The sequence below is a fragment of the Ascaphus truei genome, chromosome 18 (assembly GCF_040206685.1).
Source record: "Ascaphus truei isolate aAscTru1 chromosome 18, aAscTru1.hap1, whole genome shotgun sequence".
NCBI lineage: Eukaryota > Metazoa > Chordata > Amphibia > Anura > Ascaphidae > Ascaphus > Ascaphus truei.
In genome coordinates, this window is record NC_134500.1 from 6443831 (window position 1) to 6515919 (window position 72089).

The following is a 72089-nucleotide window of genomic DNA, read 5'->3' on the forward strand; positions in this document are numbered from 1 at the left end:
GTGTAGTTAGGATTTTGTTTATATGATTTTGGTTTTATTTCTTAAAAATAAGTGTGGGAAATACTGTAACACTGAAATGTGTGAACTACTGAATGAAAGTATCTGAGTACCTCTAACCTACACATGTTAAAGCTGCAGTACCTTACTTGGATGAAAATAAAGCAGGCAGAAGCCTGAGTTAAGCAGCATAATACTTTGCATGATCCTGTTTTTGTATAAATAACCCTAGAAGACTGTCGGGAAGAACCCAGACAGACGTCAGCGCTACAAAAGAGGGGCATTTGTCACAATGGTTACAAGTACAGTTACATAAATGAGCAGGGTATACATTATATACAAGACATTGCGTGCAGTTAAAGAAAATATATAATGAGCGTATGAAACAGTTACAGACCAGGTTAAAATGTGAGACAGCCTTAGATTTGAAAGGACTTAAACTGGTGGTGGATGTGAGGGTCTCTGGTAGGTTGTTCCAGTTTTGGGGTGCACGGTAGGAGAAGGAGGAACGTCCGGATACTTTGTTGAGCCTTGGGACCATGAACAGTCTTTTGGAGTCTGATCTCAGGTGATAAGTGCTGCAAGTGGTAGGGGTGAGGAGCTTGTTCAGGTAGCTGGGTAGCTTGCCCATAAAGAATTTGAAGGCAAGACAGGAAAGGTGAACTTTGTGCCTAGACTCTAGTGTTGACCAATCTAGTTCTTTGAGCATTTCGCAGTGATGTGTGTTGTAGTTGCATTGGAGAACAAAACGACAAATTGAATTGTAGAGGGTGTCAAGTTTGCTAAGGTGGGTTTGAGGTGCCGAGCCATATACTATGTCTCCATAGTCAATAATTGGCATTAGCATCTGCTGTGCGATACGCTTTCTGACCAGGAGACTTAGGGAGGATTTGTTCCTGTAAAGTACCCCTAGTTTGGCATAGGTCTTGGTTGTCAGGGTATCAATGTGCATCCCGAATGTTAAGTGGGAGTCAAACCATAAGCCCAGGTATTTAAAACTAGTGACAGGTGTTAGGGTGGTGTTAGCGTTGGTTCTAATCAGGAGCTCAGTCACTGGGAGCTTTACAAATTTAGTCTTGGTCCCAAATAGCATTGTTACAGTCTTGTCAGTGTTTAAAAACAGTTTGGTTTGGGAAATCCAATTTTCGAGTCTCAAAAAGTCAGACTGAAGTATGTGTTGAAGGTCAGAGAGGCTATGGCTGTGTGCATATAGGATTGTGTCATCTGCATACATGTGTATTGAGGCTTCCTTACAAGCTGTGGGAAGATCATTAATGAACACTGAGAAGAGTAGGGGCCCCAGAACAGAGCCTTGCGGGACACCACAGGTGATATCCAGGGGGTTGGAGTTAGAGCCTGAGATGGACACATGTTGGGATCTTCCTGATAGGTAGGACTGAAACCAGTTTAAAGCAAGCTTCCCTATTCCAGAGCTCTGGAGTTTGTTAAGCAGGATAGCATGATCAACTGTGTCAAAAGCCTTTGCAAAATCTAGGAATACTGCACCAGTGAGTTGTCCCCGTTCCATTCCACACTGGATTTCATTGCAAACTTTTAGCAGGGTAGTTACGGTGGAGTGTTTGGGACGAAACCCAGATTGGAATTGGCTAGGGAAATTTGTCTTGGTATAGTAATCTCTTAATTGGGAGTGGACACATTTTTCCATGACGTTGGATAGAATTGGGAGAAGTGAGATTGGCCTGTAGTTTGAGACAGTGTTTTTGTCCCCACTTTTGAAGATTGGGACAACTCTGGCAGTTTTCCAAGTCTTAGGGATATGGCCTGCAGACAGGATAGAGTTGACTATGGACGCAATTGGTTTGGCAATGGCTGGGGCACCAAGTCGTAGGAACCTAGATTGTAGTAAGTCGGGTCCACATTGGCTGCTTTGTTTTAGTTTGAGGAGCGCTCACTTGGGACTCACTTTACAATGGTTTCACTATCCAACGATACTTCCAGAACGGATTCCGTTGGATAACCAAGGACTGCCTGTATTTCAACCGACACAGATGAAAGACTAAATAAATCTCCAGAATTGATGTTGTAACAGCCCAAATGACAATTTCTCTCTTGGCATTTCCTACAAATGGAACTGCATTTTATAACGGTATAATCCCAGGACGTACTTGAAAACGAGCGGTAATTCTCAATGTGTTATTTCCTGGTAAAACATATTGCAGTATATTAAAAAAAATACAATCTTTCTCTGAAACATTATGAAATAAAGGGAGCTATATTTATTTCCGAATATATACACAGTCATTCCAATGGTTTGTTAGAGATGTACCTAGCTCTTACAATTGAAAATACTGCACAAACGCATTAAGTGGAGTGTAAAATGTACCAAATGTGGATTCCTTTCCAAAGAGGAAAATAGCAGATCTGTATTTATAGCCACAAAAAAAGTCATCAGAAATTGCATATTGGGTCTTTAATGTGCATCATACTTAGTGTGAACCTTTCATTAGTCTGCTGAAAAAAAGACCACACATTCAATAATTTGAAGCAAAAGGTTAATGGTGTTATTACAACTATTATCCCCTTTAAAATCATTATCCTCTTGTATTTCTATGTGTATATTACCTTCACCTTTCCATGAACCCACTTTACCAGCTGTTTGCCTCAGCCATAAAGTTTGCTGAACATCATCCAAGGAATAGGATAAATGCCATGTTTTATCAATCAAGCCTTGGGGAATACACAGCTTCCCAGAACCCTAACACTAAAAGGAGCTCATTGCAAAGTTTCTATTTTGATTTTTAAATTGGTCATCAGCGAAATTCTTACTTAATGTCAATGTGCAAAATGATGCATTAGAAAGAGATCTTTAGCAGCAGAAGTTTGCCCATGTTTCGTGTGCCTCGCATTGCGGACCGCCCCAGCAGAGAATGAGTTAGAGCAGGGGTGGGCAACTCCAGTCCTCAAGGGTTACCAACAGGTCCGGTTTTCAGGATATCCCTGCTTCAGCAACGGTGGCTCAATCGGTGGCTCAATCTTCGCCTGCACCACCTCTGTGCTGAAGCAGGGATATCCTGAGAACCTGACCTGTTGTTTGCCCTTGAGGACTGGAGTTGGCCGCCCCTGAGTTAGAGCAATGATACCAGCTGGACATAGGGCAATTTAACAAGGGCTTTCTATCCAATCTCTAGTGGAGCAGCCAACCCTTGTTTGTGCATGATCAAAAAAATAAGGATGACATGGAAGCTCTTACACACCCTCCAATTTAGCAGGTACCGGACCTATTGTGTATTTCCTGTATATAATAAAACCATTGTACCTATTCCTGCCCGCGTGTGAGACCTTAGGAGTGCTCTACTGCCTCTCTCCCATTGGTTGAAGCTTAGAACCTTCAGCTAATTACAACTAATTAAACGGATGGCTAATTCAATAAATGTTATAGAAAAGTTATCACTACTTCTACGTGTACATTACTACAGCTAAATAAATGCAGCAATGCACGCTTGTTATTGGTAAAATGATCTTTGCGTGTGTTGTGGTTCTAGGCCGTATAACAGGCCTTCCGTGTGCTTGTAAGACCCTCTCCCACAATGACAGGGAAAGGTGAGCTATTTCTATGTGCCCAGTGTTGGAGGGTTGGCACCTGCAGTATTGTCACATTCCAAGGGGAAAGCCAACCTAATGTAGGGAGAGCAATAGTTTGGGGGTTAAGGCGTCTTAGTCTTTTTTCCAAGACGGCGACAACACAATATTTTACTGTAGAACCACATTGGAATCATTGTATCTTGACAGCCATGTATAAGGTCCGTGGTATCTACGTTATATACAATTCTATTCTGGCAGCAAATTCCGGATGAGGAATAAAAATCGTCATAAGCAAAGTAAGATGTCACTGACCTTAAAAAAAACATATTGCTGTCCAGGAAATAAAACATGACCTGTAATGACAACCCTGCTCCGAATCCACGTACTCGTCGTACATTCTTCTGTTCCTGTCCTTTCTCGCAGTCCTGGCGACTTTGCAGACATCTGTTTTCCAACATCTGGCAATGGCATTTAGCAATGGCGCCATTAGGCAAGCCACCAATTATTTAACATTCTCTTTTCTGTCAATATACATTTGGCACAAGTTTCCGAGGCCCAGCCGCCTGCTTGTCCTCTGCCATCTTTTCACAAGTGGCATCTTCATTTACAAATAAAGAAGTTCGGCAGAATATTGGCTAACTAATGGTTAAAAAGAGTGCAAGCTTTCAGGACCACTTAGGTCACTTCTTACCTTTTCTACAAAGTTGTGACGGTGCCGTACCATCACTTTTTGGAAGCTACACATCATCTGGGGATATATTTTGGAAACCACCAGTAAGGCCGTGCTTGTATCGAACACTGCCGACGGTGCGCCGCTGAGTGGTTCTGTAACAAATTGCTACAATGCAATGCAAGTTTACATACCTAGCGCGACGCGCGTGCAGACACGAATTGCAGGCAGCGACAGACAGGAGAACAGACCTTGGATTTTGTTTTCAGCTGGCGACGGATGCGTCACGTGAGCGGTTCAGCCAATGAGGGCGAACCGCTCACGGCCACGCCTCTGCCACGCCTCCCTGTCTCCTCCGGCTGCCTGCAGTGCACATGCCACTCGGACGCATCGCAATGATGACATCACGTGAACGCGCGCACGCCCAACCGGAGCTGGTATAATCGTAGCCTAAGAGTGGATTTCTGCTACATTATTTGAAAACCTGTCCTACATTCGCTATACAATGAAAACGACAAATTGTGAGGGATTGCAATGAAGAGAAAACATTCTCTGCTGCAAAGGTATTTTACAATAACTCTTCGTTATCTGAAGCCTGGTTCTCATTGCTGAGAAAAATGACGAACGCACAGGATGTCAAAAATGTATTCCTTAATATACGCTTTTTTGGTCACATTTTGCTCATAATACGGGATTACAATCCCAGTCTTTCATACATTCTAGTGATTCTATAGACTTCACGACTATAACAGCAGATTCAGAATGAAAACACTTCTAAGCAGATTCCTGGCAAATATATATCTGCACTAGAGTTAAAAGGCTTCATCACATCAAGGTTTACAAAACTCCTCTCTTCATCAGTATGTTCATGATCTCGACTTCCCTTGTTGCAGCAAACAAAAAGCTTTTAAGAACTATTTCATTGTGATACGAACACATCTCCAGTTCTTCTGTATTTGCAAATAATGATGTCTCGTCTTTAATCGATGAACTCTTTCTGCTTATTGCCCTCACTTTGGAAAGGCGGCAAATGTGTAATTCTGTCAGTAACGAGTTTTCATTCTCAGTTGTCCATGAAAGCACTTACGCTATAAGTGAATAAAATCCTTTGTACCATAAGGTCAAACAACGCATTATGTTTAGTAATTGTCAGTGGTATGAATTCCCCTCCTGACAAAAGTCCCACAACTGTTACATGGTCTCCTTGATTTGAGATCTCTTTTCATTCTTGTTATGCTGTTTCTTTCTCTATTCTCTGCATCTGGAAGGTACTGTAGGAATGAGTGGTATCTGTTGGTTTTTTTAACATCCTTTCTTGCATAGTACTGTAGCCCCCTTTCCCTATGCCTAAGGGAACCATGCGTGCTGCTGTACCTGTCTGCTCACAGGGGGCCTAAGCCTCTGCCTCTGGGAGACTGGGGTGAGCTTTTTCTCCTTGCAGTGCAGCGCCTCCACCTCTGAGGGATCCCAGCGTTGGCGGGATAACCCCTCACAGGACTAATATACAGTAAAGAATAATACACCACACAATGTATATGACTAAGGTTTACTGTATACACCTACTAACACATACACACATACAATAACGGCAATAACTGTACCCACAGTGTGCACACAATGACACAACACGTGGTGGTTCCCCCAAAGTACTGAAGTTGCCGGGCACCAATACCCCTGGCGTCCTGGCCCAGCAATTCCCACCCAAGTGTGAGGTAGCGCTACCCCCTGTGGATATAGGTGCACATTGGGTACCTGCCTGCACTCAAATTTGGTGTGCAGCATATCACTTTGGGTACTCCAGTACCCAGGTGCTGCTTGTCGCGATGGGTTGGAGCAAGTCCCATGTAGTGGGGCCTCCAACACAAATCCCCTCTCTCCTAAGGGTCCTGATCCTTCTCGTGGGGTGAACTCCAGCCAGAAGGTCTCACTTGAATGTTCGGTGGTACTGCGGCCTGATCCCAGGTCACAGAGCACCACGTGGCCGTCCGATCACCGGGGCAGAAATATCCGTAAGGGAAGAGCCCTTCCCTGCAACACTCATCTACTATTGCTCAGGGCCTAACTGGGGCATAGGGGGCAAGATATAGGCCAGGAAGCACTTCTCCCTGAACACTAGCTTCTTCTTTGCCTCCTCCGTCAGGACTGACTCGCGCGATCCCTGCATGTGGAGGATATCCTATCTCTCCCTCCTGCGCGAATCCTATTGGCTGGGGGAACCCCACGTGGGTAGTCCCTCCCTCTAGGGATTCTGGGACATGTTGTCCCGTGGCTGCATGTGCGGAGCTAACCTAAGATGGCCGCCGCACTCATTATTCTGCCACTCTGCGCATGCACAACTCACAAAATGGCCGCCCCAACCTCCCGATCGCGCGGAGCTCCGTGAAACCACTAAACAGCTCCCCCACACCAGAGGCAGGGTAGGGGGACTCGGCTACATCACATTATCTGGAACAAAACAAATCCGCAATAAATGATGTTTGGCATTTGGTGGCAGTAAAGAGCAAGGATATACTGTACGTATGACAATGTTCTTTACAACCGGAACTTGTTAACAAGTAATGTAAAGGGTAGCTTCAATAGTAGGTATTTCTGGCATCTTGGGATAGAATACAATCGTTCAATCAAACCTAGTGATAAAGAAATACACCGCGGAGAATAAAGATCTCGTTAAACTGGAAAGCTAACCTCCAACATGATAGGTGCTTGCTACCTACTTTCTAAGCTAAATAAAAGGTCTTATTCACACAATTTAAATGCCCTATTGTCTAAATGAGGTGGCTAAATCTGAGGAGGACAACAACACGTATTCATTTCAATAACAAACGTTCTATGTTTCAGGAAACATAGCGGGCGTGTTTTACATCAGGGATCAAGGCTGGAAGTGTAAATCTGCCTCTACTAATATTTCTAAACAGGTGCATTGTTACACCTGGGATTCATCGATGATTTGTTCTCCAGACCACAAAGAAATGTGTATTATAGTCCATAAGATTAGTTTGATACACAGTCCCTTATATATAGGAATCATTAGCCTTTTCAGCATTTAACACTGGAAAAGGTATAGGGATTCAAATACATCCACGTAAAAGGTAAATATGTTAACATCATTAAACTGTTGACCAGGCAATATCCTATATATGTGTGTGGTTTTTTTTAATAAATCAGTTCTGTACGATGAAAAAATACTTATAGCATTTTTTTTAAACAACACAATGACATTTTTAATGTATTATAACGTAACAAGCCTTTTTTTGTTTCTATAGCAACCATTTACAAAGTCACAGATACTGAGTCAATATTCCTCTGCAGCGATTTAGTGAACCCCAGGGCCGAATCTTCGCCGATCGATCACAGGAGAATGGACCGATCGGCAACTTAGCTAATCACTTATCATTGCGTGGATTGTATTGATGCGCATATTAAAGGGATTTTTTTTTTTTTTTTTTAAACGTCAGCTTGGACTGCAGCTTTAAGGCGGGAGTTCTCAACTCCCATCCTCAAGACCCCCCCCCCCCCCCCCCCAACAGGTCAGGTATTAAGGATATCCCTGCTTCAGCACAAGTTGCTCAATCAGTGGTTCAGTCTTTAAAGGAAGCTTTGTCTTTACGTGGAATGCACGTTCCAGCAGAAAACATGATTTAACCTAACTTTATTCAGCTTGGAAAATAGAAGTTACGGTACAGCAGCATGTTACCTTAGGCTGACATCTCGATGGGTCACTTAATGGACCATTGTGGATCTTGGCTTTAATGTTAACCCCATGCTCATCAATCTTCTGATGCCTACAGTGCTAATACTCTTACCTACGTGTTGACTGTCAACTTTACACCACCTGAAGGTCTAATGCTTTATTATAAATGTTCTGCACACCAGTAGTTCCTCCTGATGAAAGGTCCTGCGTGGACCTGAAACGTGGTACTCTCCACTTTCCTAAAATAAAATAAACCAGATGTTAAACGATTGGGAAGTAGATCTTTTCTTTACTTATTGAGGGATTTAGCCATTTCTTTCAATTCTTTTTGATATTGTGTTGGCTACACTTTCGGGTTTTCTTCCCCCATCCCCATTAATCATTCTTTTGTCCTAATTTTTTTTCTTCCATATGTTGATGGAAAGGCAATACAAAAATATCAAAGGATCAAGTCGGGAAATGCTGAAAGGTTATTTATCTTTGGTTGTCAGTCACTTGTTGGCGATTCACGTTGTATAACTCATCTTACTTCTGTCAATCACAAATGTATGCTCACACGTTATGTAAAAAGTCATGTCATAAATGGTGATATAATCAAGGGCATCCCTAAGGCACAATTCATAAGATTGAAAAGACTATGTTCAAATAGAGAAGCCTTTGAGATCCAATCCAAGGAAATGACTAGACGATTTATTGAAAGAGGATATTTGCCACAAGACGTCAGAGACGCTTTTTGTATGCGGACTCCCTCAATAGATCAGATCTGATACAGAAAATGCAGAGACGTTCTAAATGTAAAACTCGATCACGACAATATGGGAGAAATGATACTAATTGTCTTATGTTTATCACAACCTTTAATCGTCAAGCTCGACATATTTGAGCCATAATCCATAAAGATTGGAATACTTTGTCCTTGGACAAAGATATTTCTTCTGTTGCCCAACAAGGCCCTACATTTTCCTTTAAGAAAGCTAGAACATTGGCAAGTCATTTTTCGCCCAGTTTGTTTAAATCTGGTGATACTTATAAAGGTATACAAGGGATTCCCAAAGGCTTCTTTATCTGTGGTAGATGTTCCATGTGCCAATACTCTACATCTACTAAATGTATTAAAGTCAATTCACTATATCAACAGTTTTATCAATTGTCATACGAGCTCCGTGGTTTATCTTTTACAATGTGGTTGTCACTTGAAATATATTGGACGGACTATAAGACCTCTACGATCACGAATCATGGAGCATGTACGTCTCATCAAAAAGAAAGACAATACACATCCAGTTTCGTGTCATTTTTCCACTTTGGAATAGAACATGTCCCCACATCATCCGAGAGGTGGTGACAGGCTAAATGCTTTAAATAAAAGGGGGATGCATTGGATCTATATCATGAATACTTTGAGTCCAAACGGCATCAGTACGGATTGGGAACTCAAGCATTTCTCAACTGATTGATGCACTTTGAATTATGGTGCAATGCATCTCCATATGTGATATCTAGTCTTGGGTGTTATTTGATCTTTAAACTAAGGTTTCTTTAAGAGCTAAGGGTGTTCATCATTCTTCAATCTTTAAATATGTCTATATTACCATATTGGCCTTTTGTGTCATGAACTTTCTATGTCCATGAGTGTTATTTAACTATGACTAATTCTGTGTATTTATAATATCGTTTTTTGATATGAGTATTTATACTCATTTATACCTATAGGTGCATCTTGGCATCTTTGGGGTTGGATTATTTATACTATATATGATTAGGTGAGGTTTATAGTTACAATTTTCAAACTGTTGAGTTAAGTATACTTTAGTCTTTACGTTAATTTTCTATTATTAGATATATTTATATATCATTTTTTATATAATTATTCATTATATTTAATTATTATTAATAGTTTTAATGAGTTGAATTCGAATTATATAGATTTACTTTTCACTTTAATATTGCTTTCTTTACATATTAAGTTTGTGGTTTTACTTATTTATTGTGTATCATTGTACTGGTTATATATTAGCATTGTTGGTTACACTTTAGATTTTTAAGTTATACACAAGATCTTATTGGTTGTGTTATATGTCATTGTATATATTATGTATCAGCTGTGTCTGTGTTCAATCCTCTGAATACTGCCTTTTCCTATTGGTAGCCGTCTCATCTATTAGTTCTCAGGTGTGCATTTGACTGCATACCTATGATGACGTTTTTGGTGATCCAATCACAGTATAGGTAGCGCTACTTAGAGGATTGTACAGACGCTTTACCATTTACTCTTTGACAAAGTCCCGAACGGGACGAAATGCGTCAGAGTGTGCTTGGCGATGTAAAGTTTTTGTCCGTTTTTTCATTAAACAAGCCTTTTTCTATTAGTTGCGTTTGGAACTTTTTGCCGTGCACTGCACTTTTGCTTTCTTCTACATGATCTGCTTCAGCTGGAAGCTCGCCTCGACTTACAGACAGATCATTGCCGTCCTCGTTCCGGTCAGTGAATTAATTGCTGGAGTTCTCAAGCACACTGATCCTCGGTCTCAGCGTGATAGCAGGTATCGTGGGGGTAGTGGGCATAGGGAGTACTTGCAGGGAGCTGGACTGCTCTTTATTTGGGCGTTTGGCTACTCCTTGTTATACATTAGTTATCACCCTTCCCCCAGCTTGTACTTGTCCGCTTTTTCTTTGGGACCAAGTAAACTTATGATGTGCAATTTTTTGTCTGGTGGGTTATATACCTTCAGTTAAATTAAGGATTACAATATTCTATTGTGCAAGCAGCACTTGAGCACTGGATTTGGGATATTTATCCCACTTTGTCTATAAATGGTGATATAGCTACTATACAGCGCAGAGCTTGCGATCAACACACAGAGTTTATAGGATTTATCAACCCATAATGTGACATAAGTGACTCCTATACTTCTAATCCTGTGCTCACAACCACTTCCTATTATATATTATCTGGAAAACAAAATTGTCCATGGAGGTGACAGTTAAACACTAATAAGTGACTTACTTGCCATAACTTGCCAAACTGTCAGATGTTTAGTAAACACTGCTGCATGACTGCTACCTACTGCAGACAAAATGACTTCCTGATGAAGCACTATAACAGGAGCGGAACCTTTTCTGATAAAAAACACTGATCCTTATATATTTCGCCTTGAATAAAAAATCTTATGAGCATCCAATCACTGAGGTAAAAATATACCTATTGTATTTCAACATTTAAACCTATGCCAAACTAGGTGTACTTTATAGCAGGGGTGCGCAAACTTTTCCCCGTGCACACCACTGCCTGCTCTCCTCGGCACCTCGCTTCCCGCCTCCCCCCCCCGACGCGCGGGGTCATGTGATGCCACGTCGCCATGGTAACTTTACGTCACGTTATCCCGCTGCATCATTTGGCGCAGGGTTACCAGTACGACGTGTCGCTGGAAGGGAAGTGTATTATAGAGGCCTCACGCGGTCCCCCGGCATTTAATTGAAATGCCGGGGGGGGGGGGGGGGGAGTGCGAGACCTCTATAACTGCTGTGCCCCCCCCCCCCCGACCCCCCAGAAAATCTAGCGCCCCCCAGTTTGCACACCGCTGCTTTATAGGAACAAATCCTCCCTAAGCCCGCTGGTCAGAAAGCATATAGCACAGCAGATACTAATACCAATTATAGACTATAGGGACATAGTACATGGCACAGCACCCGAAACTCACCTAAGCAAACTAGACACCCTCTACAATTCAATATGCCGCTTTGTCCTTCAATGTAACTACAACACACATCACTGCGAAATGCTCGAAGAACTAGATTGGTCATCACTTGATTATAGGCACAAAGTTCACCTTTCCTGTCTTGCCTTCAAATACTTCTTGGGCAAGCTACCCATCTATCTGAACAAGCTCCTCACCCCTACCACATGCAGCACTTAGCATCTGAGATCAGACTCCAAAAAACTGTTCATGGTCCCAAGGTTCAACAAAGAATCCGGACGCTCCTCCTTCTCTCACCGTGCACCCCAAAACTGGAACAACCTACCGGAGACTGTCACAGCCGCCACCAGTCTAAGTTCTTTCAAAACTAAGGCTGACTCACATTTTAATGTGGTCTGTAACTGTTACATACGTCTGTAACTTATATTATCTTTAACTGCAATGTCTTCATATTTAATGTATAACCCTGTTCACCTAATGTACCCATGTATTTGTAACCATGTATCTATCATCATAACTCTGTGCCCAGGACATACTTGAAAAAGAGAGGTAACTATCAAAGTGTATTACAAAAACATTTTATAAATAACTTACTGATACCAGAGGTTGAACGTCCCACATAAGACTTTTTGGCATTAGTACGATGTTGAGTCATTTGAAATATCTTGTCAACAATGGATTAAAAAGGGCTGTGTTGGTTTTTCCATGTGTGTGTTGCACTTATACGGATCCAAAACAGTACGTGCTGTGTGCATCAAAGCAGCTTTCCCAGTGTCATCGTGAGTCCCTAAGCAGCAGTATATCGCTTTAATTTTGTCCCAAATAATGCATATATTTCAGCAGGTTGTATCAAATGATTCACATATCTGTGTGCTTTACTTCTAATTTTTCTACATCAACAACTCTTTCAGACGTTGTAGTGTTAAGAAGACAAATAACCACTGGGTTTCTGATCATCAGTGGTGGATTTCCCATTAGAACCGATAGGCCCGGGCCAACGGTGGCAAAATTGGGGAACTGCAAATTTCCCTTTCCCCCCCCCCCCCCATATACAAAGGCTCCTGTATATATAATATATATTTCCCCATATACAGAGGCCATGCTTTCTTCCCCCACTGATTGCGAGGGGAGAGCGTGGGGCCTCTGTAAAGTTCTTACCTCAACCGGGGTACCGCCCTCATCCTTCGGTGTCAAATGCCGCCGCCGCGACGACACGTTACGGTGGCAAAGCGCCGCCATGGCATCATTTGACGCTGAAGGAGGAAGGTGGCACGAAAGAGGAGCGTGGCACCCGGTAACTGGCTGATCCTATAATTCCTTATATTTGACTCAGGCCTCAGAAAACCCTGCAGCCAGCCAGTGCAAACATATATTTGCTTGGTGCCATAGACTTATTTATATTTTCATAGAGTCAGCTTGATGCAGGGGGACAGGCTCATTCCCTGGTGATATCTCTAAGTGGCAGGCCCTGTGAGGAAGATGCTTTGATACCCCGCCATGGCTAGGCCTCTGGCGCCTTCCCAGTTACCATGGAAACCAGCCTGGCTTTTCCACACCCGGAAGTGATTGCCTTGGGCTTGGGTTGTTGTGACTGTCTGTTTTTCCCTCCATCCCCTGTCCACGTGGCACCGCCGCCTTACGATTGGACAGCGGCTCTTTCCCCCGCCCCGTGCACGCGGGGTTCCCTTGACTCTGATTGGCCCACTGGCCCTGATCATGAGCCGCATCACGCACACCCTTGTACCTAGAGTTTCGGCGACGGCAGCCAATCACCGATCTCGGTTCCCCTTCCCCCCCCTCAACCAATCGCGTTTCGACTTGCGACGGCGGCTGCGCTGAGGTGATTTCGGTCTCTCCCGGTGTCAGATGTTCCCCCTGCGCGTCTCCCGGTGTATCCCGAGCTCGGGGAAGGGAGCCGCACACCCCGGCGGCGGCGGGAGGAGGAGGAGATGCCCGGGGCGGTGACAGCTTTGGGGATCGTCTTTGAGAACGAAGCGAAGAGCGGTTACTCCGGCGGCGAGGCGGTGACCGGGCAGGTGCTGCTGGAGCTGGGCAGGGAGCTGCCGGTGAAGGCCCTGCGGCTGCTGGCCCGCGGCGGGGCCTCTGTGTCTTGGAAGCCGAGGAAAGGGGACGAGGGGAGCAGGGAGCCCCCGGGGGGAGAAGCGGAGTGTCTGAACGTGGAGCGCAAATTGCTGGGGGGGCAGGCAGGTGAGGACCCGGGGAGGGGTTGGGGGGAGGTGGCAGCAGGCTGAGGGGGTTAAGACCTGGGGGGGGGCGGTGGGGGCTAAGAATCGGGGGGGAGCTGGAAGACAGGTGGGGGTTAGGACTCTGGGGGGGGGGTAGGACTCTAGGGGAGCTGGAAGACAGGTGGGGGTTAGGACTTGGGGGGGGGGTAGGACTCTAGGGAAGCTGGAAGACAGGTGGGGGTTAGGACTTGGGGGGGGGGGGGTAGGACTCTAGGGGAGCTGGAAGACAGGTGGGGGTTAGGACTTGGGGGGGGGGGGGTAGGACTCTAGGGGAGCTGGAAGACAGGTGGGGGTTAGGACTTGGGGGGGGGGGGGGGGCAGGCTGGCAGGAGGCTTTCTAAACATTTTCTCTGCATCGTCCAGAGTGACACCTCCTGGCAGTGAATGGGTTAATAGGCTGTGTATACACACCATATGTTGCTCTGTATAACGACACCAGAGTATTTTATGAGTGTCCAGTCGCCACCACAAATCTCTGTGACTTTAATGAGTACTTCACTAATAGATGAGATTTTTTTTTTTTTGGACTAATAGATATTCTAAGATGAGTTCTTCAGTCTTCCTCGGGTCAGGGATACGCTGTTTGTACTTAATTTAGGACATTAATGACAGTCGATTTTACACAGGTAAATAAGGCACTTTTTCAGCCTTCTTTAACTGGTAGCTGAATAAATAAAATGCTTGTGTGTCCGGCCCTGACCGTAATGTGCCACCCTAACGCGCCCGCCCGGCCCTGACCCTAACGCGCCCGCCCGGCCCTGACCCTAATGCGCCGGCCCTGACCCTAACCCTAATGCGCCTGCCCGGCCCTGACCCTAATGCGCCCGCCCGGCCCTGACCCTAATGCGCCGGCCCTAACCCTAATGCGCCTGCCCGGCCCTGACCCTAATGCGCCGGCCCTGACCCTAATGCGCCCGCCCGGCCCTGACCCTAATGCGCCCGCCCGCCCGGCCCTGACCCTAATGCGCCCGCCCGGCCCTGACCCTAATGCGCCCTCCCGGCCCTGACCCTAATGCGCCCGCCCGGCCCTGACCCTAATGCGCCCGCCCTGACCCTAATGCGCCCGCCCGGCCCTGACCCTAATGCGCCCGCCCGGCCCTGACCCTAATGCGCCCGCCCGGCCCTGACCCTAATGCGCCCGCCCGGCCCTGACCCTAATGCGCCCGCCCGACTCTAACTAGCACACTGTATTTGTAACCATGTATTTGTCACCTTCACTCTATGCCCAGGACATAGTTGAAAACGAGGTAACTATCAATGTATTACTTCCTGGTAAAACATTTTTATAAATAAAATAAAATCCTGAGTCCTAATAATCTGGGCGCAAATCATTGCCAGCAAAATTAGTGAGACGGGTAACTAACTTCTAGAGAGGCTTTGTGTTAAATATGTTGTGCAGATGAAGATTATATACTGTATATTGCTTTATGCCTCTCAGGATGTAATTTTTGTTATCTTTTTGGCACACATTTTAGAATTAACTTAATTCAGGGAGTATGTATTGGAGGAGTTACACAAAGCACAAAATGCATCATGTTTTGGGATTGGACACGCACACACTTTTCTCTGTCAAGACATCAGTTAGGTGTGAATTGTTGCACACTGCTCTGGCTGACTATAAGGGTGGACAGCTTTATTATCATGTCTCTTTTGTTTGTTTTCCATGTTATGCGGACACAGTAGAAACGCAGACTTGTACTCCAAGACACCCTTTTCAAAGCTTGACACAATAGTAGCGTGACAGGTGCAGAAAGTCTGAACCTATCTAATATTACATTGCAGACTATGCTGTGGGTCACAACAATAAAAGTTGTAAATGTATCAATCTAATGAAAGTGCGTCTGGAAGTTTGCTTTGAGGCATTGCCTAATTTTCTTCTTGCGTTTACATCAAATGTAAGAGTGTTTCTTACATTTCATGCACATTGTTGGCCATCACCTAGTGGATAATTTTAACGCAAATACAAGGTACAAAAGGGAACAGAGTTTGCTACATCTCATTACAATCCGTGCTTCATGCAATGTCTCCCTAATGCCCCAAATTGCAAGGTGACCCAAAGGCGCAGAACTTCGGGCAAAGATTATACATTGATACAAAGAGACGTAATATGAAAATGACACAGTTTGCATGCAGCGCTGCATACCCTGTCAACATTATATAGGAAAAAATATATTATTTGTGTACACGAGAAGGTTAAGTATGTGCTTTGGAAACAGATGTCTCTCTTTGAAAGCAATATAAACTTATACTCATATCTTAAGAAGTTCAGAAATGTTACATTTGTTTTGGTACAATTACATCGTACTTGGTCATTTTGTGTCGTCAGGTTAAGATATGGCCCTTTTTGTTTTCATAGAAAAGCAGCATTCGGTTTCTTTAATTACATAAAACAGAGCTTATTTTCAAAACTTGCCCATTGTAGTTCTTGTTCTTGTACACCTAATAACAAATTGGGATTCTCTGTTACATACTGGTCTTGTTATTAGTTTGGCCGTGTGTGCCTGTGTGTCTATCTCTATTAGAGAGAGAATGAATGTGTGAACAGGCATACCCCGCATTAATGTACGCAATGGGTCCAGAGCATGTATGTAAAGCGAAAATGTGAAGCACTACCTTTTTCCCACTTATCGATGCTTCGGTACAGGTAGGGAGCTGGTATTGCTGCTCAGGACGTGCTGACAGGCGAATGCGTGAGCTGCCGTTTGCCTATTGGGTGAGGGGATTCAGCGCGTCACTAATACGGCGGTCTGTAGGGCAGAATAAGTGTCCGTACTCGCGAAGTGAGCGTATGGACACGGGTATGGAGCTATTGAAAATATGACCTTACTCGAGAGTGTACTTTAAAGTGAGTGTCCTTAAACTGGGGTATGCCTGTATATACAAAAATGCTGGAGAGACCGCATACCCCACCAGAAGCAGGGTTGGCAGTCAATGCTCTGGGCCTTGGAGAGCAGATCTATAAGACTGTGCTAGGCTTTAGCACGTCTTTACTCCCATTCATAAGGCATGCTAAGCTTGGCACCCTTTTGTGGATCTGTAAGTGCGCGGTCTGTCTGTCCCAAGACGTAAACGTGGCCTCCGATTTCAAATATAATTTTTTTTGCTAGGGATATGGATATGTTCTCTGGAGCATGCCTGAAATGTGTCACAGCCATCTTAAAAAGCCAGCTATTTTATTTTTTTTAACTACGTACTGTATTGTTGTGTGTTTTTTTATTTCTTTCTTTCTTCCCTCCCTTCCCACAGTATGGGTGGGGTGCCTTTAACATTCAGATAAGTAATATTTTGCTTGTTTTAGGTGAAGATGACCTAACGTTGCAAGCTGGAAAACACGAAATACAATTTTGTTTTCAACTTCCGGTTGGGTAAGTTTTCATCTAAAATAAACTAAAATGTATTTCTTTGATTTTCGAGTTAACTGGTACCAAATTACACTTTACCCCTCTTTTTTCCTCACTTCTACCCAAGAATTGGAATTCAACTCCTAAATTAAATTAACTCTGAGGCATAACAATATTTTAAATATCTACTAATGTACTGAAATCCTCAACTATTATACAATTTATACAAACTGTACGGCTGAGTCCATGGTGACTCCAGCCGTGCGGAGGCGCGCTGAGGGAAAGCGGGTGCTTTCCCTGGCCTTAGTTCGTGCGCCGTCGGGGGGCGGCCCAGTGACGTCACGGAGCTGGTTCGCCCTCATTGCGGAACCGCTCATGTGACCGGCCCTGTGCTCCTGTGAGCGCCAAAACTAAAAAAAACATTTAAGAGCTACGCCTCGGCACGTCTGTGGAAGCGTGCGCGAGCCCCTGCTAAAGCCGCTCACATTGCGGCTGCAGGAGCTCACTGACAAGCGTCAGCTCGCCTCAGCACGGGCGCTGACCATGGACTCAGCTTAAGTTGTACATGTTTTTGTATGCAAGGTGTTATTTGCTTATATTAGTTAGATACAATGTTGATTAAACAGACCTTTTATTTGATTTAAAACATTTGTGGTTGCAATATTCATGCCATACACATTTTCACGTACCCAACTTAACTTTTTTATTTTCATTTTAAGCTTTATTAGTGAAAAAAAAATATATCACTTTTTTAATTGCAGGCCTTTGGTTACAAGTTTTACTGGAAAATATGGTGAGGTTTATTACCATGTGACTGCAGTCTTGGAAAGACCTTTGTTGCCTTCTCAAAGCGTTCACAGAGAACTTCGTATTATCCGTCATATTGATGTCAACTCTCCAGCTCTACTTGTAAGAATACATTGAGCACATGAAACTTTTTTTTTAATGAAACCTGAAGGTTTTATTGATGACTTACTGTAATTTCATTTATATATACTTTAAGATAGCAAGTACTTCTGTCAGTGCACATTTTCTCTTTGTACTTGAATTTGTGCAGGTGTGACAATTTGTTTTATTAGCTGTACATCATGTAGTCACATTTATTGAGGAGACTGTGTTTGTGAAACTCGCTGTCCTAAACGTGAATAATGGCAGCTGCCGAAGACATAATTATGTGAGACTTATTATAAATCATTGCAGGCCTGCTATGTAACTCTGATCATTGTATGTCACGTATCCCTCCATTTTACAGGCCATTTTCGAACACTAAGTAAGTGTATGCAGCTGCTCCTGAAATCCTTTCAGCTATCGTGCCCTAATGGCAGATTTGATCACATTAAAGCATTGAACTCTAATAATCACTTGAAATACATAGTGTGGCAGGGAGGATCAGAGCATAAGTAACAACAAAACGGCGAGATGTGGAGCTAATGAGCTTTATTCTTTTACCCATTTTATCAAAATAATATACAATTATGCCTTGCACTTTCATGACAGCCATGTGAGGGCCTAATGGTCCAGCATTTAAATATGGATAATATCATACACTATATTCTGGCAATTCAAGCTAATCTTAACAACATCAATTTGGCTGAGATTTTGTTTTTGGGAGAGAGACCACATATCAACTCTAACTTCATAACATCTAGGAATTAAAAGAAATCTCAAACTACTTTGGTTTAATGCCTCGACTGCACACACATTGTAGATTTTATTTACCTGTTTAGTATGAGAAATGTGTAAGATTAAAGTTCTGTGAATTTTATTTTAAAATGGATAATAAGATCAGTAAAAGTGTACATAGTTTACCTGTAAATCAAATGATACAAATGGAGTGCTTCAAACTGCGCAAGAATGTTACAGCATGATCGCAACATTGTGCAAGCACGGGCGCTGGGCGCGGTGCCCGGGTTCCACGGTATGATATGAAAGCACTTGCATAATACAAAGTATGTATCGTATAACAACTCTATATATAATAAAACAAAAATCACTACTACTAACATTGGTAAACCAAAGTGGTCACAATACCAATACAGTTGTTGAGTGACTTTTTTTTAAAAATATATCAATAACTAAGATTATAACCAATATTGAATAAAACTCTAATTTCTTGCATTGTGAATTGCATTTATCAATACTCATTAAAGAAAAAGAAACAAAAGGTCTTTCTAAATGATGTTAGTGTTTGTTTTGGTCAATAACGAGTGTTTGAGTACAGCAGGTTCTAATCCTCCTTACTGAGTGTGAAAGCTCACACCAATCTGTTCTGTTACTAAAAGACCTATCCTACTTAAAGCACAAGGTACATAATATTTTAACTGCGTTTGTATTTAATCTTCCATTTAACATGACTGAAAATAGTTTTGTGTCGAGGCTTAGTTACATTTACAGAAATAATCATGTTTTGCTTATGAGAACAATTATATTATGTTAAAAGTAAGAGGTAAAACCATGTACAGTATATGTGACGTGTCCATATTCAAAGATGGATAAAGACTTAAGAATTCTAAATAATTGACAATTGATGGTGTTTTAACACCACCTTGTAATGCTTTGCTCAATTATACCATTATCGGCACTGAGTCAATTTACTGTTCTGTTTCTATTAACTTTATGGCTCAATTGTCTTGAAATATACTGTTTATATTTTGGCGTAATTTAAATTTGATACTAAAACTAGCTACAATTGTATTTCTAGGCCCCAGTACAAAGATCCAAAGAAGAAATGGTCGGGTGTTGGTTTATTACCTCGGGTCCAGTCTGTTTAAGTGCCAAGATTGAAAGAAAGGGATACTGCAATGGTATGTTTAATTCCCTCAAGTGGTCCTATCATAGAAGCTCCTTTCTAATACACAAGATATTATCTCAATGACGGCCATGTCCCTTCATGTTTATCTGTTTGCTTGTGGGTTCTGTCTATACATTTGAATAGTTTAAATTTGATGTTGAATCTTTCCACCTATTTTTTGTTCCCTAAAGGATTATTTACACCTTAGTTTTTAGTAAAAACTTGCCACGGTTACAAAAATAAGAAAATGTAACTGCATTTGTGGGCTAAAACCTTTTCACATATTGTACCATTTCATAATAAGTTGTCTGATCAACAAAAAAAATAAGTTGATAAACATGCTGTGTGCCTTTTCTTGTAGGAGAAGCGATTCCAATCTATGCAGAAATTGAAAATTGTTCCTCCCGCTTGGTTGTTCCCAAAGCCGCCATCTACCAAACTCAGACCTTCTTCTGCGATGGGAAGACGAGGACATTTAGACAGATGCTGGCCAATGTGCGAGGAAATCACATTGCCTCTGGGTGCACTGAAATGTGGAATGGGAAGACGGTGAAGATACCTCCAGTGACTCCCTCTATACTTGATTGCAACACAATTAGAGTGGAGTATTCTCTGGCTGTGAGTACATATTAACTATAACATTATAATACACTTCTGCAGTAATGATTTCTAGTAACCTCCATGGTCCCAGAAATTCTTTGAAAGGAGGAACTTTTTTTTGGTTGGACGAACCTGTAAAATCCTAAGTTATTTGTTTTATATTAAATTTGATTTCTACTGGAGTTTAGGGTATCAACATCTTGTGCAAAATACTTGCAGATATAGCCAACATTATTGCAACCCGTGGTGTGCTTCTGCAGGTGACAGCGCACAGTTGATTCACAATGGCCGCTTTTCCCGCCAGGTGCCTTGTGTATGCCCCGCTACAGTGCGCCAATTGCTGACATCACAATCTTCAAAGATAACACACTATGAAACTCACAATGGAAGCAGCAGCAGTAGTCCACACTGGTTTTATCATTATTTATATTCTACCTGAATCCTCAGACATAATCCACAGTGCCCCAACCTCCTTGGACCTTTTGGTTCCCAAGATCTAGTTTTGTCCACCAGCCAAGACACAGGCCGCGGTATCGGGCTTGTTCCTGCGCCCTGTAGAAAGTACCAACATTATTGAGAGATGACGTTGTAGCTTTCTTTTGGTGACCCTGTGGCCATGTGTGTAGTTTTATTTCAGCCAGAGGTTTAGGGAACCACGGATCAACATTATGAAACACCCTGTTTCAGGTGCATAACAAGTAAAGGATGTGGAAGACTTGTGAATAAAGCTGAGCAATGGCCTCGTATACACTGCCAACTTCTGTGGAATGTGGGCTTTGCGTATAGAATCTGGTGTGTATAGACCAAGAACACCACACACTTACATTTTAAAGAGCAGTTTTTCGTGCTTGGTAACTTTACAAATAGTTGTCATGTAGAAAGAACTGACCCCATCGTGGGGTCTGGCACTCCAGGGCCCCATGACATGGGGGCAACGTCATGCTCAGAGTGCTTTTATTTCCCGTTTTGATTGCTTGCCCATGGAGCGCAGGGGATAATAGGGGAGCCCCTGCTGCAGCCACAAATAAATGAATGATATTGTGAACGGTGCTTTGGGTGTATACAGTAGTAGAAAGGTGAGGGAAAGAACCCAATTTAGCACTCAGGTTCACTCTCTGAAGAATAGTGAATGGTTTAAAACATAATCTTTATTAATAACAGTATATATTAAAAAAACACAGTGATACTCACCATTCGCCTTGAGAAAGCCTCTCGCGAAACGCGCGCGTCGGCTCCTTCCACACACGTGCACACGCAGATCAGTCACTGCCTCCGCATGATTTACTAACACCGCGAGTTGATGCGGCAGTCTGTTCGTGCAGATATACATAGGATACAAGTGCCCCGATGGTCACTCGCAGCCTCTTTCAGCAGTGTATACAGGGACAGTGCTCCGATATTCATATGTCCTGAGGAACCTCACTCACAGCAATACTGTAGCTGTTTTGCTGTGTTTGTCACTCTGCACAGCATTAAGGAGGTTAATCATTCAGTTTTTGCCAGTTTCCAGCCCTCTGATAAAAGCTCATGGTATAAGTCTGTCTCCCACTACTAGTGTCTCCCTCACTGGGACCTCATCGACACCCCCATAATATACAGTCAGGATACCTACCCCTTACAAGCATTACGCAGGTTACTATAGGTCAACACACCCCTGGACATTACACTCAGTGGGTTACCTAAGGTCATCCTGACAACTATATGGGTATACAGACCTACACAGGGGAGCTTAACTGATGGAATCGATTACAACTAATGTACATAGTTTATTTGCTCTTCATGTATGTTAGTTGCTATAAGTCACATACACTATCACCTACTAGGATATAATACCAGCATTGTGACTTATAGTCTCAGCACATACCCGGACACACCTGGAGTATTCACTTACCACACAGGTCCACATCAGGAATTCTGTGCTAATATGTTACCAGCAGTTTATTAAAACCCTCTGGTACACATATGAGTTTGATCCGGAGCCAACACGGCTATTTTATTCAGGATCTACCTACCTTCAGTACGTCGTTCTATCAACCATTTTTAATATATACTGTTATTAATAAAGATTATGTTTTAAACCATTCACTATTCTTCAGAGAGTGAACCTGAGTGCTAAATTGGGTTCTTTCCCTCACCTTTCTACCATGGAGCGCAGGGCATGATCCAAAGTATATCGAAATGATGGGTTGAGGACTCTTCTTCCTTTTCTTATTTAGGGGCCGCCGTGGTCACATGCTTGTCCTCTGCTGTAGGGGCCATAATGGCACTCTGCTGCCGCGGCCCCTCTTGCACTCAAAGGGTTAATTTATACTTTAACTGCTTTGTGGGGATTTTTTTTGTGTTGCTCTCGCTGACTTTTTGTTTTGTGTTTTTGGCCCATAGGTGTCCATCCACATTCCTGGTGCTAAGAAGCTGATGGTAGAGTTGCCTTTCGTCATTGGTACAGTCCCATTCAATGGCTTTACCTACAGGAACTCAAGTGTTGCCAGCCAGTTCTCCATGGACATGACCTGGCTTGCATTAGCACTGCCAGAACAACCAGAAGGTAAGAATGTTTCACTATATAGTCTAGCCTAATTAAATGGTCCTTTACAACACTATATCAGTTTAGCACTATTATGTTCAAATTCATATTAAGGTACATTTCTATCTATATAGCATGACATGTAATGATTTTATTGTTAGAAAATGGATCTTGAGCAATAAGTGTACTGACCTTCAGTACAATCTGTTTCAGTGAGTAAATGATTGAATAAGATGCTAAACTACTATAAAATGTAATCTTTTGTTTTTATTGTATGCCCAGCACCACCCAATTATGCTGATATAGTGTCAGAAGAAGAATTTGGCAGGCATGTCACTGTCCTCACAGAACCTGGTGACTTAGTGGAGGGACTTCACTATCCCCTGTTTGCTGTAGTCCAGGAGTTTCGGTTTCAGCCACCACCCTTATATGCAGAGGTAAAATTAATTGTGTGTTTGGATGGGTGATCGAGACATGATAGATTTATGAAGAACGGTGTGTGTATATATTCTATTCATTTCTTTGTTTTTATGTACTCAGGTAGATCCACATCCTTGCCACATAACAGAAAGGCAAGCAGTCCCATGCACGTTACAGGACTGAAAGAGCTGAAGTGTTCATGTGAAGTATTTCTACTTGATCTCTTATGGTGCATGAACTGCACGGATTGCCTGCTTCCTGCAATGGAACAAGGCCTGCTGTGATTGCTGCAAGGGGCAAAAAAACTGAAAATCTGCCGTGCTGACAAGTCTCCCAAAAATATGCTGCTTTGTATTAACATTTTTGTTGATGAAATCAGAAAGTTGCAGAAAAAATGCCAGACGGGCAAAGTGGGAAAACCTCAAAAACCGTTGGTTGTCTACAGGAGGAAGGAATGACGGTTAGGAAGAACGTCCGGGTCCACCATTCTCGGTCTTAAGTCGAAAAAGACCAAAGAAATGTTCACAAAGGTGGAATGTCTCATCACGCAGAAAGCGTGCGTTTGACTTACGGCTCACGAAATGTTGCTATTTAAACATCAGTCCGTGCTGATCGCCGCGACCTTGTGATCGCCGCGACCTTGTGATCGCCGCGACCTTGTGATCGCCGCGACCTTGTGATCGCCGCGACCTTGTGATCGCCGCGACCTTGTGATCGCCGCGACCTTGTGATCGCCGCGACCTTGTGATCGCCGCGACCTTGTGATCGCCGCGACCTTGTGATCGCCTCTTGCTCCTTTTTCAATGCTCCGTTCAGGAGATATATGCATTTGAAATATTAAGTGTCGTGGCGGTTAAAATTGAGCTCTCCCCAGAGCCTGGTGTCATCGTTACCATGGAAACATCAGATACTTGTGAAAAAAATCATGATTTTTAACACTTTTTTTTTTTTTTTTTCATGGCAGGACATGCCCAAGATATGTACATTGGGTTAATCTCACACGGACTTCTGGGGGGGGAACATTGGTGCTTTATGCAGAAAAAAACAAAAGGGAATTATCAGAACTATTTGTGTGCCTAAGATTCTCTCTCTTAGTTTTCTGGTAATAGAATGGAAATTAAGGTCACATTGTAGTAGTTACAGCTAGAAGCTCCTTTTGAAATGTATTTAATTAGCAAAAAAAATTGCCTTATTTTTACATAGTGGCTTCAAAGCACTTTGCCTTTAAATTTGTCTTTCAAGCAGTGAGTAGAAACATTTTATACCATCCATATCATTATTACCAGCATGGAAGTGCAAGGTAAATTTGCTCATGATTGTATACTAAGATTTTTCTCAAAGATGAATATTTTTATAGCATTTCATTTTAAGAAGGTTTTTTTCTTTTCTTTATTGGACGAGAGTTTATTGAAATGATTGCCCTATGTGCTTTTTGGCGTTTGATCACAAGCCTTTAGCCGCCTGGTGGTGGTGTTGCAAACTCATCTGGCAGTGAATGTGTTAATGTAACTGATTTAAGCACTTTGTGATTTTCTCAGGATAATATCTAGGTGCTTTATTTTAAGCATGAGCATTTATTTTTTTTAATCTACTTGCAAATGTTATGATCACAGTGCAATTTTCAGTAATATCAAACTGCAAGGATCTTTGTTCTGTGATGCTGTTTATGTACATTCTAAAAATGCAACCTATTGAATCTTTGCTGTGATATTAGATATCACTTTCCAAGAGTAATATCTCTAAAAAGTCTTTACTTCTCCCATTTAAAAAAAAAAAAAAGTGCTTCATGTTGAACATTTTTACATTCAATGAATGTACGAATAATTTACTAGATTTACTGTCTGCGGTTTGGAAATATGCCGCCCACCCTCCCCCACCCTCCCCCACCCCCCCATAGGTCACCGTGACTTTTACCTTCTCCACAGTCACAACATTTAGCTGCGGCTCTGGGATAGTAAGTCTGGCTACAGCTGCAACTGGAATTTGTACATTCGTGTGGCTTTTTTTTTTTTTTGAGAGAGAGAATACTGTGTTTGTTGTAGCCATAATTGTACTCTCTTTATTGGAGATTGAAGGGAAATCTGAATACAAACATTCACACGTGATTTCATGTGCTGTAGCTATTGCCAGTTTACAAACGAGGCACTTGGAGTCGCATAAAAGATACAATGATACAGGAGAAACGGTGCACTTCTAGTTTACATGAATAGTAGTAGTGTGACTGACTGCTGCTGGTTGTGGATATTTACTGATACTGTGGCCTTAAATGTGACTATTTCCCCCATGACTTGGGAAATGTGCGAGTTGCGTGTGGTTGTCTGTTTTTTTTTTTTTTAATGCGATGAAAATGCATCTCAGATTAGAGCTTGTTACATAGTAAATGAGATTGGGGAAAAAAGACATGTCGATTGTCTACCTATCTTAAATCTGAACTCTCTGTTTCTATTTGCACAATGTTTTCAATCTGAAAGTCGCTTGTTTTGATAACTGAGAGCATGAACAAAAAATGCTGTTGGGGTGTGTATGTACCCCTTCTTTTTTTTTTTTTTTTTGTTATATAAATCCTGTGGATTCTTCTTTATAATAAAAATGGTGTTCAGTTGAAATTGATTTTGTAATTTGCAGGCTGACATTTTTTCTGAAGGACAAAATAATTGTAATTTGTATTTATTTTTTTTCCAGGAGGTTATGAGCTTTTCGCACATGTTGTAGCCATAGTGGTACTGTATCCTTGCCTTGGGAATTAGTAAAGGCTTCCGAGCACCCGTGGTCCACAAAATAGTTGAAAGCACCACATGCTTGTCAAGAGCTATTTTATTCTTGGGGGAGGACAGCTGGGTGTTACCTAATAGCATACTTGTTTGGTGACTCCGGAATGAATGATGATAAATTTGTATGGGGTGCCAGGAGACTTGAAGTGCATGTACTGTACTTTTCAGGATGTTTACCTCATGTACACTGCTTCTAGTATATCATTTGGAATGAGGTTGTACTGATACATTATGGTATACATATATTACAAACCCTTTCGACAGTTGTGTTTTTACCAGGTCTACTTTTATAAGCCCTTTTTATTTTATCATCAAACTTCGTGTTTATTTTATGTTCTTTGGTTAAAAGAAGTGGGACAGTAGTAATGACACTGAGAACACTGTTCAAACTGCTTTGCCAGCTCAGTGCCCTTAAAAATATCACTGTTATTGAGTTACCTAGAAATAGATGGCTCTTGGATGCAGGATCTTAACTGTTAAAAAGTTCAGTGGAAATAATTGAGGTGTTTTGCTATAAATCTCCATCGCCTTCCAGTCCCACAAAGTGCCTTGTCCTTGGAGAAAATGGAAAGCTCCTCTATCACAGTGACGGGGCTCGTATCTTATTTTGCTTGGTGTCCATCCTGCTGTAATTTTTACCAAGAAATGGTTGTCATCCCTGAAAGCAGGGGTCCTTGTTAGTGACAACTCGAGCCAGCAGCCATAACTACTGTATTCATTTTCTAATACTGTATTAATTTTCTAATGCATAGGGTATCTCTCCTTTTTTGAGTCTGTTGTATGATCTTACTGTAGGCCGTGTTGGCATACACACATCCTTCGCTATAATGGAACATGCAAGGTTAAAAAAATGAATACACGCATTGTACCACTGGAACAATATTTTTCCGCACTGTCCTGAAATGTTGATCTTTGCGGGTTCAAATACTATGCTTCTGCATATCAAAAATGACACAAGCACTTATCTGAAGTATTTCACAGGGTACTGCTAGGGGTTCACTATAAAACCTGTGTCACGGTAGCAAGTGATAGGTTATAATCATACACACCAAAATATCTGGGTTGAATTGAACACGGCTTAGATATAATAAATATAGTTTATTCCTTAAAGAAGGTGAACACACAAGATATACAAATAACAGGCAAAATATAGACACTTACTTCACGGTTGGACAAGAAAGCAATCAGGATGCAGGATTGGCAATTCCTTCCACAATACAGGTTCAGATGAAGACATCACGAAAAGACACGAAGACCACTGAGTATAGGACTGACACTGGTTTATATATAATTCCAGTCCTATACCTTATCATTGAGTGTAGGCCATTGGAGAACAATTACCTGCACCCAATCTCTCCTTGCCACCTCACCGGAGGGGCACCGTAATACCTGCCCACTGGGTGGGTATTCTAATCAGGGGGCTTATTTCCTCAGCCCCCCTCCCACACGACTGGCGTCTTAAAGTCTGGCTTTGCCAGGATACCCTTTGTCCTAAGGTGTAAATTACAACACTTAATATCAAGTACCCATGTCCTGTATTCCTTTGTGCTCGCATACACAAGCAGGGTGGGGGAATATTTGATCAGGTGTTTGATAGACCACTTGTCTTCCACCCTGAGCATTACCATACCATATGGGCTCTGAGTTTTTATACCAGAGCCAAAATACAATCCACTCTTTAATATCTTTACATATTAAAATAATCCGTTCTGCTGGGCCCAGTGGGCTGAAACTTGCCAGTCCCTCATGCCGGAGGTGACTCCAGGGTGGCCAAGTTTCAGCTCTCTACGACCCCCAGAACCGGAGATAAAAAAAACAAGTTAAAATTCTTATTACTTGAGGCGCATGCGCGACGGAGAGAGACATGGTCGCATAGGCTAAGAGCTCCGTGCCTTGCTTGAGGAAAAACGCGAGCTAACACCCAACAAGACCCCCAAAACCACTCAAATTTCCCCGTATTAAAGATAATACCGCCCCGCGATGTCAAAGAAAGGCCCTAAAACCGCAAAAAAGAAAGGGATGCCGGAGTACTTCAGCCGCGCCAGAATGAGCGGAGCGGGGACAGAAATGGCGGCGAATTCAAATGCCGGCTCGGACTCAGAGCCGGATTGCGAGGAAGAGGAGCATGCTGAACAGGCGATGCGCCCGGCCAGACAGGGAGACTTCACTAAACTATATACGGATCTAAAAACACTCTTCCAAGCGGAGATCAAAGACCTCAAGAAAGAAGTGTCGGGCCTAGGAGAACGGACAAACATTTTAGAAACTAAAATGGACCACTCAATTAAGGCGATCAAAAAACAAGACCGGAACCTCAAGGACCTCCAGGAGCAGGTGAATGCACTACAGGAGCGTCAGGAGGACGCCGAGAATAGCGATAGACGAAATAATCTCAGGATTAGAGGGATCGCTGAAGCTATTCAGGACTGCGATGAATACATAACAAGATGGCTGGAGACCCTTCTGCCAGACACTCCTAAAGACCTCCTGACGCTAGACAGGTGCCACCGGGCCCTAAGAGCTAAACCGCTGCAAAATGAGCAGCCCAGGGACATTGTGCTCCGGATGCACCACTACAGGACCAAAGAAGCAGTTCTCCATAAAACAAGACCCCTACCTGTGGTGGAGTTTGAGGGCACGAGGTTGTCGGTCTTCCAGGACTTGTCCCCTGTGACACTGGCTCGCCGCAGATCCCTGCTACCGATCACGAAGGTCCTACGAGAGAAAGGGGTCAGATATAGATGGACATTCCCCTTTGGCCTGTTAGTGGCGAGGGGAGGCAAAGTGACCACAATGAAAGATCCGGAAGAAGGACCAACCTTCCTACATAAGTTGGGCCTGGGTGAGGCCCCCGTGGTCTCAGACCCGAGGAGTCCACTCCCAGAACCCATATGGGAGCAGAACACCAAGTCTCCCAGAAGGCAGAGTGGAAAAGAATGAAGGGAAGACGTCCACAAGTTAAAACCAAAGTTTCGGCAATGGCCGCAGTTCTTCATAACAAGTTACATTCAAATAAAACGTTAAAAGGGGTCCCCGGTCCCCAGAGACACTCTGCTGCAGATAGGCCCCACTCCCCCAAAGGAAGTGCAATAGACACCTAACACCCGATGACTTCCCCCTAACACACCAGGAGGAGAACGACATCAATGGAGCAAAAGCAAAGAAGACATAAAAGTAAACATAATCAAAAAATCAAAGGCCTACCATTTCAGCAAATCCCGCTCCAAGATGGCGAAGGTACCTGGATTGGCGGGAACCCACAGTGAAGCGCAGGAGCCGGAAGAACAAGGAGCAGGAACAGACGCCCATGCTGCCAGCCTGATGAGACGCAAGATCCAAAATGGCGGCGGCCCGGATGCACGTCATAAGGTAGACCCGGAAAGAGCGACGCCATCTTGGAGGTGGCACAAAGACGGACCCCGATGCCGCACGCTGATGACGTCTGCGGCCGATACAGCTACCACCAGAGGCCCCGATAGGTGTCCAAGAAGCGCCGGACCGGCACAATAGGCAAGCCCGGGACATCCCACGAAAATGAAACCGCCAGCGGGAAATTTGAATCGGCAGCACAAAAGAAGCCGGAACAGAGCTAGAGAACGGCAAAGAGGAAACGGGAGGAGACAAATAGGCAAGTTAAAAAGCGGATGAAGGATGATAGTAAGGGGGCATTAAGGGAAAGGAAGCTTACAGGAAGTTAGACAAAAGGATAGTAGAGCAGGTGCGGAAGGAGTAGAGAGTGGAGACTGAGAGAAGAGAGGTAGGGGGAAGTGACAGAACGGGCCGAGATAGGCTAGTAAGTGTGGGTAGGCTAGGAAGGGACAAAAACAAGTAACAGAGAAGAGCAAGATAAGTTGATTGGGAAAAGGGTAGATAAGTTTAGGTTATGAAGGAAATAAGCTAGTTTAGACACCATTCTGCGCAGATGGCTGAGAAGAAGACTAAGAAGACAAATTATACAGTCAAAGTTAGATGTAGAGTTAATACATAATTTAACACATTAGGAGAGTGGAAGCTCGGGAAAGGTAAGCACGGGATAAAGAGATACAAACAAGGGCAGTAAAAGGAAGATTAAGCAGAGATATGGATAGGAGGAGATGGTTACAATAAGACAGGCTAGAGCTGGGTTAAGGGGACACCCACTAATCGTTGGGTTTTGTTCAAAGATAAAGATTCAGAGATAAGCAAGGCAGGAGCCACTGGCGGTGACACACCTCGACGTCAGTATGGGCCTCACACTAGAGAGGGGGAGGGAGTCTCCCCCAGCCTCTAGTGAAAACCTTTGGGACAGGACTCTTGGACGGGGCATCACCCGCTCCAAGCCAACCCCGGACTACTGGAACAGAGTTCGGAAACCTAAAGGAAAAGATCTCGACGGAAGGACGATCTCGTCAAGACGTCGAGAAAGTATATGCTGTGAAAGGTGTTATGTGTTGTCTATGTCCCCCCCGGTTTCCCCTTTTGTGTGCCCCTCCCTTTTTTCCCCCCCAGGCGAGAGAGTGCCGAACCAGAATAAGTGGAAGAAACACCGCTCCAGAAGTAAGCCCCACAACCAAGGGCATAGTGAGGCATCACAACGAGAGACGGAAAGAAGAATAGAGTTCGGGCCCAGAGAATCAGCAGCTCCGCCATCTCACTCCTTCAAATGAATAAAGAACTCAGGCTCGTATCACACAACACTAAGGGGTTCAATAATCCGACCAAACGCAGGATCGCCTTCAGGGATTATAAGCGTAAAGGGGCAGAAATCCTGTTCCTACAAGAAACCCACTTTTCCAAAGATAATTTCCCCAAATTCTTAGATAGAGACTTCCCGACGTACTTCTTGTCCTCCGCAAAGGTCAAGAAAAAAGGAGTAGCTATACTAATTCACAGAGGAATACCGTTCTTACATGACAGGACCTTTATAGATAAGGAGGGACGTTACCTTATAGTGAGAGGGACAATTCAAGGGTTTCCAATTACCTTAGCAACAATCTACGCCCCGAACGAGATAGCTCCGGGTTTTTTTTCTTCCTTCTTTGGAAAACTCAGCAGAGTAGCCAGAGGCAATATCATTGTCGCGGGGGATCTGAATAGAACGTTACGGGAAGACCTTGACAGATGTACAGCTACTAAAAATACACACAGACCCGACGTACTAACACTCAAACAGGGAATACGCGACTGTCAGCTACTCGATATCTGGAGAGAACAACATCAGAGACAGAAAGAACACACCTTCTACTCACACCCACACGACACATATAGTAGGATAGATTACTTCCTTGTATCTAACAGAATGGTCCCTGGGGTCTCTCATACCGAGATCCATGATATTTCATGGTCTGACCATGCATCTATAGAGCTGCGATGCACACTAATCCCACTAGACAGACCCAGAGCGAACTGGAAACTAAACGAAATTCTGCTGAAAATCCCAGCTCTACAGCTAGAAATTGAGCAAAAAATTTCACAATATTTTGAGGAAAATGAGGGGAGCGTGGCCACACACTCTACACTGTGGGAGGCCCATAAGGCTACCCTCAGGGGGGTCATTATGAACCTGGCCGCTAGACGAAAAAAGGAAAGAGAGAGTAAAATCTTGAAGCTAGAGTACCAGCTAGCGAAGCTTTCCTCTCTTCACAAAAAAGACAAAAAAGCCCACACATTGACTCAAATACTAGCCACCAAAACAAGTCTTAACCTCCTCCTCTCCGCCCAGGCTGAGAAGGAATTGGCCTGGTCTAAGCGGAATTTTTTTGAAAAAGCCAACAAGCCTGACACACTACTTGCCAATAAGCTAAAAAATAAGCCCCCAAATAACCACATTCACGCGATTCGGAACCAAAATGGGGACCTTACATCCATCCCAGCAAACATTGCGGGAGAATTTAAAAAATATTACGAAGTACTATATAACGGAGATAAGGTGACCCATAACCCCAAAACAAAAGAAGACCTTAAGACCTTCTTGAAAGAGGCACATTTACCCAGTCTGAAGAGAGGCGATAGGGAGGCACTCCAGTCGGATTTCACGATGGAGGAACTCTCTGGGGTCATAAAAGCGCTAAAACCAGCTAAAGCCCCAGGTCCAGATGGCTTCTCGAATTTATATTATAAGAAATATTTAAAAATCCTAGCCCCTCATATGTTGAAGCTATTCAACGAAATCTTAGCAGGGGCCTCATTCCCAGCACAAATGCTCCAAGCTTCAATAACAGTGATCCATAAACCCGGAAAGGACCCGGCAGACTGTAAGAGCTACCGGCCCATTTCACTGATTAATTCAGACCTCAAAATATATTCTAAACTTATAGCCAACAGGGTGGGTAGCGTTCTTCCCGGGTTAATACACACAGATCAAGTAGGGTTTATCGGAGGTAGACAAGCGGCAGATAACACCAGGAGAATCATAGACCTAATTGATCTGGCCCAAAAAAGAAAAATTCACTCCATGGTGTTAAGTCTAGACGCTGAGAAAGCCTTCGATAGAATAGACTGGCCCTACTTAGCGGAAACACTAAGAGCATTTGGCTTCGAAGGACGCCTCCTGCAGGCCATCTTGGCGCTATACAAAAACCCCACGGCAAGAGTGAGATATCAAGGGTCCCCATCAGAACAATTTGAAATTAAAAGCGGAACTCGTCAGGGATGCCCGCTGTCACCTTTATTGTTCGCTTTATGTATTGAGCCTTTGGCGGCACATATCAGAAATAGCCCAGATATCTCAGGTATCCCACTGGGAGACCAAATGCACAAAGCCGCTCTTTATGCGGATGATGTCATACTCACACTAACCAAACCCCTCACCTCTCTCCCTAATGTATTTAACATACTGGGTAAATTCAACCAAATTTCGGGATTTAAAATCAATCAGTCCAAATCTGAAGCCCTCAATATTAATTTACCAAAAGAAGTCGAAAAACTGATTGACCTCAATTTTCAATTCAAATGGCAACCCTCCGCCATCAAATATTTAGGGGTGTATCTCACAAGGGAGTACAAAACACTATATAATGCAAATTTCCCCAAGATCATAAAGACGCTGGGGGAGGATCTACGAACCTGGATGAAAGGGAGCATATCATGGATTGGGAGGATACATAGCGTGAAAATGAATCTCCTCCCAAAGATGTTATATCTCTTCCAGAGCCTCCCTATTCCTTTAGTACAGGCAGACATCCTCTCCCTCCAGTCAAAAATTATGAAATTTATCTGGAACGGGAAAAACCCAAGAATCAAGAAAGGAATATTAAAACGTCCTACAACAGGCGGAGGATTAGCGGTGCCCTGCTTGTTGGCCTACTATAAAGCAGCCCAATTAGGGCAGATTTTCCAATGGCACACAGACCCAAGCTTACGGAGATGGGTCGAATTGGAGAAAAGTTGTTGTGCACCAATTGAACTCCACAATTTAATCTGGCTACCCAATACCGGGGTACGCAAGATGAACAACCTAACACAGACCATGGTCAATTCGTTAAAAGTCTGGGGGGCCACGAAATTCAAATATAATCTGACCACCAAAACATCGCTAATGACACCAATAGTGGGTAACGCAGATTTCGCTCCGGGCCTGAATAGCAAAAACTTTCTAATTTGGACACAAAATGGATTGTCCCGACTACTAGATCTGGAGAGCAGAAAGACCATACAATCATTTGAGCAAATTAAATCCTCTAAGAATATCCCAAACAGCGAATTTTTTAGGTACCTCCAGATCAGAAATTTCTACAATAAGACGCCAATTCGACCGGCGCGAACAAATTTTGAGCAGCTGTGTTCTAGAGCTACGGACACAAGGGGACTCACATCTAGAATGTACAGGGAAGTGGTCTGTCAGAAGTCGCCTCTAGACAACAGACTGAGTTATATGAGACACTGGGAATCTGATCTAGGCGAGACTTTAGAGGACGATGAATGGGACGAAATTATTAAGGCGGCAGCAAAAAGCTCAATCTGCACCACATTAAAGGAGAACGCATATAAAGTCCTTATGAGGTGGTACTACACTCCGACGCGCCTAGCGAAATTTGTAAAAGGCTACTCCCCTCTCTGCCCTAAACAGTGTGGGGAGCCTGCAGATCTCCGACATATGCTGTGGTCTTGCACTAAAGTGGCCCCTATTTGGGAACAAATCAGAGACTGGATTCAGCGGATTCTCGATTTAGAGATCCCCTTGGACCCGTGGCTGTTCCTCTTGGGCAGGCGGATCCAGGGTATATCGAATGCGTCGCATAAATTAATCGCGCATTTCGCCACTGCCACAAGATGCGAGATCGCAGCACTATGGAAGCAGCAGGAGGTACCAATTATCCCAAAGATCAAAAATAGAATTTGGCACGTCTGCCGGATGGAACAATTAACGAGTTTAGTTAATGACACCGGCTCAAACTTTCTAAAAGTCTGGGATCCATGGTTGACCCAGGCAGACATCCCCGGAGTGGAGGCCACCTCAATCCTGCACTAATTAAAATAAATGCGTTCTCCTTTGAGGTCAGATTAGACAAAAAGACATAGTGACGCGCGGAGAACAGACCTGTACACGGCCCCAAGATAAGATAACTCTAATACTAAAAAGAACCCATAGGAGGACCCGCCACATATGAACCCCTTGGTTTTGGCCTATCATTAGGGCTGAGACACAAAGAAAAAGACACGATTTTGCCTGGCCATCCACCACCCCCCTCCCCCCACCCTCTTCCCCTGTTTCCCTGTCTAGTTTGTCTAGTCCTGTATGTACAGCCTCAAATGGTTGAGTCTCAGAGGCAATATGTTATATGTTTACTAAATTTGGAAAGACGATAATGGGCTGTGGAATAATGGCTGTATATGTATTTTTCCAATAAAAATTTAAAGTTGAAAAAAAAAATTCTTATTACTTTAAAGCAGGATTCTCCGCTCTAAAAATGTATCTCTAATTTTCACTCTTTCCCATTGAAATCAACGGGCTGTGCCGCTATAGGCTTCCAATGGAGCAATTCCGCCGTTGAAGTCTATAGGGCTCCTCCGCCATAGTCTTTCAATGGAGTAACGCCGCCATTGAAGTCTATGGGGAAAATCACAATTCTTTACAGTTGCCCATACTCCATCTGGTTGTTCGGAGAGGGCTGGAAATGGCCAAGCAGTCATGCCGGAACAGTGACAACATGTGACCCAAATCCCAGCCCTCTGGTCCTCACAGAACCGGAGATATGGACTTACACATTTTACAGTTTCGGACTTAGCCGTTTTAACGCCACGCGGCTTTTCCCCCATTAGAATCAATGGCCGGCGCCGCCATAGGGAATGCATGGGCGAGCGCCGCTATGGGATCCAATGGGACCTCCGCTCTGCCATTAGAGTCAATGGCGCGACCCTCCTGCTGAGCTCGACCCTTTACGGGGGGGTCCCTCATTCTCGGACCCGGTGGTGGTCGAGTGTGGGGGTTCCTAGGCTCTAGGGGCAAAAAGAATTTTATTTCTGGGTGCCCTAGAACCTAAGTTTCCCACGCTAATTGTAGTTGAACTTGACCGGGTAGTGATCAAAGCTCTTTTTCAGAAAATGTTTCCGCTCTTGCGGTCTGGATGGCTGCCAACCCATTCCTGGAGGTCGGCGTCGAGGAATTCCCATTGAAATTAATGGCTTCATTGACTTACAATGGGGAACCGCCGCTTCTCTCGGGCGCCACCTGCAGGTCTTCTACCGAAACGGGCCCAAATCGCCGGAATCTCCTTAAGGTTACATTGGGCTGCAATGGCGACCTATGGAGAGCTGCAAAATGGAGCTGGAAAAGGGAACAAAGGGATATAAACACTGAACTACCATTAACCCCTTCCCTCCCGCATCAATCCTAGTGTATGTGTTGGTGCAAACACTGGAATGGGAACAATACACATTTACAGGGGAATAGACATTTGGGTTGCTGAAGCAGGGAAAAACACCTTACTGGACCGCAGTCCAGTTAACCCCTTGCTTCCCAAGTGAGAGCAGGGGGTGGCCAAATGGGGTGTAACCCCTTTAATACCGGGCCAAACCCCCTCTCCCATGACAACCTGCCCTTGAATGTCACTGGGCTTTTCTCTACCAATGCCCAAACTAGAGATATTTCTGCCCTTCCAGTTCTGTCAGTTGAAAAATATTTGTAAACACATCTGCATGGTGCATATTAATGTATTTTGCAAACATCACTAAAAGGAACATCTACAACGACTTATGTAGCTTATGGTTGTAATTTTCAAGCAAGTCCCATAGGTCACACCTCATTTAAGAAGAGCAGTACCTGAAGCTCAGACATTGGATGTGTGAGGATATTGAACGTCAATTACAAATATACATTCTCCAAATCCACTGTTTTCTATTTCATACTTAATAGGGACAAATGTAGCGCTACGGGGAAAGTGAACTAAAATATACAACAGTCAACACAGAAGCCCCAATACAAGCCAATGTGACACATTATTGAGTTCATTTATATGTTTTTGTTATTCTCATAAGTATGGGTCATTTAGGATGCAGTATAAACTGGTGGTGTAGGAACCTGCTACTGAAAGCGTCACTTGAATGGGGTTACAGGTGTAACATGGTTTTGGCAAAAAATTGAACTAAATGACCTAAACGTGTATGAAAGGGCCGCCTTCCTGACGCATTCATAACCCAGAGCAAATAGCCCCAATAAAACGATTCATAGAAGTCCACGATTATATTTTTTTTAGCTGCTGCTACCCCGAAGCTGCGTCTATGCAGCAGAAGACCGCGCGACGTCACCCGCGTTAAGCGGCAGGGTTTGTGGCCGAGGTAGATGCTCCGTGGGGGGCGCGTGACGTCACAGAGCTGGTTCGTCCTCATTGTGCGGACCACTCACGTGACCTGCCCATCGCGCGAGCAATCAGATTGAACGGATTCCTCGCGCACCCCTCCTGTCGTGCGGTTAATGCCTTAAGGCAATGTGATGGTCCACGCGCACGCCCCAGCATGGACATCGCCTAAGAAGCCATAATGTTTTTATTTGCTGCTCGAGTGGAAAGCATTTAGGTTTAGGACTTATTATTTCTGCCACACACATGATTAATTTCGGCAGATATATCCATACCTGTTAGCAGGCTTTATAGTCCCTTGCCCTGTACATTTGAGTTCAGATTTTAAATAGCCATATTTTGTGTGTGTGTGTGTATGTGTACAAACACACGCACACCCGCAATATGGCTATTTATGTATACTATACATGTACATAGCGTTTCACAGCAGTAGTACATGTGACAAAATAATAGGAGACATACAGTAATGGAAATAAGTGCTACAGATGTAGAAGTAACATTAGGAAAAGGAGTCCCTGCCCCAATGAGTTCACAATCTGAGTGGTAACAGACAGTAGGAAGGGTTTAAAACCAATTTTGTTTTATACTATAGACCAGGGGTGCCCCGCGCTTCCCCGAAGGCATTTAAAATGCCGGGGATTGCGCGAGGCCTCTGTAACTTTTTACTTCCCTTCCAGCGCCGCGTCTCCATAGCAACCCGGCGTCATTGGGCAAGAGCTGCCACGTTGCCATGGCAACAGGATGCCACATGACCCCGTGACATCATTTGACACCGGAGGTGGGGGCGTGAGCCGGAGAGGAGATGGGGGCGCATTTAGGAAACTGCGCACCCCTGCTATAGACTACTTAAATGTTACAGGTGGTATAGGACCACTGTATTCCCTTTCCTCTGATCGTCAATACAGTTACATATATAACAAATACAAATATTGAGTTTAAAAAGCAGCCTTCAGCCCTATTTTCTATATAAGAATCAAGAAACTATTTGTCTTGTGAGGTTGGTATGAATTTGTCAACATGAAAATATTTAAAAGGTGTTATACATAAAATATCTGTTTTAGATTTTAATCAATGTTCAATAAAGTAAAATATAGATCATTTGTGAAGTTGGCCCGATGAAAGGCATTGAAACTTAATGTAGTTTTATCCAGGTTCAATAGTCCTATCTGTTTCTTTACATAAGTGTTAACCGAGTAGTTTTACAGAATTAGCACAGACATTAAAATACAGGACAGTGATGCGGGTATAAAAACACCATATAGAAAAAGTAAACCTGGGATTCCTGTTACAAAGAGCTTGCAATCTAATATCTACACAGTTTTTGGCATCGTGTTGTACATCTTGCCTCCCCTCTGCACACCCCGGTGCAGAGGGTAAAACCAGATCCAATTTTAACAGCTAAGCCAGAGCAGTTATTGTAGGCTACGTGAATATATGTAGGTGACAAGCTCCTGGTTTTAGTCATGTGTATTTCTTTTTAATTGTGTTTGTGCCTTTCTTGTTAGAGCTAATTATGCTCCTGTCGCCATTCCCGGGCCTAATTCTCATTAAATGCAGTGACATTGTAGTGTGGGCACCTTTCCTATTACAGCCACTAGCTGTGTTACTAATCAGAGGAACAAAGTACTGTCATTTTGGAATCTCATTATTCCTATTTACAGAGTGGAATGAAAGACTGAGACATATATTGTGCAGAGATTTATTTACACAAAGTCAAAAGGCGGCCATTTGGGTAGGCACACAGTCGGGTTTTTTTTTACAGATGTATCACAGGAGCACCAAACGATTGCTAGCTTAGGTAATAGTGTAGCATTATCCATGGCCACACGCTTTACATGTAATAATAACAAATTAAAAAAGGGGCAGGATATAGTATTGCTGCTTTAAGGCTAGATATGTGAAGACATTCAATTATGGTTTCTAGAAGTTACAGTGAAAACATGAGATGTAATTATTCTGAAAAGCTGCATCAGGTTCTTTCTGAACTGCCATGTAGAACCAATTACATACTTCTAAAATAAGGAGAATTCCTTTTTTTTTTTATGGAGCGAAATGAGACATTTGTTAGCACTCTCCCCACAGGATCTCTGCTTCTCACCTTACAGTAGTTTGCTGTCGAAACTGATCCCTTGCTAACGTAGAAGAGATCCAGTATTAGGCAGTATAGAAAAAGATAGGGACAGCATGTTAAACTGCTCTGGGTTCCCCCACCCACTGCAGACACGCTGCTGCTTACTTTGCACTGTGCATATATAAAACCTGTCAGGAAATAAGAGGACGTAGCATTTTCTGAGGAGATATTTCACTGCGTAGTATTTATAATCCTTGTCGGCAACACCCCCTGACCTTCCATCAGCCACTGAGACTGCACATATTCCCCCGTTATCTTGCATGTAGGAGGAAAGCACTCAGGAACAGGGGCAATCAACTCCAGTCCTCAAGACCCCCAACGGGCCAGGTTTTCAGGATATACTAGCTTCAGCACAGGTGGCTCAATCAGGGGCTCCGTCCTTTGACTGAGTCCCTGATTGAGCCACCTGTGCTGAAGCTGGAATATCCTGAAAACCTGGCCTGTTGGGGGTCTTGATGACTGGACCCCTATTCTAGAGAAATGTAACAGGGAGAGAGGAAGCATAAGAGTTAGTGGGAGGATATGGAAGAAGGAATGAAATATTGGGAGATGAGGACGGGATGGGTGTAATTAAAGAGAAAAGGAATGGAAGAAATGCACAAAAAGACTGCAAAGAAAAGGGAATAACAGAAAACAGGACATAACCAGAATCAAATGACCTTGTAGACAATCCATAAGAACAGAACGCCATTTAATGGATATCTCAATAGTAACATTACTTCCACACAGCCTGATATCCCTGTAGATAGTTGGATACTTGACACAGTGAAACATTCAGGCAGATATTCTAGTACTGCGAGTTGAGTTGAGCGGAATACGCCCTTTCCAATCGGATGTGCATGTCTTGCTATTCTCTAAGTCCTTCTCGTATTTCCCAACTGCAGAAAAGGCTTTAGAAGCGGATTTAATGGTATAGATATGTGCAGTGTCAAGCAATGTATTTTTTATTTTTTTCAAATGCTTGTTTTTATTTAATTGTTATGTATTGTATTTGTGGTTCTTGTTTTAAATTAATTGTTCTGGATTAGTGGTTCTTGGTTTTATTTCATTATTTTTTTTAGGTTGCCCATTGCCTGCCATAGTGGCAATGCATGCCCATATTATATGGACATGGTGTACCACTGTGCCAATCAATTGGTTTATTAGCATTTCTATTTTTTTTTTTAATTTTTTGTATGTTATGTGTTTTATTTAGTGGCTGTTTTTATATATTTTTTATTTTTTATATAGCTTGCCCAATTATTGCCATGGTGGCAAACCATGGTTATGGTTTAACACTGCGCCAATAAATGGGTAGTTATAGGCCTCCCGGGTGGGTAGCGGGGGAGGGAGATTCACCCCTTAATTACTAAAGTGGTTACTAACCGTTGCGGTGATTAAGGGGTTACTGGCCATAAGTTTGTTTTCTATTGTAATGTTCCAGCCAACGGAGGACAAGGACACGGAGCTAGGGATAAGTAGAACTTTAATTTACTTTATGCTGGCTGGTTTTATTTTTAATTGGCAAATGCACTATTATCCATATCTGGATAATAGTAATTTTGGCCATTACTGTATATGTTAGGTTAGGTGAGTGGGGGGGAGGGGGGTGTTTTTGTGGGTACAAAGGGTGGATGATGTATTGGTAGGTAGTAGGTATTTTAATGTTTATTGGGGGTAGAGGCATTGGGTGAAGGGGGAACTTGGTCCAGGGTGGGTGGATAGGCCTATTGGGAGGGTAGCTGAAGGGGTTAACCCCTTACCATAGTGGTTACCACCGCTAAGTTAATGAAGGGGTTAACTCCTCCCGCAATCTTCCCGGTAGGCCTAGCCACCCATCCTGGGCCAAGTACCCCCTCCACTCACCCGCTCTGCCCCCAATAAACCAGCTACTAGCAAAGAGCCTCTGTTATAAGAGATGCAGGAATATATATATACTGGGCCAAAACCCACTCGCGCCACTCCCCCCCACCCCTCCCACCGACACTTACCTGCGTCGGGGTCCGGTTGCAGGGTCCTGACAGCGTCTCCGTGCCTTCTGCTGCCTTGTCGCCTGTAAAATCATGTTTTTCTCCTGCAGTACTATTCAAAATAGTCGCACAGCGTCATATGACGCCACATTGCCATGGGAAGGGACGCTGTGATGTCACGACTTCACGCGGCGCCACGTAAAGTGGCGACGTCATGCAGCGTCCTGTTACCATAGAAATGCGGCATCATATGACTCCACACGGCCATTTTGAATGGTGCTGCAGGAGAAAAACATGATTTTAAAGATCAAGACGTAGAAGGCCAGGAGACACAGCCACAGGTAAGCAGTCGACAGCGGCCACAATGCAGTCGCCATGGGCGACCGCATTTGTCGAGTCATGTATGTATTGTGACAGAAAAACTAAGGCGCTCTCTCTTTACGTAAAGCTGAATCACGGAAATAAACGGTTGTGATACTACCGTAACCCAACGGACTCCTATATGCACCAAAATAACAGTGCACTACTGCTGTGTCCGAAGTCTGCTGCTCCAACCCCAGGGAATCTGTCCAGGATCTCCAATACAAAAGAGATACAGGATAAAAGGTGAGCGCAGAAATCAATCCGAAAAACAGCTACAGCATGTAAAAGCCGATAGTGGTTTTGGCAAAGAAACACCTCCTCACTGAGAGGTGCACAAGTGTTAAGTTGGCAACCCTAAGGCTGCGGTCCCAGTCATGACTGGGACCGCAGCCGAGACGTGCGCTGTAGTAATTACTGGGGCCGCAGCCTAAGTGATAAAGCAAGGGGTTGTGACAGATATTATAAAATAGATGGAATACTACTTCCATGGCCTTGTGTAAGTATAAGGTCCTCAGATGGTATCTTTATGATCCCTCAGAGGTTGGCGCTTCTCTGCTGTCCCCAATGGGTTGTAGCACTTTGCATTCAATCACCAGCCCCCTCGTCACAGGTAGGTGATCCCCATCCATAAATAGCGGTGAAGAGTGTGTTGGGATAAGATGTATAACAGATATTTATTGTAAAAAGCACATACACACTCACATCAAGGAACGCCCTGCTAGTCCCCGCAGGGGCCACTCCCTCCGTAGTGCAGGCGTGTCCTTGCTACCGCGTCCGGTTAGCTGCTTGAGTACAACGTCAGCACACAAACGGAGACGACTGCTACGGTGGCCGCCAAGGCTCAAAATAGTCCACACAATTAGAGCAACGCGTTTCACCGGACTCGGCAGAGCCTGAGAGCCTCTGTAAACCCTGCGCCCCCCGCAGTCAGTCTCGCACCCCCCAGTTTGCACACCGCTGGTCTAAGACATGTGAATGTGCTCACAAGTGATATTCTTTATTGGCTATATATATATATATATATATATAGATAGATATAACCCTAGTCTCACACACAGATCTCTCCCACAGACAGACTTTCAACAGGACACATATATGAGCAACTTGTGGTCCAAAATGCCTTCCAAATGATTTTATTATTAGAAGTAGCCGCGCAAATGCACAGGATGCAACACAAGTGATGTGAATTTTGGACCAATCTGACCATTTTCTTGGAAGGTATGTGCCAAAAGCTCCACCTATGTATAACATGACTGGGTAGCAAAAAGGTTGTAAAACAGACTGACGGACACTTGAATTATTATGCTGCTAAGGAACAGGATCTGTGCTAAAGTCTCTCAAAGGCCAATATAGAACTGTTCTGGTCCCCATGGAATCATTTCCTATTGGGTTATCAACTTTATATAATCTGAGGGTAATTTGTTATTTTTACAACTATTACAGTAGTAAGTGGCTCTCAAACTGCAAAAAGGGGCAGAAAATGCAGCCGTATTTGCCATAGCAACATGTAATGCGCGCTTTAATGGTCTCTAACAAAAGTTAAGGAAGCGGTGATGTATTTGCCATTGTTACACAATGGCAACAAAATGAATCCAAATCCCAAAGAGTTTACTGTTTAATTTCGGTGCCCAAAGCACAGCGAGACAAAGTAACCGGGCCTTCAACCAGCTTTCTGAAGTTGAAAGAGGCGCACATTAATCCAACACTTTTTAATGATACACTGAAGGGAGGAAGGCCCATAAAAGCACGTTTATCCCATTAAGAATTCTACTCGGAGACGTTTCACTGGAGCCCGGGCTTTATCCTCCCGAGATCAATGTAATGTGAAGCTATGAGCTGTGGCTCTCTCAGTGGGAAGCAGTCAGTGTGAACTCCCAGCTAGGAAAATTGAAACGGAGGAATGAAGGGAGGCTGCAGGTTTTTCCGTTCTGCTCTTTCTTCTATTATTATCTTTGCGATATAAAGTGGCACAGTTCAGCATTTTTTTTATTTTTTTTTGGCAGCTGATTCATTTCTTTCTGGAAATAGGGACCCAGTGTTGAGTAATAGAGATGCAGGTAGGCACAATCTGAGAGGTTTTCACAAGCGAAGCTATTCATTCTGTGAATAATGAGGGGACAGATTGACAACAGTTCATTGCATGTTGGTTATCTCTCATGACATCAACTCAAAGTCCATCTAAATACAAGTATAAGAGAAAAAAGTGCAAAATACTCAAATTTGTGCAAAACAAACAGCTCAAATAGACTCAAACCAGAATGGAATTGTGCGTTACTCGCCCCAGCGCGGCCCTGTAATTTGGGCCTTTACCCATTGACATTAATTCAGTTAATTGATTTATTAATTTACAAAATGTTTTCCCAGGGAGTAATACATTGAGCGTTGCCTCCGTCCCTTTTTCCGTTACCTCCCGGACGCAGTTAGGATAATAGATGGTGGCAATCACTCCACGTGTATTATTTTTAACACAAATGCAGTTAACAGTTTCAGTGCTGGAGACCAACATTTAATTGTGGAGAGGTCTCTCGTGGATTTAGGTGGGTGATATGTCTCCCTGTAAATGCAGTTGTATGTTTGTGATGGTGCTCAAAAAGTGCTGGGACTATATTGAAGGAAGGGAGTGTTAGCTGGGTAATAACAATTTTACTCTGGTACTGTGCCTTTAAGTGGGCATAAGGTACCTTGAAGGTAGGAGTGGGTTGCCAAAAGACAGCCCCTGCCTATAGTACAGCTTACTGCCTATATCCCTTAGCCCTATCAGCTTCATCCCCTCTATTGATTTTATAATATAACAACCTTAAACAGCCTGCTTATGGCAGGGATATGATTCATTTATCATTTTTCCAATACATGGGGAAACCTCACCGCTCGCGCGTGACATAGAGGAGGGGGCGTCACCCTGTATGAGTCAGAGGCGTGCCTGTACATGTGGAACCGCCCGGAGGGGCGTGTGCCTTTTGTAGGACACGGCTGACAGCAGCAGTGTGATCCCTGGCACTCTGGCGTCGCGCGCTTGCGCGGGGTTTAGCGATACCATAGAGATGACCATAGAGTATGCTGGCGCCGCGCGCATGCGCGAAAACCACGATTTTCATTGGTTAAGACACAATCTATGACGTCACGATTTGGCGCGAAATTAGGCAGTCAGCTGTATATAAATTGTTGCTTTTAACACAAACAGCACTTCTTGATAAACTTCCTTTGAACGAAACGCGTTGAAGGTTTGCTGTTGTCCCACATCATGAATTACAAATAAAGGACTATTTTTCTGCAAGACCTGTTCCTCCTTACTGCTGTGCGCTGCACACCTTGGCTTTGGATCTTCCCTGTAAATGCAGATCTGGTCTGCGCATACCGGCTTCATTTCCAGGGTCAGCACTGAATGTGCTGCAGCGGAATCCTACCCTGTCTACTTTGTTACACGAGTACGTTCATTCCACGTGTAGTCTTTATGTCTGTGTAGGGTCAGCAGGTTTAAGTATGTGATCTGAAGTCTCCATGCCTCGTCCTAAGCATGTACGTGGGATATGTCGCAGCTTGGTAACAGTTTATCTGCCTAGAAGATGGAATAACATTTTCACACCTCTCCTAGGCGGTGTTAACGCTTTCAGACTTGGAGGATCCCCTTTTATGTCAGGGCAGGATAATGGCAACTCGGTGCTTTTATACTGGTGTGTATGTATGGATGTTCAATTCCAGACCTGAGCCCCCCCCCCCTCCCCCCAACAGGTCAGGTTTTTCAGGATATCCATGCTTCAGCACAGGTGGCTCAAACAGTCCCTGCTCCTGCACAGGTGGTTCAATCAGAGGCTCAGGGGCCTATTCACCAAACTTCGATAAAACCAGTGCATTGCCGAGCGACTTTGCATTGCTTTACCGCACTATAAAACGTGTCAAAACGGTATTCACTAAGAAAAAACACAATTTAAAAAAAAGTTCAGTAAAAAAAAATGCAAGATCACACTACTTGTTTGTTGTTTTTTCTTTTAAGTCCTATTGCACTAAAACTGTTTGTTTAAACTGCATTAAAAAAACAATACATTTAAAGTCAGTAAAATGTAAATAAAAAAATAACAAGAAAAGACACTTGCATATAAAATAAGGTCATTGAGACCCTTCCATCCCAAACACCCGAGAAGACACAGTCATAGGAAGCTCAAGATTTTGTTTGGGACTGCAGGACCTGGGTTTCCTAGGACCCGCGCCCTAGGACTGTGCCTTCTCGGATCTCAATGACCTTATTTTATATGTAATTTTCTTTCTTGTTTATTTTTTATATATACATTTTACTGAATTGAAATTTGTGTTCTCCTTTTTTTGCGCAATTTGTTTTTTTTTAGTCCAGTCCAGGGGTGCTCAATTTCTGCGCTGCGCCCCCCTGCCTGGCAGCCTCAGAGCTCGCGCCTCCCTTTCCGGTGAACTGGCGTCAAATGACGCCGCGGGTCATGTGTCGTCACATCACGTGACCCCGCAGCATCAGTTGACGCCACGTTGCCATGGCCATGGGTCCAGAAACCGGCAGAATCCTGGTAAGCTGAGGTTGCAGAGGCCTCGTGCGGTCCCCCGGCATTTAATTTAAATGCCTCGGGGAAGAGTGCGGGGTCTTGGCAACTGCCGCTCCCCCCAAAAAAAATATCTTGCGCCCCCCATTTTGTGCACCCCTGTCTTAGTATACCCCGCCGATCACGGGAGGAATTGAGCAGCAGAAGGAAAGCCATCTACGTTTTGGGAAACGCACATATTGCTAGGACAGCGCACACTCTGACTCTTTTCTCTTGTTTAAACTGCAGCCTGGAAGAGCTGCACAGAGACGGTGTGTCTCCATGCACGGCTCTTACAGGCGATCGTGCAGTTTAAATGTTAATACTAGTGTACGGGAGCAGGGGGGTTTCCTGAACTGAATCGCATTGATTTCAGCCTCGGGGACCCCCTGCTTCCCGGGTTACAAGCCCCATTATGTGGTACCGGTATCCCCGCCATTTTTAAACTCTGCGTCAATGCCCACGTGCCCGGGGGATTAAAATACTGCAGGAGATACAGGCACCCCATACCGGGGCCTGGATCTCAGTCAGATACTGAGCCACCTGTGCTGAAGCGGGGACAGATTGAGCCACCTGTGCTGAAGCAGAGATATCCTGAAAACCTGACCTGTTGGTGGCTCTTGAGGATGAGTTGCCCACCCATGTGCTATATTGTCGTACATGCTACGGCTCTGCACCAGTAACATGTACTGTATGCGCTCGAACTAGAAGTGAAAAATATACAGTAGCGTGTTTCGTGTCTGACTCCTCCAGCAGCAGCGGAGTTAAATACTGCTGAAGCGCCTGTATTTTTCCTGGGTATAACTCCAAACCAAGCCGGCCTCATCCTGTCACTGATCTAGTGAGGGGCTATTTTTCTCCCCGCGATGTTTCAAGTTTCTCTGCGCAAGGCGATGTTTTAATTATGACAAGTTTGACAAACTTGGAAGACATCGGTAAGATTTACGTTCTCCTTGAGTTTTAAGTCCTCGTTATTCTCCTCTGCCCCACTAACGACTCCCGCAGACAGAGAGAGCTGCCAGGCGGTATAATGGGACATGCAAGCACTTATTTGTCAAGTCTTAAGTGTTCCTTGGAACATATCCCCATCTATCTGCGGTTCGGTAATGTGATCAACGGGGCTGCTGCGTTTCCAGAAACATCTTCCTCTTTTATAGCCAGTATCTTTATAGGGCTATTATTTTGTCTCCAGATATAAGGCATCATCCAAAATGATCTGGAAAAGACAAATGCAATGTGTCTTATTGAATCCTATTTTGCAGTGCGCTTTTCAATAATTGGAATGGCGTGTGTGTGCGCGCGTGTGTGCGTGTCATGGTGAGTGTGTATGGCTGGAGTGGTGTTTTATTGCTGCTGGGGTTTCTGCTGTTTGCCAGAGTTTAAGAAAGTCCATAGAACTCAACAAATTCTGGTTATTGTCCCGCTGGCGCTCCTAACGGGTTAAAGTGCTGCGCGCGTGGCAGAGCGTTACAATATACACATCTGCACGTTGCTTTGAGGAATGAGAGATGTCAGTAGTGGTGAGACTACCTCAGACATGGGCAACTCCAGTCCTCAAGGACCACCATCAGGTCAGGTTTTCCGGATATTCCTGCTTCAGCACAAGTGGCTCAGTCAAAGACTGATTGGGCCAACTGTGCTGAAGCAGGGATACAGGGAAAAGGGAGACCAAAAAGCGCACCAGCACAAACGGAGCAGGAAGAAACCAGAACAAAAAAATGATTAAAAGGGCACTTTAATGTGACAAAAGACCCATCCAATGCATTTCGAACGTCGCAGCGTTCTTTTTCTTGAAAAAGAACGCTGCGACGTTCGAAATGCATTGGATGGGTCTTTTGCCACATTAAAGTGCCCTTTTAATCATTTTTTTGTTCTGGTTTCTTCCTGCTCCGTTTGTGCTGGTGCGCTTTTTGGTCTCCCTTTTCCCTGTATTGCATTGAGTAGCTGCACAGCCTGCCTGCCTGCCCTACCAGGATGTGAGTATTTGCATATTTTTCAGGGGAACCTGCCAATGAGACTGATGGTGAGTGGGTTGCACCACACACCACCTGTCTTCAGGAGGATAGTACCCATTATATGACACAATAGGTACTATATCAATTGTTAGTACCCTGGTACAGTGGTCTGGCTTATTATCATTTTGAGATATACCTGCATTTGAGCGCTTCAGCTATTTTCCATACTGAAGCAGGGATATCCTGAAAACCTGACCTGATGGTGGCCCTTGAGGACTGGAGTTGCCCACCCCTGGACTACCTGTTAGCTACCACCCAACCGGGATACATTGTTGGTTTATAGCCCTTAAATAAAAGGAGAGCAGGATAATTAGTTGTTGTGTTGTTATTTTCATGTGCTTCATTCTTAATCTGTCATTTAAATTGGAACACGGGGTACCAGGGCTGCATCATGTCAGTGCCAGGTGAGTACTACACACACCCATGCTACAACTGTAGGTCGCTAAAATGTGAGTGATGTTCCCTATTTAAGGATCTTATCAAACAAGGTAGTTAGCGGCAATGACAAGTATGAGGTGTGATAATAAATTCCGTAAGTACTAATACAGACCAAACAACTCATCTGTCGGTGATAAAACTAATAGCCTTTAAAGATGCAGCACTTTCCAAAAACATATTCTGGGAATAACACAAGAAAGCAGCGGGAACAGTCAGATCTCTGTGTAAAATACCATTTATTTATCCATAGCACGGTCACTATTAGAGGACTCTGACACGCGCAGAAACACCGCAACAGTATTTGAAATACAATATATATATATATATATATATATATATATATATATATATATATATATATTGTATCTGTGCAATTATTGATCAAGAAGATGCAAAGAGAAACTGTCAGAGCAACATTTTCCAATATATTGCACAAGAGGGAGAAAAAGAACCGAATCCTGACATTAAGTAGCAGTCGTATCTTTCCAAGGACGGAGAACCTGTTCTGCATACCCATGGCTACCTTCCTAATAGAATATCACGTGTTGGATATACTATATTATACCGATTGTATCTGCTGCTTTCACTCTCCATCACCTGCCCTCTTCAGAGCACAAGAAAAGCAAAATGAGGACAAAAAGGTGAAATATATATATATTTTTTAAAACATGCTTTTTTTTTTATTCCCTAAAATGAATTTGTTGACTTGAATGGCAGTTACCGGAGGACCCCAAAGTGCGATAACCCTCATCAGAGCGCAGTGAATCCTCCCTGTTGTTTGGACTGCAGCTTTAAGCACTTCAGCAATCCGTGCAATGCAGCACATTCAGTCCTGGAAGCAGTAACTATTGGTAACGCACACTATTTCACGTACTGCCCTTCAGTTAATAGGCTTCAAAGTCTTTGTTTCCTGGGCTGTTTCTCCCAGAATACTTCTCTAACAATAATATATTACTGTAAACCCCCAATCTGCTGTCATCAAATTTGCTAATAAAATATCGCCATCTAGTGAGAACTGGTCCCAGCTGCGCCCAGCACCCACAGCACCCACAGCACCCACAGCACCCACAGCCTGCTCAGAAAGCCAGAGCACACGTATATTTCCCTGGTGGGAACCTATTTCAAGGTCCGCATGTCTGGGATGCTTTCAGGTTTGAAAGCTTCCTGTGTTTTGCGCAGCAGCGGTACACTATGGGCAAGCATGCTTTTAAATACCTTGAGCATACTAAGTGCAGACCCTGCCTCTTTAAGGCTTTGTTCATAGTGCAGGATACGGCGCAAGCTACGTAGCTCGCGCCGAAACAGTAGGACGCCAATGCATATGCGCATAGTGCGCGCGTGCACATGCGCTACAGGGAATAGATTTGTAGAACGCCAGTGCATCAGAATAAAAAAGTCCCTTGAATATATAAGAGTCTGCAACAGGACCACTCCCAATACACTGTGTGTATATAATATAATTGCCCTAATAGGGTTAGGGGACTAGTACCTAATGCCATACAGCACCAATAAACAGTACAAGCATTGTCCCATACAGCGAGAAATAAGGGTATGGAAACCCACAGATGCAACTCACTGTTAGTTTCCAGGATCCATAGTAGTAGTCAGCAGCAGCAGATTCAGTAGCGTGCAGTCCACCAGGGCAAACACAGGAACAGATGAAGAAAAAAGGCAGTGCACTGCTTAGAAAAAACCTTGATAAAGGGCATACGGCCCGAAACGCGTAGGTGGGATACCTGCTGTGGCAATGGGGGGCTTTGTCTGATCCCATAAATGGAATAAAGTGGGTTTTTTTTGCTTCCTTGAGCCTCCTCCTGTTTTTTTTGGCAGTGCACTGCCTTTTTTCTTCATCTGTTCATGCGCTACAGGGAGACCGGCGCTTCGCAATACAAACAAGTTTGTATTTGAAGCGCGGAAGCTAGCGCGTTTCACTGTGGACGCGACCTTACGCTTTCATTGCCTTCAATGCCCCAAAAGCCGATGTTTGACTCAAAAGCGGTCCCGGTTTCTTGAGCCCTGCTTTCCATCCCTTCAGATCCCCCAAATACAGGGTACCAGTGAGGGAATAACATCACAGCTGGCAGTGACTGACACCGGGGGAAAAAACATGGCAAATCGCACCTTCATCTGTAGGATTTAGGAAAGGAAACAGTACGGTGATTATGCCCAGTTTGCTGAAGCAGCACTTGGCTTTATGCGCGTTTCGGGGATGAATTGCGCCTTTAAAGAAGATACGCAGAAGTCAGGTCTCTCGACACCAGCGGTGGCCAACTCCAGCCCACCAACAGGTCAGGTTTTCAGGATATCCCTACTTCAGCAAAGATGGGGCTGTCCGACTGAGCCACCTGTGCTGAAGAAGGGATATTCTGAAAACCTGACCTGTTGCCGGCCCTTGAGGAGTGAAGTTAGCCACCCCTGGTGTAAACCTTCTGCTGCCACATGGCATAGCAATGAAAGGGTTAATTCCTTCACGGCAGGGTCGTAGGAAGGGGTTAACACAAAAACGTGACTTCAAACCCCATTTTCCCCTTGGCTTCCAGCCCCTGCATCGGGGATTTCTATTAAGGCCTATTTCTCAGTTCTCCCATGTTTAACAGGAGGATAATTGCAGCTGCATAATTGATGCGCACAGTGACAGAATATGGGAAAGTGTTCCATTAGGAAGGTCACTTCATTAGCATACATTACATTCAACAAGATTGCACTTTAACCTGCGATTTATTAGCGGGCCGGTCCAGCCTCGTCGGGCCGCCGGGGCGCAGCACGCAGACTGCGGCGGAAACATCACCACTTCTTTTTATGTGGACAGTTAATGCATCTGGGACCATAGCACCACTTGACAGCCTGTGTCACACATACCGCTCTCGTCTTCGTTAGTTTAGTGGGAGAGTACCTGTAAAAAGAAAGAAAACACGTGTATTAGTTCTTATCGAGTTCTACAACTACATCCCCAATAAATTAATTGATCCAATGGAAGGAGTATAGGGAACCCGCATATGTGCAAAAAAAATAGAGATCACAATTTACGAGCTGCCAAGCTACAAGTATGTGTATATATATGTATATAGTGTATAGTATCTATACTAGTATCTATATATATATATATAGTGTATAGTATCAGCCACTGAGACATATGCTTCGTTAAGGAGGTGTGTTTTAAGGTGGGTCTTAAAGGTGGATAGAGAGGGTGCTAGTCAGATATTGAGGGGAAGGTCATTCCAGAGGTGTGGGGCAGTCAGTGAGAAGGGTTTTAGGTGGGAGGGGGCTTCAGAAATGAAAGGGGTAGAGAGAAGTGGTATCTACGTGAAGTTGGCACACTTTATGTTTGGCTCAGTAACGGGTCCAAAAACGGCAAATGACAGTACTGACTACTTACCAAAAAAATGTGCACATAGTAAGGCTGGTAATAGTATACGATTCAGATAAAGAACAGCTAGCAACGTAGGGGCTTGAAAAATGGGTGCAGCCCCCGCCCCCCCCCCCCCCCCCCCGGTTTATACATTATGCAAATATATGTATATTACTGATGTACTGCACCCCCAACACAAAATTCCTTCCTTCACTTCTGGCTGGCAACATACCTTCTGTAAGCACGCAGAATTTAATGCGAGATCATTTCTCCCTTCACCACTGCGCATTTAAAAGCCCCCTCACAAACATCATTAATATGCATACAGATCTGCATAATTAGTTGCCACAGGTAACCCCTCTCTGACTGCCTGAACTAAGCTAATGCACAGAGATATCGGATTGGAACCACGGCAAGAACACATCCCCGGATCATAAAAGGAAATATTTGAATAATATGCAAATGAGCTGGAAGTTATTAACAAAGTGTCAAGGTTTCACAGTCCGTGTTATTGTGGAAATAAATGAGTTTTGACACAAATAATTTAGGTATGCATTGATTCTTAAGCAAACGTAATGAGATGTTATGCGGCAGTTAAAAAGGGTTTGATGGCTATTAGTAAAAAAACACAACAGTGTATCAATTATTAATTTATTCATTAATCTGCTTTAAGGTGTAAAAAGATTTTTTTCTTTTTTTTGCGAAGGCGCGATGTTACACCTACAGATTTAATCTCGCCCAGAATAGACATTAAGATATAAATTAACCTCTTCATTGACAAAGGTGCCTGCAATGTAATGACTTCTAATGCAAGCTCAATTGGCAGTAAAGGATTTAACACAAACATTTCCATTTTTGCCTTCCGCACATATATAAAATGTACTACTTTGCACAGGCAGTGTACACAGTCCTGGTTATAGGAGAATCAACAATAGATATAGATCTTTCTTTCCCAAAGAGCTTATAATGTTTAACACCTGAAGACACTTTGCAACAGCAGATCATCTTCAATTCCGTTTTTGCAGCAGAGGGTTGCTTAGACCAAATCTTATAAATCTGCCATCCCAATAAGATGGACTGGCTGGATCTGTGGCACTAACAATGGTCTCTTATAGCAGACACATGTTCCATAGCTGTATGAATACGATTGATATACAGTATGCAACCAGTAATAACCGAGTCTTTAGTCATTCTGAGCCAAGTGGCTCCACATGGCTGCTCTTTCTCACCGAGGAACACTCGCACATGGCAGCTTTTGAAACCTAGATGGTGGCTATGAAGGTGCAGGCTAGCTGCCTCTTTCTTCCATTGGCTTCCACAGCCAGCGTAGTATGAAACAGAAGCTTAGTAATAATGTGACATTACTGTCTTTGAAGCAGGCGAATCTGGTTCAACTCCCAGTGTCAGGAAGATGTGGTAGGAAAATAATGAGCCTCTCCTCATCTCCCATTGACTTGCATTGGCAAGAAGCAAAGTCTTGCTCATAACGATGGAGAGTTGGCGGGTATTAGGGGGAAATGATAAAGGAAGGGAGGAGACCCTACTCAGCTAATATATATGTATAGTAACGTACTGGAGGGGTGCTAGCAGGGAATAATCATAGAGCATATATAGAGAAAAAAAAGGGGGGGGTGTGCCGAGCACGTGCGATGTAAGTGAAACTTCTTTGCGTTTTGTAACCCTCAAAAGTTTCATTAAATCAAAATCATAAAAATCAGAATACTATTCCATTAACAAAACGCAAAGAAGTTTCACTTACAACGCGCGTGCTCGGCACACACCCCATATTTGTGTTGGGTTATTGGATGTGTCGCAATTGGGTTAATACTTCAGCCTGACATGACTAAAGCTGATTACCCTTTATGGTGTGTGTGTATCTATATATACAGGGCTTGACAAATGCACTCGCCCGCATGCCACGGGCGAGTGCAATTGGGCCGCTATCGAGTGCTTACCTGCGGCGGGGTCTGGCGGCGTGGTGCGGCAATCTCCGTCTTCTCCCTGCAAATTGTACTCTTTCCCCTGTAGGTCCTGAAAAAATGGCCACACGGTGTCAAATGATGCCGCATTGCCTTGGCAATGGGACATCACGAGGCGCCCCGTTGCGTGACGCCGTGGTGTCCCGTTGCCATGGCAACGCAGCGCAACCATTTTTCAGGATCTGCAGGGGAAAGAGTACAATTTGCAGGGAGAAGACGAGATCGCCGCACCCCGTCGCAGGTAAGAGTCGTGAGTGTGGGTGGGGGGTGAGGGAATTACATTTGGGGGGAGAGTGGGTTTTTCCCCAGTTTGTCGAGCCCTGTATATATATATATATATGAAAAAAGAGAAGCACAAAAGCGCACCAAGGATGAAGATATTTGTATTCATATATATAGTAATATAATAAATAGCAACTTACACATAAGAAGTTAAAAGTCCAGTAGGCATCAAGGGCTCTGGCTCGCCGATGGGTGTAGCTCCTGGCAGAAATGCCGTGTTGAGACTAATCGATCCCGCACGCTGGGATGGACTGGGTATTCCAGTGTGACTGTACCACTTCCGGGTTCGCGTACACAGCGTGACCCATATGTAGCAGTCTGACGTGTCTCTAGGGAACCTCTCTCCTCAGCAAATACTTCACTTTCCGACCGAGCAGCAGCATTTTTTACTGCTTCATTTTGGATATTCTGAGCAGCTGTTCTGCTATCTCTCTAATCATCGTCTGAATTTAACTACAATTCTTTCCTGAAAGCTTAAAAATGCTGCGGATCCAAACCATCTGCCCTGTATATATGTATATGTAGCCCTGCTTCCTAGCGAACACAGGCCACTACCATATGCTGTATTACCTGTAGGCTCACAGGGTCTGAGCCTCTGCCACGGAGAGCCCGGGGCACACACAATATCTAGAACTTGGTGCAGCGCCTCCACCTGCGACAGCTTCCGCCCGGGGGGAAGTGGGTCTTCGCAGGACTTATATACATAACACACACACACAGCAATATCCCTTAACCAATTAACTTTACTTGCATTCACCATATATGTTATACCAACAGGTGTCCCTCCCTAGAGGAGACACTCTACTCGGCGTCTCGTTGAACGCTCACCCTCCCTTCTCCCTTCACCGGGTGATCCCACCCCGTGTCCAGTTCCCCTTGGGAATAGTTCTCCCACCCTCAGTGAGTCAATGAATGTGTATGAGTGTGACTGCGCAGCCACTGTGTCCTGAATGAAGGATGGTACCGTTGGTGCACTTTAGAATTACCTGCCGGGCACTCCAGTACCCGGTGCGGCTACAATCTTCACAAAGGGTCAGCGAGGTGTAGATGACGTCACCCGTAGGTGTCTAGGGCGATCCCATCCAGACACGCTGGGGCTCGATAGCGGGGTCTGAGCCCGACCTCCCGCCACTTAGAACTGTCCCAGCGGTAATAATGTGGCAATAAGTGAACCGGAACCTGACTAGGGCCAGTCCCTAGCTCTGCTTGTCTCTACGGGGGCTCAGGGCCTAACTGGGCCTGGGGCATGCGGCCTAAGTAGGGGGGCGGTCTGCCTCCCCACACCGAAGCTCCTTCTCCTCTCCTCTCCAACCAACTCTGACTCACGTGCGCGCGAAACACTTCCTTTTCCTCCTGGTCTCGCACCTCATTGGCCCAGGCGCATCACGGGGACCCGCGGTGGCTGCTGGGACCCGTCGTGCTCTACCTCCTTCGCGGGCTTTCTCTCACCCTCGCTCTGAGCATGCGCAACCTCTGCTAGGCTAAGTCTGTGCTGGCGCCAACCACAACATGGCGGCTCCCTTGCGCGGAACCTCCGTTATCGGAGTGTTCCCTAACTGCAACATACCCACCCTTAACAACAAAAGGGTGGAAAAGGGGGTCCCGGCTACATCTATATATATATATATATATATATATATATATATATATATATACACACTTTTGGTATTAGTAACAATGCTCTATCCTGGATCTCCTCCTACCTCTCCCATCGTACTTTCAGTGTCTCTTCTGCTAACACCTCCTCCTCCTCTATCGATCTCTCTGTGGGGGTACCCCTGGGCTCTGTACATACTCTCTCTTGGTGACCTAATCACATCTCTTGGGTTTAAATATCACCTCTATGCTGACGACGCACACATTTACTTTTCTATCCCTGACCTTACACCTTCTTTACAGACCAAAGTTTCTGAATGTCTCTCTGCAATATCATCCTGAATGTCCCTCCGCTGCCTTAAACTCAACATGGCTAAAACAGAGCTCCTCATACTTCCTCCCAAACCTGGCCCTACTACCTCCTTCCACATTACTGTTGGAAGTACAATCATTCACCCAGTAGCCCAAGCACGCTGCCTAGGGGTCACACTTGACTCCTCTCTCACATTTTCCTCTCACATTGAAAACATTTCTAAAACTTGTCGCTTTTTCCTCCGCAATATTACAAAGATACGTCCTTTCCTCTGTTACTCGACTGCTAAAACGCTGACTCAGGCCCTCATTCTCTCCCGTCTCGATTACTGTAACCTCCTGCTGTCCGGCCTTCCTGCCTCTCACCTGTCTCCCCTACAATCTATCCTAAACGCTGCTGCCAGAATCACTCTACTCTCTCCTAAATCTGTCTCAGCGTCTCCCCTGCTGAAATCCCTCTCATGGTTTCCTATCAAATCCCGTATCTCACACTCAATTCTCCTCCTCACTTTTGAAGCTTTACACTCTTCTGCTCCTCCTTACATCTCAGCCCTAATTTCTCGCTATACACCATCCCGACTGTTGCGTTCCGCTCAAGGATGTCTTCTCTCTACCCCCTTTGTATCTAAAGCCCTCTCCCACCTTAAACCTCTCTCATTGACTGCCCCACACCTCTGGAATGCCCTTCCCCTCAATACTCTCTTTTCTCCCCTCATGTATTTCTCTTTTGTACGTCATTTTCTCTCTTTTCCTTCCTGTATCCTTTCCTTTCCATGCCTGTTTTTACCCCTGTGAATTAACCCTTCCCCTCCCTCTCAACTTTCCCAGCTTGTCTCTCAGGCTGCAGCTCCAGCCCCGCCCCCTACCCCAGGCCCCGCCCGCCTGCAGAGGAAGGGATTCCCCACTGTGCTTACTGCTGTATCTCAGGGCCCCGCCCCCTGACCCAGGCCCCTCCCTCCTGCAGAGGAAGGGATTTCCCTCTGTGCTTCCTGCTGTATCTCAGGGCCCCGCCCCCTGCCCCAGGCCCCGCCCACCTGCAGAGGAAGGGATTCCCCACTGTGCTTCCTGCCCGCTGCAGGGACTTAATGTACGGGCTGCAGGGGGCCGGGCCGCTGACAAGGGAGAGCGGGCCCCCCAAGAGCACGGGCCCCCAAGCTATAGCTATGCCCCTTGGCCAACTCCAGTCATCAAGGGCCACCAACAGGTCAGGTTTTCAGGATATCCCTGCTTCAGTGCATATAACAGAATATAATGCCGCTCTCCACCAGTAATGTGTGGTGTGGAGAATAGGGTGCATACGGGATAATATAGTACATATAAAGGGAGGAAGGTACAGAGAGAGTAACCTTAAAGAACCTATTTGCACTCGCTATCTCAAATAAATGGTTAGGAACAATTTAATCCTTGGGTGGAGCCCATACACCATTTACAAAAACATATTAAAACATTTTATTCAACATCTATGCAAAGACACATAACAATTAGTAGGATAAAAATTGATCAGGGGGTGGGTGGGGATGGAGGGTAACGTATTGGGTGCCTCTTGTCTGCACCTGCAGTGATATCACACAGGTGATCTAATGGAACAAAAGAATGGAGTCTGGTCGATATGACACTATATATATTCCCTCAATGGGACATGTGTGACTCCCTATTGCTCACATGAGGCATAGGAGCAAGCGTGTAAAGTCTACTGTTGCTCATTTATTCACATTCACTTTGGCACATGCCTTGTACTCAGGGTGTATTAGGTATGTACAGATGTATTCCCTAATCCCTAATTTGCTGCAGGGCAGGGAAACAGACCTCCTCCATGCAGCTATAAGCAGCTAGTTGCGCCAACCTGTATTAGCGATACACAGTCCAGTCTCAGACTAAGCCATCTATACAGTATGCTCGATCGCAAGCTTGTGATCCTGATGCGAGGTGGCACCGCCTGGTATCGCCGTCTACTGTGGAGCGGGGAAACTAACCGCCTCCATGCAGCTGTATGTAGCTAGCTGCGCCAAACTATACTATCACTGCACAGCCCACTCTCAGTAAAAGCCTTCTATCGGCTCGATCGTAGGTTTGCGGTCCTACTGGGGAGGTAATCATACACCCTGGTTTCGCCGTCTATCTGTTACAACTCCGACCCCGCATCGCCTGATGACGTCATCATTGAGACATCTTAAAAGAAACCGACGTACGTTTCGCGCCACCTGGCGCTTTCTCAAGGTAATGCAGGCACTGCTGGAGCGTCATTTCCCTGGTATTTTATCTTGGTTGGCTGGGGGTACGCCTTTCAAAAAAGCCAATCATATTCGGCAGGGAAACATGACGCGGGCATCAGGAGACCTTACTATTAATTAGTGTAAAGTTTATAATGCTCTTGATGCCCTCTTAAAGGGATAGTCCATAGTGTGGTCCAATTATTATGTTGTTATAAATGAACCTCATAGGTGTAAGTACACCCATGTATAGATAGTCAGATGTGGTATGCCATGGAATCAGCTACAGAATTGTGAGGTATATGCACAGGCAACAAACTACATAAGGCTATGATAGTATAAAACAGCACTGTTGGTGAATGAATCTCTATGTATATATGTATATATGTTGCACACACATATACACTTATAAAGGGATGTTTGGGTTGTAGGAATATGTGATCCTTAAACGGCCGCCTCTAATAGTCAAAACGACCGAAGGGAGTTTTAAAAAACTCCAACTGTATACCCGAGCCCCAAGAACCAAAAAACATGAATGAGAGCATGTGCATCGTATGGTACACATGTAGGAGTGTATGATCTTAAAATTGCCGCCTCTAGCAGTCAATACGGCTATAGTGAGTTTAATACTCATGCTATATACCCCGAGCCCCAGGTACACTCAGTTGTCTGTGTATATGCAGGACCAATATGCTGAACATATACTAGTGGGGAGATATAGTCGTATAGTACTATAGAAACGGGGAGTAAATATATCCCTCATTAAGTCCATGTGGCTGAAGGGTCTGGAAAGTAAATATATACTGGCATTCGCGTTGTAAGAGACGCTTATCCCAATTTCCCTTCCGGGGGCCCCACGGGAGATGTTCTATCCCACAGAATGTTAGATATTTCGGGTCCCCATTGTGGAGTTCATTGATGTGGCGTGCGACCGGGGTGTCGGTGGTATTTCTTATCGCCCCCAGATGTTCCAGGACCCTTACCTTCAGAGCCCTGTGGGTTTTCCCTACGTACCGCATGCCACATCTACAGGTGATAAGGTATATGACTCCTACTGTGAGGCAATTGATGAAGCTAGTGATAGTGTGTTCTGTGGTATCTACCTTGTCCGGGATGCTTTTCGTGACCCCCATAAAGGGACACGCCCTACAGCGTCCACACGGGTAAGATCCCACTGGTCTCCTGTCGCCTAGCCATGTACGGGGTGTTACAGTTCGGTAGTGACTATGCACTAACCTATCTTTAAGGTTCCTAGCCCTCCTGCAGGTCATGGTTGGTCTATCCTGCAGTACATGCCTCAAGTCAGGGTCATTCATCAAGACATGCCAGTGTTTTCCGAAGATGCCTTTCAGATCATTCCATTGTTTATTAAAATTACCAATAAACCTTATGATTTTTGTTTCCTGTGTGATGGTATTTTGTCTCTCAGCGAGTAGAGGTGTGCGTGACGTGTCTCTAGCTCGTGTATAGGCTTTCCGAATGGAATTCTTGGAGTACCCACGATTTGTAAACCTTCGCTTCATGTCTACTGCTTGATTTTCAAATTCTTGTACCGTACTACAATTCCTGCGTAACCTCAGGAATTGTCCCGTAGGTATATTCCTGGTTATGTGTAATGGATGGTGGCTATCCGCCCGTAAGAGACTATTAGTCGCTGTACTTTTGCGAAAAATGGTTGTGGATAGCCTGCCATCACTCTCTTTGGAGATGGTTAGGTCTAAAAAGTTAAGGACGCTCTCATTCACTTCCATGGTCAAACTGAGATTATGGTTATTCTTGTTGAGTACACTGATGAACTCGTTCAACATTGGTTTGGGACCGCTCCACAGCATGATGATATCATCAATGTAGCGGCCCCACCACTCAACGTGTCTAGTGTACTCTTCCAGGGCATCGCTGAAAACCACCGTTTCCTCCCACCAGCCCAGATATAGATTGGCATATGTGGGGGCACAGGTGGTTCCCATCGCGGTGCCCTGGACCTGATGGTAGACTACTACTCTATTTAAAACACAACTTACTACTATACTAGCTGCAGGTGTGGATAATAAGGTGATCTCTAAGAAGGAATCTGAATTTATTATGGTGAAATGTCCCCAACTCGCCACCTTTTACCACCTTTTACCATCTACCAAAGGTACACAAAAACAAAACGCCACCCCCAGGAAGACCGATTGTATCGGGGATAGGGAATTTAACAGGGAATGCGAGTAAATACCTTGACACTGTACTCCGCCCCTTTGTCAACACACTACCGTCCTTTCTAAGAGACACAAAAGACGTGCTCCTGAGGTTAGAGGACATGGTGGTAGCCCCTGACACGCTCCTAGTAGGACTGGACGTGGAGGGGTTATACACCAGTATACCACACCAGGTGGGACTTATGGCTGTGACACACTTTCTCTCTCAACGTGACACACGTTGCAACAAACATAATGAGTTTATTGTTCAACTATTGGATTTCGTCCTGACACGAAATTATTTCTTGTTTGACCAAAAAGTCTACCATCAGGTCCAGGGCACCGCGATGGGAACCACCTGTGCCCCCACATATGCCAATCTATATCTGGGCTGGTGGGAGGAAACGGTGGTTTTCAGCGATGCCCTGGAAGAGTACACTAGACACGTTGAGTGGTGGGGCCGCTACATTGATGATATCATCATGCTGTGGAGCGGTCCCAAACCAATGTTGAACGAGTTCATCAGTGTACTCAACAAGAATAACCATAATCTCAGTTTGACCATGGAAGTGAATGAGAGCGTCCTTAACTTTTTAGACCTAACCATCTCCAAAGAGAGTGATGGCAGGCTATCCACAACCATTTTTCGCAAAAGTACAGCGACTAATAGTCTCTTACGGGCGGATAGCCACCATCCATTACACATAACCAGGAATATACCTACGGGACAATTCCTGAGGTTACGCAGGAATTGTAGTACGGTACAAGAATTTGAAAATCAAGCAGTAGACATGAAGCGAAGGTTTACAAATCGTGGGTACTCCAAGAATTCCATTCGGAAAGCCTATACACGAGCTAGAGACACGTCACGCACACCTCTACTCGCTGAGAGACAAAATACCATCACACAGGAAACAAAAATCATAAGGTTTATTGGTAATTTTAATAAACAATGGAATGATCTGAAAGGCATCTTCGGAAAACACTGGCATGTCTTGATGAATGACCCTGACTTGAGGCATGTACTGCAGGATAGACCAACCATGACCTGCAGGAGGGCTAGGAACCTTAAAGATAGGTTAGTGCATAGTCACTACCGAACTGTAACACCCCGTACATGGCTAGGCGACAGGAGACCAGTGGGATCTTACCCGTGTGGACGCTGTAGGGCGTGTCCCTTTATGGGGGTCACGAAAAGCATCCCGGACAAGGTAGATACCACAGAACACACTATCACTAGCTTCATCAATTGCCTCACAGTAGGAGTCATATACCTTATCACCTGTAGATGTGGCATGCGGTACGTAGGGAAAACCCACAGGGCTCTGAAGGTAAGGGTCCTGGAACATCTGGGGGCGATAAGAAATACCACCGACACCCCGGTCGCACGCCACATCAATGAACTCCACAATGGGGACCCGAAATATCTAACATTCTGTGGGATAGAACATCTCCCGTGGGGCCCCCGGAAGGGAAATTGGGATAAGCGTCTCTTACAACGCGAATGCCAGTATATATTTACTTTCCAGACCCTTCAGCCACATGGACTTAATGAGGGATATATTTACTCCCCGTTTCTATAGTACTATACGACTATATCTCCCCACTAGTATATGTTCAGCATATTGGTCCTGCATATACACAGACAACTGAGTGTACCTGGGGCTCGGGGTATATAGCATGAGTATTAAACTCACTATAGCCGTATTGACTGCTAGAGGCGGCAATTTTAAGATCATACACTCCTACATGTGTACCATACGATGCACATGCTCTCATTCATGTTTTTTGGTTCTTGGGGCTCGGGTATACAGTTGGAGTTTTTTAAAACTCCCTTCGGTCGTTTTGACTATTAGAGGCGGCCGTTTAAGGATCACATATTCCTACAACCCAAACATCCCTTTATAAGTGTATATGTGTGTGCAACATATATACATATATACATAGAGATTCATTCACCAACAGTGCTGTTTTATACTATCATAGCCTTATGTAGTTTGTTGCCTGTGCATATACCTCACAATTCTGTAGCTGATTCCATGGCATACCACATCTGACTATCTATACATGGGTGTACTTACACCTATGAGGTTCATTTATAACAACATAATAATTGGACCACACTATGGACTATCCCTTTAAGAGGGCATCAAGAGCATTATAAACTTTACACTAATTAATAGTAAGGTCTCCTGATGCCCGCGTCATGTTTCCCTGCCGAATATGATTGGCTTTTTTGAAAGGCGTACCCCCAGCCAACCAAGATAAAATACCAGGGAAATGACGCTCCAGCAGTGCCTGCATTACCTTGAGAAAGCGCCAGGTGGCGCGAAACGTACGTCGGTTTCTTTTAAGATGTCTCAATGATGACGTCATCAGGCGACGCGGGGTCGGAGTTGTAACAGATAGACGGCGAAACCAGGGTGTATGATTACCTCCCCAGTAGGACCGCAAACCTACGATCGAGCCGATAGAAGGCTTTTACTGAGAGTGGGCTGTGCAGTGATAGTATAGTTTGGCGCAGCTAGCTACATACAGCTGCATGGAGGCGGTTAGTTTCCCCGCTCCACAGTAGACGGCGATACCAGGCGGTGCCACCTCGCATCAGGATCACAAGCTTGCGATCGAGCATACTGTATAGATGGCTTAGTCTGAGACTGGACTGTGTATCGCTAATACAGGTTGGCGCAACTAGCTGCTTATAGCTGCATGGAGGAGGTCTGTTTCCCTGCCCTGCAGCAAATTAGGGATTAGGGAATACATCTGTACATACCTAATACACCCTGAGTACAAGGCATGTGCCAAAGTGAATGTGAATAAATGAGCAACAGTAGACTTTACACGCTTGCTCCTATGCCTCATGTGAGCAATAGGGAGTCACACATGTCCCATTGAGGGAATATATATAGTGTCATATCGACCAGACTCCATTCTTTTGTTCCATTAGATCACCTGTGTGATATCACTGCAGGTGCAGACAAGAGGCACCCAATACGTTACCCTCCATCCCCACCCACCCCCTGATCAATTTTTATCCTACTAATTGTTATGTGTCTTTGCATAGATGTTGAATAAAATGTTTTAATATGTTTTTGTAAATGGTGTATGGGCTCCACCCAAGGATTAAATTGTTCCTAACCATTTATTTGAGATAGCGAGTGCAAATAGGTTCTTTAAGGTTACTCTCTCTGTACCTTCCTCCCTTTATATCCCTGCTTCAGCACAGGTGGCTCAATCAGTGGCTCAGACTGAGACACCTGTGCTGCAGCAGGGACTAATAGAGCAATGTGTGCTGAAGCTGGGATATCCTGCAAACCTGACCTGTTGGTAGCCCTTGAGGACTTGAGTTGGCCTCCCCTGGATTAAAGTATACCCTGGGTACGGCTCCATTTAATCCTCCCGGACACTTAATATTTCAAATGCTTCTATATCCTGAACGGAGACTCATATTTTAAAAATAAAAACATCGTTGGAAACGGCAAAGTGAGATTTACGAAGTAAAAAAAAAAAAAATGCAAACAAAAATGGTGACCAGAGTGCACTGCTGTTTTAATGAATAGGTCCCATTGCTTATTTTCAACATGTTGCAGGTCCCTCTGACGAAGGGTTAAAGCCAAAAGGAGCCGCGTGTCGCCTTCATACACAGCCCTGTGAAAGTTACTGTGCCAGGGAAACGTTACATTGTCTGTGTCCCCACCCGGTGGGGTGTGACATGCAGATAATGCCCCTCACGTGTGTCATGACTGAAGATATACCTCGCACAGAAATAGTGCGTCTAACCCCACCCCGCACTAATGTCCTTCCCTATAACAGGTGACAGATACTGCTCCTGCGCTAGTGAGGATAAATAGTATCTGACAGCGCCGTGTGGCTGCATCTCTCATCCTGTCCCCCCGTCCCGTTCTCCTCTTACAGACCTGGGTTGTGGATTTTGCCACCAGCTCGTTGAGAGCTTGGGAGATCGGGATGTTGGTCAAATAACAACAAGCAACATGTTACTTGAGTATTGAGTATACATCATACTTCTGAGCACTCAATCCTTCTGCGTTCTGCTTACAATTCAGAGCTGGAGATCATTATTATTTACCCATTAACCCCATGGCTGCCAGGGAAGGGTTACAGCGTTCCAGGCGGACAGTTTCCTGTATCCTTAGCCCTTATTTTACGTGAGCAGCCCACCCTAAAAATAACAACGATTTTATGTGTTTTTAGAACTAGCGCTAGCTACCTTGGGGCTTGTAATGATCACATGTTTTTTTTTTAAATATATATTCATTAAATTCATTATTTTAATTAATTAATTACAATGTGTATGTTATTAAATGACGTGCTCATATTTATAACAAAATATTGTGCAGATGGGATTTCATCCTTACCAGGTTTAAGGTTTATTGAAAAATCAGGCACAGTACAACTACAGAACCTCACCCACTGCCACAGTAACACCCAACGTCCCCATGAGTAAGGCCCGCGAGACCGCGATGCAGGAAGCAGATGAAGAGATACAGAGAGAAATTCTTCTCTGCCACCCATTGCAGTACTAGGGCATTCATCAAATTAATTATCAGGAGGGGACAACTGTGGTATCTCTAGGCCTGGGAGACAGTAAGTGAAGGACGGGGGCAGTCTGAGCTGTTTGGTTGTGTCATTAATTGGAAGCTCGCCACCATGACAAATTGGGATGATGAATCTATCTGGGGTGAAGAGATGGGGGAAAAATGCATAATCAGTCAAAGATTTGGTCCAGACAGTTCTCTACCTGACTCCACAAGACAACAAATCCATTAAGGCAGCGAAACGTCACATAAACAAGAACTGGTGTCCCTTCACTTTAACCCTTTCACTGTGCCGGTTACTATAGCGTTTCAGGGGTTATTATTACTGTAGTTTATTCTTATACAATATACTGTATGTGCTAACTCCCCCCCCCCCCCCCCCCGTCCTCTGCTTTTCCAACTGGCACAATGATCAACAGATGTGCAGAGGTTTTCCAAGGCTAAGGTGTTCCACCAAAGGTCAACGCCAACCGCACACAGCACAGGGGGCTTCCCAGGCATATCATGTGTGAGCTGGGCCTGGGACCGGCGCCTGACACTGAGCTGGGGTCCCAAGACATCCCCCACTTCCTATACTTAGCCCACAAGCGGAGTGTGGTTATCTAGTCCCAGATGAAGAGAAGAGAGAGAAACAAGAGAGAGAAGAGAGAGAAACAAGAGAGAAGAGAGAGAGAAACGAGAGAGAGAGAAGAGAGAGACCATATATACCAATCTGTTTAATTAATGACATCTATACACATATGAATAATATTGCTAAACTTATCATAACATAAGCCCAAACATATATACCTATCTTAATATTCAAATACATGTATACCAATAAAAAACCTCTACCCTTTAAAATCTTATATTAAAATAAATATTCTATTTATGATGTTCATTATTTCATGAAATACAATCCCATATCTATCTAAGGGGGGGTTAAACGATATGATAGAGCTCAATCCCTTCCTTAGATAGATAGATAGATATAAGTTTAGCCTCCAATGTGGAAAGTGAGGCAGCTGTCACGTGCCTCTTCTTGAGATACACGCACGCCATGTATAATCTGGCTATTGTGTCTTTCTCAGCCGATAATACCAAGCCTTAATGCAGGCCACCGGAAAAATTATCCCCTGACCCAGAAAACACACGTATAATATCTTTTTAATCACCAGCGTGGCTTTCAATTATATCGTGTAAACATATTAACCTTTTTTTACCGAGCAAATCTGATTTATTTAATGCAGCCAACAGCCCTGGATGGATTTAAACAATCGTGCGTTCTGTCATTTCCCTGGAGATAAAAGTTGTATTTATTTTGTACATGCAGCCCCTGTAAGCGCAAATAGTCGGACAGCAAAAATGATACTTTCATTGGTGTAATCCTCGGTGCTAGATTGGTAACAAGCCTCTTTATGCTTTCTCCAGAGATTCTTTGTTTATTAAGCTCTAGTTACATCATTTATAGATTGCTGTTTTCTGGGGTTTGCTTTCTATTTATTTAGAGCCATATTTACTTAGTGATCAGGCGGTTTAAGGCATGTTATGGCCCATTCAAGGGACTAGGCTGTAAGGTGCTGTATTGATTAGCATGGCTTAGCCAATAAGAAACGTAATTAGATTGTAAGCCCTTCGGAGCAGGGACTCCTTCACTCACACACACACACACAGGACACACACACACACATGTGGCAGCCGGTGTTCAGCAAGAGGTATAGTATATATGTGTGTGTATGTAAGCATGTATGTATGTGTGTATGGATGTATGTATGTGTGTATGTATGTATGGATGTATGTATGGATGTATGGATGTCTTTATTTATATAGCGCCATTAATGTACATAGCGCTTCACAGCAGTAATACACGTGTGTGTGTGTGTGTGTGTGTGTGTATGTCTTTATTTATATAGCACCATTCATGTACATAGCGCGTCACAGCAGTAATACGCGTGACAATCATATACATAACAAATAATACAAATAACAGATCATGGGAATAAAAGCTTCAGACATAAAAGTAACATTTCGGAAAAGGAGTCCCTGCTCCGAAGAGCTTACAATCTAATTGTGACACTTGTGCTGGAAGGTATTTGCAAACACGAGTCTGGCATGGCAAGTGAGGCCTCAACCCCCAAATATATATAGTACACAGTAACACCGTGACAGCGCTTCATGTCTGTAGCATGGCAAGTGTGACCTCTCTCGTGGCTCTGTAGCATGGCAAGTGTGACCTCTCTCGTGTCTCTGTAGCATGGCGAGTGTGCCCTCTCTCATGGCTCTGTAGCATGGTGAGTGTGACCTCTCGTGGCTCTGTAGCATGGCGAGTGTGACCTCTCTCGTGGCTCTGTAGCATGGCAAGTGCGACCTCTCTCGTGGCTCTGTAGCATGGCGAGTGTGACCTCTCGTGGCTCTGTAGCATGGCGAGTATGACCTCTCTCGTGGCTCTGTAGCATGGCAAGTGCGACCTCTCTCGTGGCTCTGTAGCATGGCGAGTGTGACCTCTCTCGTGTCTCTGTAGCATGGCGAGTGTGACCTCTCTCGTGGCTCTGTAGCATGGCGAGTGTGACCTCTCTCGTGGCTCTGTAGCATGGCGAGTGTGACCTCTCTCGTGGCTCTGTAGCATGGCGAGTGTGACCTCTCGTGTTTCTGTAGCATGGCGAGTGTGACCTCTCGTGGTTCTGTAGCATGGCGAGTGCGACCTCTCTCGTGGCTCTATAGCATGGCGAGTGTGACCTCTCTCGTGGCTCTGTAGCATGGCGAGTGTGACCTCTCGTGGTTCTGTAGCATGGCGAGTACGACCTCTCTCGTGGCTCTGTAGCATGGCGAGTGTGACCTCTATCGTGGTTCTGTAGCATGGCGAGTGTGACCTCTCGTGGTTCTGTAGCATGGCGAGTACGACCTCTCTCGTGGTTCTGTAGCATGGCGAGTGCGACCTCTCTCGTGGCTCTGTAGCATGGCGAGTGCGGCCTCTCTCGTGGCTCTGTAGCATGGCGAGTGCGACCTCTCGTGGCTCTGTAGCATGGCGAGTGTGCCCTCTCTCGTGGCTCTGTAGCATGGCGAGTGTGACCTCTCTCGTGGTTCTGTAGCATGGCGAGTGCGACCTCTCGTGGCTCTGTAGCATGGCGAGTGTGACCTCTCTCGTGGCTCTGTAGCATGGCGAGTGTGACCTCTCTCGTGGTTCTGTAGCATGGCGAGTGCAGCCTCTCGTGGTTCTGTAGCATGGCGAGTGCGGCCTCTCGTGGTTCTGTAGCATGGCGAGTGTGACCTCTCGTGGTTCTGTAGCATGGCGAGTGTGACCTCTCTTGTGGCTCTGTAGCATGGCGAGTGTGACCTCTCTTGTGGCTCTGTAGCATGGCGAGTGCGGCCTCTCTCGTGGTTCTGTAGCATGGCGAGTGTGACCTCTCGTGGTTCTGTAGCATGGCGAGTGTGACCTCTCTCATTGCTCTGTAGCATGGCGAGTGCGGCCTCTCTCGTGCCTCTGTAGCATGGCGAGTGTGACCTCTCTTGTGGCTCTGTAGCATGGCGAGTGCGGCCTCTCGTGGTTCTGTAGCATGGCGAGTGTGACCTCTCTTGTGGCTCTGTAGCATGGCGAGTACGACCTCTCTCGTGGCTCTGTAACATGGCGAGTGTGACCTCTCTCGTGGCTCTGTAGCATGGCGAGTGTGACCTCTCTCGTGGCTCTGTAGCATGGCGAGTGTGACCTCTCTTGTGGCTCTGTAGCATGGCAAGTGTGACCTCTCTTGTGGCTCTGTAGCATGGCAAGTGTGACCTCTCTCGTGGCTCTGTAGCATGGTGAGTGGGACCTCTCTCGTGTCTCAAGGGCCACCAACAGGTCAGGTTTTCTGGATATCCCTGATTCAGCCCAGGGGGCTCACTCAACGACTGAGCCACTGATTGAGCCACTGATTGAGCCCCCTAGACTGAAGCAGAGACTGATTCAGCCACCTGTGCTGAAGCAGGGATATGCTGAAAACCTGACCGGTTGGTGGCCCTTGAGGACTGGAATCAGCCACCTCTGGTATAAAAGAGATTTTCTTCCAGTTAACAACAGATCGTTTGTGTTTAACCCCTGCGTTGCCATAATGCCCTGCGAGCTACTTTCCCCCCTGTGCATTCATTTAAACACAAAAATAAAAGACAAACAGCATGAAGTTCTGTGTTTCATGCATTAATAATCACTGCCAAGTGCATTGCTTGACCTTTTAAACTCTGTGAAATAAATATAAGTAGACAAGCAAACTGCTCCTGCGCCCCCTGAAGACCGCGGAACATTCACTGACGCTTCCAAGTCCCTTTAAAGTTTTATAAGGCTTTTAAAGCAAATTCTTTGTACTTATTACTGGTGACAAGCAGCAATGTTGCAACTACCCAACCTACAGACCCTTAACCCCGATACAGTGATGTACAGTCATCAAGGGAAACATCACAATTATAACTTGTATATTACACCGAGGTCCTGACTTCTCGGAATGCCATGAAGTATTGCCTCAGAAATACTGAGCTACGTCTCACTCAAGCCATCCACCTCCACCCCCCCAACCGTCCCAGATTATCGAACGTGGAAGCGGTGTGTGTGTGTGTGTGTGTGTGTGTGTGTGTGTATGTGTGTGTCTGTGTGTATGGATGGATGTTTGTATGTATGTGTGTATGTAAGTATGTATGTCTTTATTTATATAGTGCCATTAATGTACACAGCGCTTCACAGCAGTAATACACGAGACATAATCATATAAATAACAAATAATACAAATAACACATAGTGGGAAGAGGTGCTTCAGACATAAAATTAACATTAGGTAAAGGCGTTCCTGCCCCGAAGAGCTTACAATCTAATTGTGCATTTAACGCAGGGTTATCTTCTAGTTTTGGAGTCATTAATAAAAGTCACCAGAGCTAAAAAAACGGGTGCAAAAAAATAATAATATAAAACTATGCTTTCTTGAGTTGGAAAAAACGATTGCTTTGAGGTGTTTTTTCTTTTCTTCAATGCTGTTTTTTTGCTTCGCTTTAGGGTTAGGGTTACCTGGGTAGGGGTTTTTTATTCCCTGTGCTGGCAGAGCGGCTTGTGGAAGTGTCAGAAAGGGGGGACTTAACCCCCTCAACACGCCGCCCTGCTGCTCTCCTGCGCTAGAACCAGTATCCTCCCGCATTGGGAAGCAGGTTGGCAGCGCAGTGGGAGGCGGCCTCACGTGTATCGGAAACCTTCCTCCCGATTTGCCCCATATATCAGCCTGTGAGTTAGGAAGTGTTAACGAGGGCGGAGTCCCATAACCCGCAGGAGGCATCAAACGTGCGGGGTCACTTCTCATATCATTTGGGTCAAACACCTCCGTCTGGGGGTGGCATTAACCCTTAAACCCTGCATCAATCATAAGTACACCTGCTTGTTTCGTGGGACATGGCCACGCGCCACTAGCAGGACAGGACCAAGTGGATGAGAGCAACATAGTGTTTTTTGTGTTTAAACATCTCGCCAATGTCCTCTCACAGCTCCCCTTTCTCTGCCCTGCATATAACACAGCTCCCCTTTCTCTGCCCTGCATATAACACAGCTCCCCTTTCTCTGCCCTGCATATAACACAGCTCCCCTTTCTCTGCCCTGCATATAACACAGCTCCCCTTCCTCTGCCCTGCATATAACACAGCTCCCCTTTCTCTGCCCTGCATATAACACAGCTCCCCTTTCTCTGCCCTGCATATAACACAGCTCCCCTTTCTCTGCCCAGCATATAACACAGCTCCCCTTCCTCTGCCCTGCATATAACACAGCTCCCCTTTCTCTGCCCTGCATATAACACAGCTCCCCTTTCTCTGCCCTGCATATAACACAGCTCCCCTTTCTCTGCCCTGCATATAACACAGCTCCCCTTTCTCTGCCCTGCATATAACACAGCCCCCCTTTCTCTGCCCTGCATATAACACAGCCCCCCTTTCTCTGCCCTGCATATAACACAGCCTTCCCAGCAGTGCCGTCTTAATGCATGGGCACGCTGGGCAGTTGCCCGGGGGCCCCTTGAGCATAGGGGCCCCACGCTAATCTGTGCACAGACCAGAATCTAACACTCATTTTCCCATCACCCGCCTCAACATTCATATCTCCCGCTAACTCGGTAGAAGGAGAAAAACGATGACTGGTAGCGGAGTCGGCAGGGCCCAGCACGCGGCTTTGCCCCGGGGCCTGTAACGCGGTTACGACGGCCCTGATCCCAGGCCGATTCCCCTGCTGTGTAAGGGTTAGAAACAGGATCTTTTCTCCCACTTTCTGCTTCTCGAATGTTTGTTGTCGATGTTGCTGTAACCGCCTGCGATGATACGCGCCTCCGCTCCATCTTACGTGCCCGGCCTGAGAGACGCTCATTATAATGACCGCGTCGGTTTCCTCCGCGCTCTCCCCAGAGATCCCTCAATGAGTGTACGTTCTGTCGCCTCTCAGCTAGAAGGCGGGCCGCGCCCCAGTCTGAGCCCACGCAGCCAGTCCCTGGAAGGGGGCATTGCTTTACTAACGGCTGCACTTTTACTAGACGATACATGGACAGAAGGGATTGTTATTAAGGCCGCCGGGCTTGGTACACTCGGCATTACTGGATCATCCCGTGGTAGCAGCCATGCTCCCTGCAGGCAGAGTGAGGGGAGGATAATTAGCATGGCTTTGGTCAGAAACTAAGAATTAACTCTTGTCTTCCAGGCCAAGACTCGGGGATCTAATTTGCCTTTGTCTGCAATTACATTTGTAGCTAATTATTTAGGTAACAGCACACAAGAATTAGGGTTTTTTAAATTATTATTGTAGCCAGGTCACCTGATGGCTACTATTCTGCCCAATGGGCTGGCAGTAAACCCTGGTACAATCAGGTTGCCAGTAGTTGTTATGGGGTTTTCCCCCTCTCCTTTATGTACTGAACTTGAGTGACAGCAGGGGGTGGTACATCCTGTTGTAGCTGGGAGAGCAGGGTGCCCGCCTCCTGGCTGTACTTAAGGGCAGGACCGCCCTAAAGATAGTAGTTGTTCCTTCCCCTTCTTGAGGAAGGCAGGTCACACAACTGGGAGCCTGAGATTTTTGCTTCCCATGTGCTCTTCACTCCGGGGGAGAGTGAGTGTGGACCATACCTCTGCCTCCACTAGGGAGGTGGGGAAGAGCT

The 72089-nt window shown here is 44.8% G+C and overlaps 1 protein-coding gene and 1 long non-coding RNA gene across 2 annotated transcripts; one reads left to right on the forward strand and one right to left on the reverse strand.

The window, feature by feature from the left end:
* The first annotated feature begins 13392 nt into the window (after nucleotides 1–13392).
* Nucleotides 13393–26131, forward strand: ARRDC4 (arrestin domain containing 4). Its single transcript, XM_075575254.1, has 8 exons — nucleotides 13393–13807; nucleotides 17144–17210; nucleotides 17948–18095; nucleotides 19888–19990; nucleotides 20339–20595; nucleotides 22960–23122; nucleotides 23384–23538; nucleotides 23642–26131. Exons 1-8 carry the CDS (start codon nucleotides 13549–13551, stop codon nucleotides 23702–23704), a joined length of 1215 nt encoding a protein of 404 aa, XP_075431369.1. The 5' UTR covers nucleotides 13393–13548; the 3' UTR covers nucleotides 23705–26131.
* A 16534-nt stretch (nucleotides 26132–42665) lies between these two features.
* Nucleotides 42666–54463, reverse strand: LOC142469252 (uncharacterized). Its single transcript, XR_012788998.1, has 3 exons — nucleotides 54255–54463; nucleotides 51216–51397; nucleotides 42666–43610 (listed from the first exon to the last, which is right to left on the reverse strand). It is a non-coding gene; the product is annotated as an uncharacterized LOC142469252 (long non-coding RNA).
* Between the last annotated feature and the right edge of the window lie 17626 nt (nucleotides 54464–72089).

What these genes read in the sequence shown, in the direction of transcription:
- ARRDC4 (XM_075575254.1), top strand. Translation starts at nt 13,549, where the DNA reads ATGCCCGGGGCGGTGACAGCTTTGGGGATCGTCTTTGAGAACGAAGCG. An exon ending in ACTGCCAGAACAACCAGAAG is followed by an intron (nt 23,123 to 23,383) that starts GTAAGAATGTTT and finishes TTGTATGCCCAG; the next exon opens with CACCACCCAATTATGCTGAT. An exon ending in CACCACCCTTATATGCAGAG is followed by an intron (nt 23,539 to 23,641) that starts GTAAAATTAATT and finishes TTATGTACTCAG; the next exon opens with GTAGATCCACATCCTTGCCA.